This window comes from Lygodium microphyllum, chromosome 12 (assembly GCF_053477565.2).
Source record: "Lygodium microphyllum isolate KBCC chromosome 12, Lygodium_microphyllum_v1.1.10, whole genome shotgun sequence".
NCBI lineage: Eukaryota > Viridiplantae > Streptophyta > Polypodiopsida > Schizaeales > Lygodiaceae > Lygodium > Lygodium microphyllum.
In genome coordinates, this window is record NC_141146.1 from 145579810 (window position 1) to 145651898 (window position 72089).

At 40.9% G+C, this 72089-nt stretch overlaps 2 pseudogenes; one reads left to right on the top strand and one right to left on the bottom strand.

Annotated features, from left to right (window-relative positions):
* Positions 1 to 7473: 7473 nt before the first annotated feature.
* Positions 7474 to 31643, bottom strand: LOC148028406 (uncharacterized; annotated as a pseudogene).
* An 8163-nt stretch (positions 31644 to 39806) lies between these two features.
* LOC148028407 (uncharacterized) lies at positions 39807 to 40706 on the top strand (annotated as a pseudogene).
* The last annotated feature ends 31383 nt before the right edge of the window (positions 40707 to 72089 follow it).

The following is a 72089-nucleotide window of genomic DNA, read 5'->3' on the forward strand; positions in this document are numbered from 1 at the left end:
GGTAAGGGCCTAATTTTTCTTTGAGTGGTCTCTAGTCAGTATATGTATTTTCTTCTTCTTGATGAAACACACTGTGACTTTATGAGCTTTGTTGGTTTTAATGTTCACATACAGTCTTACCTAATTTTTTATTCGATGCGTTTTGGAATACAACTTAAGCCATAGACATGCTATCATATTTAGGCACTTTGCATACACAAACTAAAATACTTATAGACATTTCTAAAACACTCCCACTACAAGATGTAGGCCTTATACCGATATTAAAAGTGACGAAAATGTAAATAAAAAAATTTGCCCCCGTTGTCGCAAAAAAATCGTTATTGGCAACGCCATAGAACAGTCAGTATTAGCATCGTTATCAACATTGCTATTTGCGCCGGTATCAACATCGCACTGATACCAACGCAAATAAGGATGCTGATAACAACACTCTGTGACGCTAATAATGACGTAAATAACGATGCATGTAGGTAAATTTGTGATGCTAATAGCAGCCGTAACAAGGAAAAAAAAAATTGATAACACTGTGTGCTTTCTTTGGGCCATACAAAATAGTTTCTGCACTGTGTACAATGCTTGTGTAAACAAAAACAAAGTGTACTTAAATCATAACAATGATACATGAAATAAATACATGATCGCATATCATACTACTGAATTAACATTTTCTAACTCTTTAGATGAGCTAGTACATCTTGTTCTTCCTCCTCTAATCTTCACCTCAAATGAACTGCTCTTTTAGGGTCTTAAGCTCTTTTTGATGATCTGCGGCTTGCTTGGACACGTTGAGCCTCAAAGATACCGAGGTTTCCTTTTCAATGTCCACCTGTGCCAAGGTAGATTTCTTTTCCTCTCTGGCTTTGCTCAACTGAGTGAGGATTTTAGCCACATATGCGTCATAGTCTGCTGCTGGTGACACTGTGAGAGGGGCCATAGTGGTTGATGCTTCCAGCTTCTGCCACTTAGGGTCTTTCTTTGATTCTACATCTGTTGCGGTTGGCCTCTTTGTTCCTGCTTCGGGGGAAATCTCTGCCACTTTGTTAGCCAGGAGCTGTATCATTGCCATTAATTGAGTCGTGTCCACAACTGGCACCGACTCCTGTATTGTGGTGGATGTGGTTTCAGCTGGGAGTGGCACAAGGGAAGAGGGGAGAGGGTGCAGTGGGGCCTTGCCCTTTCCGGCAACCACCGGGGTTGTTTCTACACTGCCACCAACTCTAGCCTCATGTGGAGGCTCACTGGCCTCATCTCTCTCCCTCCATGGGTCTCTTCCATGGACCTCTGAGTTGCCTGTGCCAAATCCCAGCTTCCTTCCTCCTCATTTCTTCAGCTTCATCTTCAGCTCTTCTTGACTCTTCTCTGATCCTTTCAAATTCCTCCTCTTCTTTTCTCCTTCATTCCTTCTCCATTCTCTTGGACTCTTCTTGTGCTCTTTTCAACTTAGCTTTCTCTTCCTTGCTTAACCTTTCCTTCTTCTATTTTTGGATCTTGGCAGTCTTCGCATTTACTTGTGCCCTAGCTTTGGCTTGAGTGGATGGTGCTTCATGCTCTTCTCTGTCACAAATGGTGCATTCACTGGATCTGTCTTCCTCACCGTGCAGCTGGGAGGGTGCTACTATCTCTTCAATTCCCCTTGCTTCCTTGGTGGCCTCGTGAATAATGACCATCAGTACACCACTGTATCTGATGGTAGAAGCCTTGGCAAGAGAACTTCTTGTGGGCTGATCTCATTGTAGAGACTGGGGACTCTCCTCCAGCTGCTTCTATACTCATATCAAGGGCCTTTGCTACTGTCTCGATGGTCTTTATGATAAACCTGTTCCAATACACTTCCTCAAGGGACCCTGCCGCTATGCTTTCCAACTAGGGCAGTGATCCCATTCATTACAGCATTGTATCTCTGACTTGAGAAGAGGGCGTGGACCATCTTTGCTTGCATCTTTACTTTCGGGTTTGGGATGTCTGCCAAATTTATTCCATCCACTATGTTGTGCACCTCACTCTTGTTCATCCCTAGCATGGCATATGCGTCTCTTCTATGATGCTTCACAGCCTCAGGGACCAAGCCAAGGGCCTCCTCTACCACTTCAATGTTAAGCGGTACCTCCACGTGGTGGGCAACATCCCCTCCTCTTACTATCACTGTGCTACAATTCCGATGAGCATCAAAACTCCTCAGGAACCCTGTACAAGCATTGTAATCCACCGATTGTCCCACTTTCTCCATATACTTCCAGAGAGTACACTTGTCCACTAGTTGCTTTACTGTTGGCTCCTCTAGGATGGCTTCGTCCATGTTTAGAGTGTGCTTGAAGGTGAACTGATTAAATCCTTGTGTCTCCACACCTATCCCATACTTGGCTTGTTCTTCTTTCATGAAGGGAAGCTTACCGTCTTTTTCTTGTCCTGCCATTGTGGATATTTGCCATGCAATAGTATCCATATTTAGTATTGATGGGGTAGGCAAGACTGAATTATGGCATTATGAAATAATTGAACAATTAGAAAAGTTGCACGAGAATATGGAATTTTAGAAATAACAAACTGAAAGAAAAGGCATGAATTTTCCAAGTGTGCTTTGCTCTTAAGTTTTTATGCGTAGTTCAACTCTTCATTATGTTTTTCCTTTGTGTTATTTTTTCATGATCGCCTTACCCCCTCCCCCTCATGGAAAGATGAAAATTCTTCCTAGGATTGAATAGGACGAAGCAAGGGCATTAAAGCACATCGTGGTGTGTTTAATTTGACAATAGCCACTATTTGGGTTGTATTCCGATTGGGCATGACGGTCAAGTTCATGTGGTCTAATGGATGCTTGCGTGATATACGTTACGACATCGTGTAGCACATCGCCAAATTTGAGGTGGCTAGCAATGTGTAGCTCTTCTTCTGTAAGGACTTGGTCGATGTAAGGACGGGCCAATAAATGGTTGTCAAGCGTTACGTAGGATGGCCATAACCCTAAAAGAAGTAGGAGCTACGTACGTGGGGTCATATTCCGTAGCCTTGATTGCACGTCTCTGCTCAACATTTGTCATAATTTGGCAATCTTTTCGCTCCCATTGGAGGCATAAGGCATACCATTGCTGTAAGAATGAAGAGGTAGAGTTTGCAAGACTCAAAAGCTCTTCAAGCTCTTAGATTGGTGCAGAGCCGGCAGGCTTTCGGTATGAGGTCAGCATCCCACCGATGACTACTTGCTCCTTTGAGACTTCACCGCTAGTGATAAGCTCAACTGCAACCTTGGGAAATTTGATGGTCATGAGCTTGTACTCTTCCCAGGTGCATGGTAAAGCACGGACTTTAGAAGCAAGTGGCTCATCAAGACGGCCAAGTTCTAGCTGCTCATAACTTTGAGTGAAGGTCATGAATGTGCTGTCTAGTATTTTAATGCAAGTAACCAAGTCATCACCTGAATTGGCAGCAAGATCCTTGGCCATAGCAAGAAATGAGCGTCACTCATATAAAGGCCTAAGACTTGCCAGTGGCTGCGGTGGAACAGAACTAGATGGATGCATTAGCGATGATGTTTCACTAGATTTCTCCTTGGAAGGTTAGTTGTGTGTCCTGCGGCTTGGAAGACATGCAACCTTCATCGTGAGCTACTTTGAGCATGTAAGAGTCGGTCACATTGGATGATTGTGGGACATCTAGCTATTGTGTAAGTTGATGGGTTTGTGAGATCTCGAGAGACATAGTGGGTTCAGGCTACATGGGACTGATTGGTCAAGTCTCTAGAGACTTTGTTCTGCATCAATAGTGGCTGCGGCTTTGTCCGTGGGCTTAGGTTTTGGGACTTCGGTCTTTGTGATTGTCTTAGATTTGACAGCTTAGGTCTTAGGTATGGCTGGTTGTTTAGTGAACACGTTGCTTAAAGCAGGTGTGGCCCAAGTTGTGTGAGGGGTTTGTTCTTAAGGACTAATGTCTTGGGTACCCAAATCTAGTTGTTGCCCTCATAATATCCTTGAGCACATAATAGGGTTATGGGGACCCATCGTGGCTTAAGGGTGCATTTACGGATTTGGCATCTAGGCTACTTTCTAGGCTTTGCATGAGAGTTCCTAGGTGTCTGCAGGGTCACATTTGCTTATTGTGGGAAGGCTTGCCTTGTTGTTTAGGTACCCATTGAAATGTAGGTTGCTTAACCTTAGGATTGGGTTTGGTGGGGTGGTGTTTTGTGGGCTAGTGGGGTGTGACACATCCTGACACCCCTCCTTAGCCTTAGACATGGTCTTCTCTATTGGTGGAGTGACGGTCTTGAAGGGACCTGCACTGCCCTTGCTGAAAGTTGTCACGATGCGCACATTTCCTATGGCGAGGTGGATACGCTAAAAGTCGTAATCGACGTAAGAATGGATTTGTTTTTTGAAAGTAGCGCCGCCTTGCCTGCCTCCTTCGTGTTGGGCAACACATAGAAGAAGATAGGCAAACTTTCAGACTCAATAGAGACAACGACTTCACACTTCCTAAGGAGTGCATAGGATTTTCCCCCAAATGGGCTAAGTTTAGTGTTAGTTGGCTGCAACTGGGGTTGACCAATGAGGGTCCAATGAGCATGGGTTAGGATATTAAAGTGAGCCCCCTCATCTATTAAAGAATCAAAAGAATGTGTCTTTTGGGCTGTGGCTATGATTTGTAAATAAGCTGGAGTAATAGCTTCCTCATCATCCTCTATCTCGGTGATGGTTGCAACGCAGACATTGACCGAGGCCTCTATCATAGGGGGCTTATGTACAGGATGTGTGGGAGGGTAGTAGTTATTCATGCGACTGCCATTGAAAAATCCTATATCCTCACCTTCCAGTGTTTCAAGTTCGACATTGCCCGTCCTACTGATGGCACGCACTCTAAAAGATCCTAACCCTCGGAACTTAATTTTCTACCTATGGCCCTTCACAGAGTACAACAACACAAGGTTGCCCTAGTCAAAATCATGTTGTTTGACATGCTTGTCAAACCAAATCTTTCTTCGCACCTTTTCACAAATTAGAGCATGGGTGGCGATGAGTCTAGTTTCAGTGATGCGTGATAAGATAGTTAGTCCAAGCCTCTTTCCCTTCCCAATGCTCCTGCACTGCTATCCTCAAGCTAGGGATAAAAAATTCTAAAGTCAGGATAGCCTCGATTTCGCATGTCAGCCTGAAGGGCGTTTGTCCCACAGTCATTTTATAGGCTGTTTTATAGGCCCATAAAGCTGCCATGAGCTTGTTATCCTAGTCGCTCCTAGAAGTGAAAACCACCTTTGTGAGCACGTTGACTAGGACCTTATTCATTGATTCTACTTGGCCATTGGCTTGGGGATAGTACGGTGAAGACTTCCTATGGATGATCAAGAAGGTTGAGAGCAAGTGGGCAATCACCTCATTGATAAAGTGGGTGCCCTGGTCACTCACTATCTCAATAGGGCAACCAAATCTCGAGATGACCTACTCCCATAAGAACTTCGCTCTGGTCCTTGCGTCATTCTTCCTTGTGGCTCTTACTTCAGCCCATTTCGTCAAATAGTTAGTTGATATGATGATATATCGAGCCTGTGAATACTCGGCCACAGGACTAATGGGTCTGATGAAGTCAGTGCCCCATTTCTTGAAAGGTTGTCATGCTATTACAAGGATCAATTCCATTTTGTCCTTCCATACGGGGACCTTGGTCCTTTGGCACTCATCACAATGCTTGACAAATCTAGCTGTGTCACGGAATAGCGTGGGCCACCATAGTTGAGACTGCAGCACCTTGCGGGTTGTCATGTCTTCATTGAAATGCCCCCTAGCAATTCCGGCGTGTGCCTCTCTCAACGTGTTGTGCATCTCATGTTCGCATACACACCTGTGTAGCAACCCGTCTTGCCCTAACCTATAGAGTTGGCCGACAATCAGTTGATAGGGTTGGATCTTCATAATAAGCCTCCTAAGCTTGGCCTTCTCGATAGTCTCTCCGGTAGACAATGTTCGAGCATGTGGACGACATCGTCAGCCCAGTATGGCATTAAATCAGTCTTGAATAATTCCTTATCATCAGTGAAAAGGCCAAAGAGATGTGCATCTGGAAGGTCGTCCGTTATGCCTTGTCCAGCGGCTTCACCTGTGGGTATGCGAGACATGTGGTGTACCATGTAATACCCATTCCCTTTGCATACAACCACAGAGAAGTCAAACTCTAGAAGAAGCAATAACCATCGTGCAATGCGTCCTGTAGTGCAAGGCTTGTTCACTAGATAGAGCAATGCTTGATGGTCAACAAGAAAGGTGAAGGGTGTGGCCAAAAGATAATGTCTAAATTTCTTAATGGCAAACACCATGGCCAGTCCCTCCCTTTCCATAGTGGAATAGTTCATCTCCGTGTTAGTGAGCTGCTTACTAACAAAGCTCACTAGGTAATCAAGGTTGTGTTCGCCAGGTTGGCATAGAACAGCTCCAATGGCAAACTTAGATGCATCTATATGCACATGGAACGTTCTGGTCCAATCTGGGGCGCGTAAGATAGGTGCGGTGGTAAGAGCCTTTTTCAATTCTTCGTAAGCATATTGGCGTTCTTTGGTCCACTTGAATACAATTAGCAGCTTGTACAATGGTCTTGTGATTAGTGTATAATTCAGTACAAAGTGCTGATAGTACCATGTGTGACCTAAGAAGCACCAAACGCCCTTATAATTTTTGCTCTTCATAACGATCACTATTGGTGATACCCACTCCATGAGCTCTATTTCGTAGATGAATCCTACTCTCATGAGTTTATCAATTTCCTCTTTTACTGCATGGGCATGCTTTGGATTCATGGGATAAGGGCATTGTTTTACAAGGACAGCATCAGGGACCATAGGGATATTGTGTGTCACAACCCTAGGGTCGACTCCCTTAAGTTCATCTAGAGACCAAGCAAACATGTCCATGTACTCTCGTAGGAGAGCAACAAGGCTAGCCTCCTCATCCTTGGTCAGGTCATCTGCTATGAATATAGGTCGAGGCTTCTCACCTTTCCCTACCAGGTTGACTTCCTTGACCTTGGTGGGTCCTTCAATAGGATCGCTAGTTTGGCCCTGCCTCTTTGCTCCTAGCAAGACCACCATTCTGTCACCCTTCTTGAACTTCGTGAAGCGTTTGGATAGGTCCTGTGGTTTCTTTTGTCATTCTGCGTTTGACTCTTTTGTTCGTTTCTTTCTTTCCTCCTTCAGCCAATTGTGCCTTAGGTGGACCAGCAAGTCTCCCTTGGTGCGTTTGGTTTTGGATGGCATAAGTATTTCAGGGTTGCTTTTCGTACTGACTTCAGACTCCAAGTTGAACTCATAGCCCTCACTGGAGGAAGAAGTTTCCCCAAGTGGTCATAGTTTAGTAGGCACATTTGTCCTAAACACATGTACCACTGGTGGTTGGGCAATTTCAGCTGCTCATAATCCACTGCCCCTATGCATTCCAACCAAGACCGATTGCAATCCAATCTCATAACTTCTCTCTTGATCTCATATGCATTCCTTTATTGGGGCTTCGAGTCTGCTGTTATCTGCTCTATCACCCTTCCATCAGTATCATACTCCACGGTATCCATTTCCTCCTCACTCTCCTCACTGATGGAGGAACAATCCTCATATTCATTGTCAGAACCATCACTCCCTGACTTCTCCTCGTCTCCTGGGTCCTTCTTTCTAGCCTCTTTCTCGTCGATGACTAGAACCGAATTATATAGCAAGTTTAGGTCATGAACTTTGGTCCACTTCCACTTGTGCTCACCCAGGAGGTCTCTGAGAGGCAAGAAATTAGCAGAACGATTGCCCTCCAATCTGCCTGTCAAATAATCTAGGGTCTCTTGGAGTTCTATCTTATTATTTGGGACATGGAAAGTGACAGGTTTGGGGCCCGACCATGTTAAATACGCAGATCTAGAGCATGGTAGGAGCTATGGAGGATGGAAGATGAAGACAAGAATCATGTTGACATAGACAAGGAGAGACCAAATGTTACACAAGTGAATTAGGTTCCAAGATGGAAGCTTGGACTCATAAAGACAATCTTGTGTAATGGACTGACAATGAGAAAGACACTAAGTGAAAGTACAAAGCATCATGATATTGTATTCATTCCATATAAAAAGTGGTAGTCAAGTACAATGCTTTATAGTTGTTGAATGGGTGCAATTTTCCCTTTCTGTGCATATGGGATTCCTGCAGCCTGCATGTCTTCATCCCAAACTACCTCATACACATAGGCTACATTAGGTGTGATTGCTAATATCTCAACACCCTTCCTCAATCACAACCAGAAAGTACAAAGTCTGTACAGGATTTAGTGAAAGTAACACCTGCAAAGTGTGGGCAAACCATAAAACATGGCAAAACACCAGAGGTTATCGCAAAAAAGGCTAAGTGTGGGTACCCCAAACATGATGGTCATCCAGAGGCTGTAGAGCAGGGACCTTACAGAGGCTGTAGTACAAGGCTACATGAGGAGTTTTACAAGGCTAAAGAAGTTATGGATCAAGGATAGAAGGCCCTTGTAGTTTTCAGCATTACTTTTGACATAGATCTTCAATTCATTGTAGGTCTTCTTGTTGGAGTAGTCCAACTTGCTCTTTTTGATCATGTACTTGTTGTTCACTTTGCTTGCCACTTTAGAGTCTTCATGATTTTTCTGATTCTTCTTCTTATTCTTTTTCTTTTTGATCTTTCCTTCATAGACTTTGCTTGAATTAGTCATTTGGTTCTTTTCTTTATGGTCCCCCTCAAGCAAAGGTATCATCTTTGAGGCAGCAGAAATATCTTCAAAATCTTCAAATAAATTCATCAATTGCTCTTCAAAACAAGTAAGTCCATCCATCCTTGCAATCAAACGGAATAAACAAGTCTTCCATGTAGTTGAATTGAGCAACAAGAGTAATGTTACGCTTCATGAGAAGCATCTTTATAAAAGACTTGATTTTGGTCATTCCCATGATGGAAATAAGCTTCAAATGACTAGGAATAACCAGCAACAATGAGTTGATCTTTGTATGTGTCAAAAGACACAAGCAATGGCAGTGAAGTATCAAAAGATACTTATTTAAATTTTGATGTTTGTTGCTTGAGTTTGACTTGATGATCTTCAAAAACTCTTTGTAGCTTCCTCTCCTTGTAGATTTGATGGTTGAATACTTGTTGAAAACCTTAGATTAGAGTGGCCTTGGCTTGGTTTAAGTGGTAGGAGAGAGAAAATGAAGAAAAATGAGCTTGAAGGTAAGTGGCTATGGCTGTCCTATCAAAATAGGGACCAGCAACTATTAAATGAGCTCCCACGGGCTCCACAGGTTGAATCTGATCAAACTTTTTAAGATGGAGGACCCTCACTAATGGGTCTAACTGTCCCTAAGAGGGTTTGTACTCATTTTTCTTGAGTTGAGAGATCTAAGCCTTCAAAGTGGTCGCTATTAAAACTATGCCCAGATTTGGGAAAATGAAAATGTTGGGCATGATGTGCATCAATCTCCTTGATTTTTATGCCAAGAAGTTGCGCCTTGACCTAAAGAACAACTCTCAAGAAGAAATCTTGAAGAGATATGTCCTGATTGATGAGATATGGCTGCTTCAATAGAGGTAGGTAGGTGTTGTCCACAGACATAGTTATGGTAGGGACTCTGAAAAGAGGCAATGCTGAAGCTATAGCTGCCCAATCTCAATGATTGAGGTGCCATAAAGGAGCTCTGGAAGTAGAAAAACATTCTCCAGAAGGAAGTTTAAAGATATTTGGCCTGTGGAGACAGATATGAAAGCTTCAAGCTGACAAGGTGCTGTTGGCTATGGCTGCCATGGAAGCTTCATTGAAGGTAGGAATGCAAATGAAGTTGGAGATAGAGTCCAGTACTCAAACTAAGCTAAGGAGAGATGGAAAGGAGATGAGAGGAGTGAAAGGAGAGTTGGGCCATGCTCAGCTGAGCTCTGATACCATGTTAAATACGCGGATCTAGAGCATGGCAGGAGCTATGGAGGATGGAAGATGAAAACAAGAATCATTTTGACATAGACAAGGAGAGACCAAGATGGAAGCTTGGACTCATAAAGACAATATTGTGTAATGGATTGACAATGACAAAGACACTAAGTGAAAGTAAAAAGCATCATGATATTGTATTCATTCCATATAAAAAGTGGTAGTCAAGTACAATGCTTTATAGTTGTTGGATGGGTACGGTTTTCCCTTTTTGTGCATATGGGATTCCTACAACCTGCATGTCTTCATCCCAAACTGCCTCATATACAGAGGATGCATTAGGTGTGATTGCTAATATCTCAACAGGCTACACGCCCTCCTTGCCATCATGTAGAGTGGTACTGAGTGTTCCTCATCTAGCGTGCACATGGCTTGTGCAGCTTGCTTATACTCCTCCTCATCATCTGAGAATGGGAGATCGATGGTTGCAAGGACATGTATCCAATCTCGCTCATCCTCAGGGAAAGGGGGATATACTTGGTCAGTGGCCCATACGATGTGGTTGGTTGCGTGTCACCCCTCAATGTGGCTGAGATGGAATCTAGATCAACAAGTGTTGTCTTCTAGGTATCCATCTCCACCCTTACTGTTTCCTTTCCTTACTGCTTCCTTTCAATTCCCTAAGAAGATTTGATTGTTGCCCCTGTCCTCAATGACTCGTGCATTCCTCATCCAAGGTCAGCCTAGCAGGATGTCGTAGTCCTCTCCCTTCATAACAATGAAGTGTACAGAGAACTAGACACTTGCAATCTTCACTGGCCAATTCTTTAAAACTCCGAATGGCCTTACCTTCATTCCATTTGCTAGCTGACATTGAACCTAGCAGTCTCAACGCGAGGGTTCCCCCAGGCCTGCAAGACTGTGTGGCTCAAGACACTAACCCCTACACTCGTGTCTATGATTCCTTTCCACGTCATGTCTCCTAGGGCCAAAATAGGTAGCATAGCGTGCATCTTAGTGCCCTCCCAAAAAGCATTTATATGCAAAGATTTAGGCATTGAGTGCAGTTTCAAGCTCTATATCTATGTGATTGCATCATGCTCATGCAGGTCAACAGCTATCTGCTCAGTTGGTTCCTCCACCCAGTGCTTCAATTCGAGCCAAAGTGTTGGATACTGCCTAAGTAGGTCTCCTAGGCTCAGGGTTACTGGAATGGTTACTAATGTCATGAGGAGGTTACTTGTCATTTATCTTTCCTCCATTCCCACACCTCTAGGCCATTGGCCTTGGGTGTTTTGCTGGCCCTGCCTCCTAAGCTTCTCCTGGGTGGTGCTACCCGTGGCATAGGCGCATCCCTTGACCTTGGTCAAGAGGGTGAGACTAGGGTGCTCACACTAGAGAAGTCCTCAGTTTCGTCTTTTATGATGGCCTTAGCATCCTTCAAGTTCTCTTGGGCTTCCTTTACCCACACCTTGACCTTTTCAATCGCTTCTAATTGGCACTTCAGGTGGGGGTACTCCCCTACCTTAACACTCCCTTTCTTTATTGTTTTTGGAGCAGTGGTCTTAGCCTCAGCATCAGTTACCTTCTTGCCACTCACTAGCGTCGTCTCTCCGTCATTTTTGAGAGTGATCTTAGTGTCGCTTTTCTTCTTTCTCCACCTATGACTCTTCTTTCCTACTGAGGCAGCATCTAGGTTTCTAGGCCAAGGCAGTGATATGCTGGCCTGCCATATTTGTGCACATGTCATGACATGCAGCGGGATGGGTGTATCCTCATTGTCAAATGTCTCAATTCCAAACAGCCCCAAAGGTACTGATGGTACACTGCTTGAGATCGAGGATGGCTTTTGTCTAGGGCATTCCCTAAAGAGATGGGTGATGCCGCACTTGGCACACCTAAGATCAGCTCTTTCCCTATTAGCCTGCTCTTTTTTTGGGCATCATGTCGATATGTGACCAGGGTACCACAAGTTGCAAGTGACTAGGTCCTGGGTTGGCCCTGAAAAACCTCTACCTCTTCCCCTTCCGAATGCCATCACCGGCACTGATCGATAGTCCATGAGGACCGGATTACCCTCTTCATCATGCGAGACATAAGGGTTCACATATGATTCCTCTTTCACGTAGTGGATGGGAGGCTCACTCGGTGGATGTGTCACGAAGGGTCCATGCAGTTTGGGTATGCTCGTGGGATTGATCTCTAATTTAGGAACAACCGGTTTTGCATCATTAGGTGCGGGAAGGGCCAATGGGGCTCCTCTTCTGAAGAAGTATGGTGAGTTGTACTGTTGTGCATAAGGAAACCTTCTTGGAAATCCACAATGCATTGCATCATGGCCAAACCTTCCACAATTTGCACAAGGCATGGATCTTAGATCTTGGCACTAGGCAGGGATGTGATTGCCTCCACAGTACACACACTAGACATGCGGTCTAGTGGGTCTCTTTACCAACTCCTGCAACCATGCTAGCTCCACCTTGACTTCGGCTAGCTCTTATTCTTGTGCCGTGCTCTTTCCCTTATCCTGCATGTCAGGGGTTGTTCTCTCACTATAGGTTGTGGCTTTCTCTATGGTTCTTTGGCTAGACCCATCTCAATTCAAGCTTTTAACGCTTCTCTCCCTAAGCTGGTCATCTACCCTTATTGACTCATCGAAAACTCTAGCGAGCACATCTCTCTACAAGCTCAAGTTGCTTGCCAGTGCCTTATAAATTTCCTTGTTGCGGATTCCGTTTATAAAAACGGTAGAGACCGCTCTCTCATTTGGTCGTTTGTTGTGGTAGGGATTCTCTTAAATAGGCTACGTACATGAGTGACATAATCTCTAATGTCCTCTTTGTCCTTCTGACTAACATTCATCAGTGACATTCATCAGTTCGGACTATGAGGTTGTCCGAATACCTTGTCTTTAAAAATCTCTTGATGAAGAGATCCTTCAGGTGATTGAAGTTTGTTCACTCTGTTGCGTCTAGGCTGGTGTACCACATCATTCCCTTATCACCCAAGCAAAGCCTGAAATCCTGTGAGCATTGAGCGAGGTCCATGAGACCGTCGGCTTCGTAAACTTGCTCAAATTGCTCCACGAAGCTATAGGGGTCATTGCTGGGTTGGTACTTGTCTAACTGCTTGGCCACTACAGGGATCTTGTTGTGGCTCTTCGCCCCCTTGCGTGACTCCTAAGCCTGTGAGCAAAGAGGTGGCTAGTGTATTTGCACTTAGCTATGTTTTCTATGAGCCGCTTGACAAGCTCGCTTAGCGTCAGGTCTGCCTCTAGCTCCCTCTCCCTCTCTGCATTCGGCCATGTCACGACCTTACCAACTAAGGCTAGAATGCATCGTGCCTCGTGCATCTCTAAGTCTTGCTGAAATTTCCTTGTCCTTTACTTACGGTTATACGCCGGGATGCTCTGCAGTGCTTTCCTAGCTGCCTTTCTCTCTTCCTCAAGGCTCATGAATACTTCCTCCATCGGTATGCCATGGATCACAGTCTTTGTTAGCAGGTCCTATTGGTCGACCATATGCTGCAATTCGATTGGAAACTCGCCCAAGTCCAACTGGTCATCCTCTCGGTCTGCATCTTCTCCTGACATTTCTATAGCCTCTCACTCCACTAGGTTGTCGATCAATCCAATCAGCTCGGGTAGTGACTTTTCCTCAATCCTATCGTCTTTGAACTCTTCCGGGTCTTTAGGGTCCTATTAACGAGGCTCTATGGCACCCAGCTATGTCTCACGGTCTGCTCCTACTAGTGGGTTCTTTGAATTATTGTGATTCTATGTGAATTCCTTGTTATTGAAAACAACTGTCAATTTTATTCACATTTGTGCTTAGTGCTTTCCAATGCACAGTGCCAAATTAGGCTTTCTCCCTTTTAGTGTACTTTAAATGATGAAATCAATGTGGGGTGCGAATGCAAAATGAACAATGCAGTTTTCGCTTTTTCCCCTTTTTTTGTAGCCTAATATGGCTCTAAGCGCATTTCCTAGTTGTCCTCTCGTATTGTTTAGGGTCTATGCTACACACTCTACACCTTGTCAAGGCCAGATTGGAATCAGAGGGTCAGTTTTAGCTCTGAGTCTCGTCTTTCTATGGCCTGCTACTAGAGGTTGACTCTAGGCTGCCCAAGTGTGGTTTCTCCAATTTTTTGCTTCTGAGAGCTAGGTCAGATACTCAGGGATGTTTGGGGATGTGTTTGGAGTGGCCTTGGCCTAAGGAGGTGGCTCACTTTTACCAGTTTAAAATGTTCTGCCTTAGTGGTCCGATTCCCAAAATTGGACCGTCCAATTTTGGGTGGTCCGACTATCCAACTCGAACTGTCCAATCAGACCGGGTGGTCCGATCCTAGTCTTGGTCAACTGGAATTGATCCAACTGTCCAAGTCAGACTGTTCGATTAGACGGGTGGGTCCAAGTCTAAAAATGGGTCCTAGTCCCACATGGTAGGGTTTGACTGGCAGAGTCGGATGGTCCGATCGCGTAGTTGGTCTGATCGGACCGGGTGGTCTAAGCCTAAGGTGTTGCATTCGATTGGACAAGTAGTCCAACTGGTAGAGTCGGACCGGTCGGACTCCAAGAGTTGGACAGTTCGAGTGTCTGATTTTGAGACTTGGACACCTGTAGCCTAGTCCGACTGCGTTTGCTACGAGGCAGTTGCGAGGACACGAGTGATGAATGCTACGCATGGGGGTCCTAGTACAAGCTCCAACTTTCCAGATCAAACAAGTGCAACTTAGAGAAGGTCAAGGAAAACCTGGAATGGCTGGGCGATAGCAAAATGACCAGATCAAACCTCTTCTATAGTACATGCACTCACACTCTCTCTCTCAAGCTCTCTCTCTCTCATTGTCTGACTGCAAAATGAGGCCTTCCCTGACCTTTTGAGCCTCTTATTGCCTTGCTCAAGTCTCCTTCAACCTTATGGTTGCCCCTCTTGCACCCATCTACTCAAGATTTAGATTTTATACCCCTTTCTCCTAGTTTTTAGCCTATTTTCAGCAGCAAAAAACCCTTCTGTTATCCCTATTTCCTTGATCCTAATCCTATCCAAGTGCAACAAAAATCAAAAACAGTGGCTGAGGTTGATTTACCTACTTACCTACTCAACAACAAACCAAAATACTTACTTGTTCTGAAGATCAAACCACCTAAATCTCCTATCTATCTCAAGCACCAGTTCGGACTGAAAACCCTATCTCTATGCTAGATTCGAAGCACGCGGCACTCAAGGCTCAATTCTGTCACTCCCGACAATGGGACCAAAATGAAGGGAGCTACAAGCTCAACCCCCGAGGCCTATGGACTGCTTATTGTTCAAGCGTTTCAAGCCAAGTGGCAATGGCTACCTCTCACATAGTTGATGCGCCCTCCCTACCTATGGGATGTAGCGAGCTTACCTTGATTCCCGATCAAGTATCCTCCTCTCCCGTGCACACTGGTAGCTCCACCATCCTTGAGGCAAGCTCAAGAAACCTCAATCCCTCTCCAACAAGCTCCATCCTCCATAGCCACGCGAGACAAGAGAAGAGTAGAGAAGAGAAGAAGACGAAGAGAGGAGATGGGGAGCTTCTTCTCCTCGATCCTTCACTCTCACACACACTCCCTCACACTCACTCACTCCCTCTCTCAAGCATAAGAAAGAAGGCAAGAAGAAGGCAAGAAGAAGAAGAAGATTTTTGCCACACACAAGAATGAGCTTCTCATTCACTTTTCAAGTTTATATACATGCCCTACTTCCCACGGGCGGTCATCCTTAATTTTTACATGGCCGGCCATGGTGTAGCCCTTTTTCTCCATTCTTTCACTTCCTAGCTAGTCCTACCACCCTTCTAAGTTTACAATTTTCACAAGAGAGAGCGTTTGCATTTAAAGGTGCGCTGTGTTGCTTTTAACTCCTCTAGACTTTGGCAGCTACTCCTTGGACTTTTGGTGGTTGTTCCCATGCTTTTGGATTTTTTCTAAACTTATTATTCTTCTGGGTGCCTTCTCCATGCCTACCCTACGCCTTTTCCTGCTTCTCAAACTTTTATATTTTCTCGCCTTTTTCTTGTTGCTAGTGTTGCAGTAAACAATGTGTCGAGGATGACAGAGAGCACAACCTGCAATAGGAGAATTCACCGAAAGCCTTATAGGAAAATCTAACCCTAGAAATCATGGCTGGGGCATAATGCTAACACTTGTATCAGCATATTCAATACACTTGGAGCTATAGGCTAACCAATAGACCCCATTTCACCTTGAGCAAGGTGAATGATGTAGCATAGATCCTAGAGACCAGAGAAAGAAGCTGGTAAAACTGGGCATAAAGCCCCATTAGGCTGAGAACTTTGACAAGAGCGCGAGAGCTACAATCATCTTCTTGTATTCACACTCACATTGTTTTCTAACACTTGAAATGTACTTAAAAAAAGCTGAAAGCTTGATTTTGCATGGTGCACAGAAGAGAGCAAGCACACACACCGAGTGAGTTTAATTGAGGACTATTTGTAAATAATAAGGAACTCACTGAAACCTAATAATTAGAATGAACCCATGACCAAGTGAATACCCTAAAACATAATCGGGTGATCAAGAAACCCAAGTATAGGACCATAGGCAATTTTTCGACGAAAATCCAAAGGCTAGTCGTCAATTACGACCTACGAATCCAGATAGACCACCATGATAGGACGTTCGAGGAAATCATAGCATACTTCAAAGAGGAGAGAAAACTAGCGTTAGAAGCTTTGCAGAGCATAGTGACCTACAATCAGGAACAACAAGCCATAAGCTTGTAGTAGAGCATAGAAATGTGTAAGATTCAGTGAGTGCTGGCCCTAGCAAGTAGAAATAGGACATGCCTTGATGCAGAGAGAGAAAGATCTCTAGAATGTGATCTCACATTGAGCGAGCTTCTTACGAAGTGACTGCTAGACAACTCGTGAGCAAAGTAGAGCGCCGCTGCAATGGAAACCTCGTTGCTTTTAGGATTAGGAGTTAACCAAGGCTCTAAGAGTCAATTAAGAATCCATGTCATGGCTAAGCAATTAGACAAGTACCAGCCAAACTATGACCCATATGGTTTTGTAGAGCAATTCAAGCAAGTGTACAAGGTCAATGGCCTCACCAATCTTACTCTGCGCTCAAAGCTTTTGGTTTATGCCTAGGAGATAAGGGTAGGATGACCTGGTACACAAGTCTAGACGCTATTGAGTGAAGTGACATCAACAACCTCAAGAGTATCTTCATTAAGAGATTCTCTGAGCCTAGGTACTCCAATTACCTTCTAGTGTGGCTGATGAATGTGAAGCAGAAAGACAAGGAGGACATAAGAGACTATGTCATCCACATGAGGAGTCTCTTCAAGAGAATCCCAAACTAGTGAGTGACCCACTGAAAGAGCGGTCTCCATAGTCTTCATCAATGGGATATGAAGTGAGGAACTCTAGAAGGCCTTGGCAGGCAATTCAAGATTACAAGAGGGAGACACACTAGCTAGGGTCTTTGACTAGGCAACTAGAGTGGATGACCAACTCAAAGAGAGAAGCTCCAAGAGCTCGACACGAGAGGAGACAAATGCTAGAAACTCTAAGAGAGTTTCAATGTCAAAGGCAAAAGATCATGACCAAGTACTCAGGATAAAGGAAAGGGCACAAACGCAAGTCAGAAGCTAGCAAAGATAAAGACGGAGCTAGCCAAATTATAAGAAATGATGAGATGACCAACAGGCCCTCATGTCCAATTAGTGTATTGTGGCGAAAACCACCTACCAACCGAGTATCACGACCTGAGGTCCTGACCTTGCACCAATTGCAGAAGGTTTGGCCACAATGTCATTGGCTCTCTCGGCACCCAATGACACCAAACTAGACATTCCTAGGATAGAAATAAACCCTACAAGCATACCTAGACCACCTGGACCCTATGTAACCCATCCACTGAGAAATGCTCCAGCCCGAAGCTGAATGACAAAGAGCCTTATGTGAACCCTTGTGTGTCATATGACGAAGATGAAAATGCAATCCTTATGGATTACTGACCTGTACCTGTGATGGCATTAGGTAGAGGCAGAGGCAGAGGCTCTAGAGGGTAGACCCAAGAACTAATCTCATGTTGGATTTGTGGACACCCAATACATATCTCCTCATGTTGCCCCGAATGGGAGCACGCTAATCGATCTTAGATGCCCAGAGTATGGAATTACTCACCTGTTTGATGAATTACCTAGACAAAAGCCATCGTCTAGTACAACAAATGAGCCATCTATGCCATTAGGGTTGTTTGGAGTTGAGACATTTAAATGAGAGGTCACACTCATCCCATTGCATGTCATGACCTTGTGTGTAGAAAAAGCATGCCGCCATATCATTGCCAGGGCCTAGTAACTTAGATGCAGCCTCAATCAGAAAGAAAATCCATAGGCGAAGGAGAAAGAAAGCTAACGCTAAGGTCACACTAAAAACCGAGAGTGCCACAATGCTACCTACTGGAAAAAATATGACAGACGTAGAAGTAGAAACATAAGCTCCAAAGGCAGTCAAGTAGGGGAGTGCAATCCCAACCCGAAGCACCAACTTGAGACCATCAAAAAGGTCAATGAGCAGGTGAAAGAAGCCTAGGAGCACCTAAAGGATGTTGAGCCCATATTGGAAAATGAGATTGATGATCTCTCAAGTGTAACCATACCATTCTCGCCTCCATGAACAAAGTTGAGGAATGTGACTGTACCACAAGCACTGTCTTTTAACTAGAGCCTACATGCTACGTGCTAGCAAACCAGTCAGGCCCATTGGCCAAGAGATGCAGAGTTAGGAGAGAGACAAGTAGTCAATAACCTTCTCACCACCCTAGTGACCACCCCGATGACTCTAAGCCTAGGATATCTACTTAAGCAGCATTCAACCCTATGGCAAGAATTGAAGCAATGGGTTGAAGGACCAATGGAGCAAAAAGTAACTGATCTACATGATCATGACATGATAACTCAGATATTCAGTTTGACGTTGCACTCAATGCCCAAGTCCTTGCACATCAATGCCTTTTGGGAAGGCACCAAAAGGCATGTAGTCTTACTGCTAGCTCTTGAAGGAAATTATAGATACAAGAGCAAGAGTTAGTGTGTTGAGCCATGCAATACTCCAGGACTGGGGTAACTCACTTATTGAGAATGCTAGGTTCAATGTCACCCTAGCCAACGGAATGAAAGTGTGGCCATTTGGTGTTAAAGAATTGTCCCTTGAAGATTGTAGGAGTCCAATTCTTTGTTGGCTTTATAGCCATGAAGGGAGTGGACTATAATATCATGTTACGCTCGACCCTGGATGCGCAATGCACATACTACAAGGAAATGCATGTATAGTGACAGTAGGTAGCAAAGTAGGAATAGCAGCATCGCTATTAGCGTCACATTTGCGACGTAAATAGAGATGCCCCACAGGGAAAAAAAGAGGGCCGAAACTTGAGCACATTTCATTTTGCACATTCGTGAGACATTTCGAGAGGGAGAGCGAGAGAGAGAGTGACCGTTTTTCATAGAGGGCGAGAGAGGGAGAGGAAGAAGGCTTGCTGCCGCCGCCCCCGCCGCCGCCGTTTGCGAAGGAGAGGAGGAGCCGCTGTCATGAAGAGGAGCCGCCAAACCCTCGCCAAATCTTTACGGTGAGTCCATTCTCTCTCTCTTTTACTTTTTTAGGGTTTACATTGTGTATATTGAGAGAGGGAAGGAAATGAGAGAGAAAGAGAGGGAGAAGGAGAGGGAGGGAGAGAAAGAGAAAGAGAGGGAGAGGGAGGGGGAGGAAATGAGAGAGGGAGAGGGAGGGAGAGAAAGAGAAAGAGAGGGAGGGGGAGAGGGAGAGGGAGAGGGAGAGGGAGAGGGAGGGGGAGGAAATGAGAGAGAGAGAGGGAGGGAGAGTGCATTCTCTCTCTCTTTTACTTTTTTTATATAATTTGTGTATCTATATTGAGAGAGGGAGAGGAAATGAGAGAGAAAGAGAGGGAGAGGGAGAGGGAGGAAATGGGAGAGGGAGGGGGAGGGAGGGAGAGAGAGAGAAAGAGAGGGAGAGGGAGGAAATGAGAGAGGGAGAGGGAAGGAGAGAGACAAAAAGAGAGGGAGAGGGAGAGGGAGAAGGAGAGGGAGGAAATGGAAGAGGGAGGGGGATGAAATGAGAGAACGAGAGGAAGAGAGTGTGTATTCTCTGTCTTTTTTATTTATTTTTTGTATAATTTCTGTATAATGAGAGAGGGAGAGGAAATGAGAGAGAAGGAGAGGGATAGGGAGAGATTAAAAGAGAGGGAAATTAAAGAGAGGGAGAAGGAGGAAGAGAAAGAGAAAGAGAGGGGGAGGGAGAGGAAATGAGAGAGGGAGAGGGAGGGGGGAGGAAATGGGAAAGGAAGAGGGAGGGAGAGGGAGAGGGAGAGGGAGAGGGAGGGAGAGAGAGAGAGAGGGGGAGGGAGAGGGAGGGAGAGGAAATGAGAGAGGGAGAGGGAGACATTAAACATAATAGGGAAATGAGAGAGGGAGAGGGGGAGAGAGAGGGAGGGAGACATTAAACATAATAGAAAAATGAGAGAGGGAGAGGAAATGAGAGAGGGAGAGGGAGAGGAAGAGGGGGGGAGACGAAAACATAATAGGGAAATGAGAGAGGGAGAGGGAGGGAGAAGAAATGAGAGAAGGAGAGAAAGAGAGAAAAAGGAAATGAGAGAGGGAGAGGAGAGAGAAAAAAAGAGAGAATAAGAGGAGAGAAAAAGAGATAAGATGTTAAACATAATAGAAAAGAGAGAAAGAGAGGGTGTGGGTGAGGGTGAGGGCAAGGGAGGGAGAGGAAATGAGAGAGGGAGAGGAAGAGAGAAAAGGAAATGAGAGAGGGAGAGGAGAGAGAAAAAGAAATGAGAGAGAAAGGAGAGAGAGAAAGAGAGAAAGATCATTAAACCTAATGGGAAAAGAGAGAAAGAGAGGGTCAGGGTGAGGGAGGGAGAGGAAATGAGAGAGGGAGAGAAAGAAAGAAAGGGAAATGAGAGAGGGAGAGGAGAGAGAAAAAAATGAGATAGGAAGAGGAGAGAGAAAAAGAGAAAAAAATCATTAAATCCAATAGGGAAAGAGAGAAAGAGAGGGTCAGGGTGAGGGAGGGAGAGAAAATGAGAGAGGGAGAGAAAGAGAGAGAGAAATGAGAGGGGGAGAGGAGAGAGAAAATAAATGAGAGATAGAGGAGAGAAAAAGAGAAAAATCATTAAACCTAATAGGCAAAGAAAGAGGAAATGAGAGAGGGAGAGAAAGAGAGAAAAGTAAATAGGACCTTACAATAACCTTAGGATACTATGATAGTATATACTAAGAATGAGTCCACCTCACTAAGAATAGGATTGGCGATTCACCTCACTAAGAATGAGTTCATGTACCTAGCACATACCATCATAGTACCCTCTTAGCATCATCCCCATAGCCTCATACTACCCTAGAATCAAGCTTCCACTTGTGTCAGCACAAGGGTACCATCGTATTTTACCCTCCTGCTCTCTATATTTGTGTATGATTTAGGTACAAAGGGTACAAATACATTATCCTAGAAACGACATTATACAAGCTTCCACTTGTGTTGGCAAAAGGGTACCATCATATTTCACCCTCCCCCTCTCTATATTTGTGTATGCATCTACATACAAAGGGTACAAATAAAAACAAACAAAAGAGAAGCCAAATAGACAAACGTAACAATATATGGGTATAATAGTCAGTGTTACAACTTCTCTTCTTCTTTACTATCCATATTTGCTATTGTACCCAAGTATTATGAAGGTAGGTAGATAGATAGATAGATAGATAGATAAAGAGATAGATAGAGACATAGAAACATAGTTTCATAGATAGATAGATAGATATTATTTATCTATCTAGCAAATTGTAGGTATAATATGTGTGTATCCACATATTATACCTACAATTTCTCTTGTACCCATATACCGTACCCATAGGTGCTATTGTACCCACATAGTGTACTCTTTTTGTGGGTACAACAGCAATTCACGTGGGTACAATATCTAGTACCTGCTACCTATTAATAATATCATGGTATCAATTATCATGCTAGCGAAGTATTTACTATCTATTGCATAATATCATGCTAGCCAAGTATTTACTATCTATTATATAGTATCATAGTACCCTAGTATGTACTACCTTGTACCTATTACATACTATCATAGTACCCTATTATTTAGCACCTAGTACCTAATACATAGTATCATAGAACCCTAAATCTACTACCCACTATTGAGTACCTTTTAGTACTCAAGTATTTGGTACTTAGCACATAGTATGCTAGCACCCTAGTATCGATTACCAAGTATCTGGTCCTATCACATAGTATCCTAGTACCCTAGTATCGATTACCAAGTGTTTACACTAGTATCATAATACCCTAGTATCTAGTCATAAGTACCTAGTACATAGTATCATAGTACCTTATTATCTAGTCGCAATTACCTATTACTTAGCACAAAGCACTTAGTACCCTAGCACCTATTACCTAGTAGCAAAGTACCCTAGTAGCTAGTACCTAGTGCCATGTATCTAGCACACACTCTCATAGTAGCCTTTTATTTAGTACCTAGTGCCTAGTACCTAGCACATGGTGTGATATTACCCTAGTCTCTAGAAACTAGTACCATAGAACCTCACATCTATTGCATAATGCTTAAGGTACCCTAGCACCTGCTACATAGTATCATAGTACTGGGTACTTGGCACTATGATACTAGAGTACTAGGTGCTAGATACTAAGATGCTATGATATTATGTGCTAGGTACTGCGTACTAGGTACTAAATACTAGTGTTCTATGATACTATATGCTAGGTACTAGGTATTAGATACTAGGGTACTATGATATTATTGTAGTCGTAGTCGTAGTCGTAGTCATAGCCGTGGCTGTGCTCATAGTCATAGTCGTAGCCGTGGTCGTAGTCGTGGTCGTGGTCATGGTCGTGGTCATGGTCGTGGTCGTGGTCGTGGTCGTGGTCGTAGTCGTAGTCGTAGTTGTGGTCGTAGAAAAAGAGAGAGATGGAAGGAGAGGATAACAATCTAAGAAAAAACAAGAATGATAGCAAAAACAAATTGTTTGTTGTAACGTAGACAAAATGGAAAACAATGAAGGTCCTGTTGTTCAAGATTGCGAGGCGTATCTTAATCAGCTTGTCCCATGTCCTTGCTCTCAATGCAAGCTAGCAATTAGATGAAAACGCCGATTGTCTATAGAACACGTACGACGATTTGGCGAGTTTCAATCTGAGATCATTGATTAGGCGATTGTGGATTTTCAACAAATGGTAAGAAAAGTTAATATCAATCATGCATTGTTCTCGCAAGCTAATTGAATACCATATACAATAAGATTGGGTCTCGCTGGCAAATTTTCTATCCAAGGAGGTGATATCTCATCCCAAGGAGGAGTACACCCTTTGCAGCCAATTAGAAGAGTTCGTGGGCGTGCCATGGATGGAGTGCAGGAGCCAATCCACCACTTGCAAGGCCAACCTATACCGTCAATGCCAGAGGAGACATGCAACCTTCCAGACCTACCTACAATCTTGGAGCCGGAGATGGAGGCAATGATTGATGCATTGATTCCCATGGATGTCGAGACTTCTGATCCACTTAGAGAGGAAGCATCCATACCATTATATAATGGGTGCCGAGTATCTCGCCTGAAGACACTGCTTGCACTCTTAAGTGTGCAAGCAAAATACGGGTGGAGCGATACGAGTGTGACCGAGTTGTTCAAGTACCTTGTACATACGCGTCGTTGATTTTTTTTTCGATACTATTATTTAAAAAATTTATGCTTTTTCAAGGTGTTTATGATTTTTTTCAGGTTATTGAAATATCATATATTACCACCTACCATGCCTGAGTCTCGTGATGATGCAGACATGTTTTACGAAAGCTTGACATGGACTACAATAACATCCATGCATGTATCAACGGTTGCATACTGTTTCGAGGAGAATACGAGACTATGGAGACATGTCCAAAGTGTGGTGCTCACAGGTATCGACAGGACTTGCAAGGGCAAACCATCCCTCAAAAAGTTCTCAGACACTTTTCGCTTATCCCCCACGTAAACCACATGTTTTGTACGTCCAACATGGCGCAGAATAGGTCCACGGATGGAGTTCAACGAATATCAGCGAATTCACGTGCATGGAGCCACATTGACTCTACCTTCCCAGGCTTTTCCTGAGAGCCAAGGAATCTTTAGCTCGGTCTTGCAATGGATGGTGTGAACCCATTCAGTCTGCGTTCAACTTCTTACAGTATGTAGCCTATAGTCCTTGTCAATTACAATATCCCTCCATGGCTTTCTACGAAGAAAGGGCATCTCATCCTTAGCTTACTCATCCCCGGCCGCTACAAAGTCAAAAATATGGATGTGCATCTTTGTCCATTAGTCGATGAGCTTAAGATTTTGTGGGAGGAGGGGTCACCGTGCAAGATATGAGTAGACACGATGGTTGGCGGTCAGTCAATATTTGATCCATTCTCATGTGGACGATGCATGACTTTCTGGGATTCGGAGAGTGCTCAAGTGAACAGGCCTCCGTTCTTGTTGGTAATATCTATATTTTATCTTGTTCAAGCAAGTATTCACTGGGTCGTGATGTTGGAACAGGTCTGGTTACCTCAGGTTATCATACATGTCCATTGTGCGGACCACAGTTAGACTCCTGAAGGTCAGGAACCATGAAGAAGATGGTATATCAAGGACACACTGCTTTCTTGCCAGAGGATCATGAACTCAGGGAAGGTTTCCTTGGATGACCTCTAACACGTATGAATGCCGCAAGCTGGTACGAGCTGAAAATGGTCCACGCGGAATCACATCCAAATGGAATGCGGTGGTTCTCAGTTTTCTACGAGTTGCCATATTTGATCCACTTACAGGTCAACCACTTGTTGGATCCCATGCATATTTTCAAGAATGTGGGCAGCTTGCTATGGGACCACATCACAAGAAAGAGAGACACTATAGGGGCACAAATCGATTTGAAGAAGGTAGGTAAGATAGAGGCACTTTGGCCCCGCAGTCGCGTGCAGCTTCCTCGCGCTCCTTGGGTTTTATCCACTAAAGAAGAGCGCATTGTGAAGCAAGTAGTCAAGTTTATTTGCACTCCGACGGGTATGATGCGTTCTCTCAAATCTGCATTTTCTAAAGACAACCAATTATCAGGGCTAAAATCCCATGACTAGCATAATATATGTTAGGTTTATACTACGAATGGATTGTAATTGGCATGCGCATTTTGCTATTTGGAGTGTAGCCATTATTCATAATGCTTTCTTATTTGTGGCAGTTTGTACTATCGATCGCGATCGGAGGATATCTTACTCCAAAAATACGCAGAGCCAATTATAGGTTGTCGACTTTGGTGCAATGGATCTCACAGAAGGAGATTAAGATGTCCTCTATTGAATCCGTGAGGCGGGGAGGAGTGGAGACGGTCTGTCTCTTTGAGAAATACCTGCCTACCAGCATGCTCACGATACAAATCCACCTTCTTATGCATCTTTAGATGAAGTGGAGATTGATGGACCTGTCTATATGCGATGGATATTCTTCTTGGAGCGCTTCATTAAAACCCTGAAAGGCTTTGTGCGACAACGAGCTCAGCCAGAAGGTAGCATGGCTAAAGATTGGCTGGTGTCTGAGGCACTAGTGCATATTTCACAATGGCTACCAACGGTGGATCTAGACAACGAAATGCTATGGTCGCTGAAGGATGATGATAGACTGACTGGAGATGTGGTGATTGAAAATGGGATAGAAAAAAGAATGGATGCCTCAATGGAGGAGAACGTGAATCGCTTTTGTATGTTGCACCATGCCTCTATGGAGATGTGGCTCAAATCACTAGGCAAGATTGAGAGGAAGCGCAAGGTGAATTCCAACGTAGTATGTGTCATCGACTGATTCGATATCCCGAGGGCATAGAGGAGATGCCACGGTTCATGTCAATGCGATGGTTGCATGGAGCTTTGACCGCAGCATCTCGCGAAGAGACAGAGGTCTCAATGGAGGAGTGGGAATTCTCGAGGGGCTATAGTCCAAAGGTGATGAGGGGTTTAGGATTTGTCGTATCTAAATTTTATATACGACATCTAATTTGAGTGTTTCAATGTACAGTACAAAATATATAGTGAAACATGGTCATGCGGATGGCATTTTTGCGTGGAGCATATTGACAAAATGCGCTCCACAATGGACTGTGGTATCATGGCAAGGTTCGAGCAAGAGAGCCGGTGACGAGCAACAGATCCAAACACGGTTGTGGATGAGATGGAGTATTTTGGAAACTTGCAAAGTATTATTACGGTGGATTACCGTAGCTACTCCATGATACTATTCGATGTGCAGTGGTTCAAAGTGGTACTTGGAGGAGTTGGAGCAACAGTTCGACGAGGTCCATCTGGATTTCTCGAAATAGATTTTTTTAAAAAATGGACAGATTTGCGCGATACCTTTGTGTTTCCGGCCCATTGTCAACAGGTACATGGACTCATTTGTTTGGTAATTGTATTACGACATGGTTTATGTCACAATGGTTTGAACTCTCTTGTATATATTTGTGAACGTGTAATCTTCTATCCAAACCCCCGACAACCTTGATGGTGGTATGTTATACCTTCAACTCCCCGAAGTGTGAGAGTATATGATCAAAGCGATGTTCTGAGCATAGATGAAGATAATATGCAAATATAGAGGGGTTGATATTGCAAGGGGTGGAGGCCATCGAAAGCTTGGAGCCAGCATCGGCTAACAATGATGGAAATATAGGAGTCCAAGAATTCTTTGAGAACGAGGTGGACTCATCCTTTTGTGGTGACATGTCTATCGACCTTCCAGTGTATGCGGAGTTGTGTCAGGAGATTGACATGGGACCATAGGATACTTCATACTTGGAGCATCTACTTACTCAATTCGTTGACGAATCGCTTATAAGGGTACATAAGATATGAATTTTAAGTGAGATTTTTTTTAAAGAATTTATATTACTGTGCTTTGTATGATTTAAATATGAATGGATCAATGTGTGGTAAAAAAAATACACATAACTCACATTGACTGCACTTAGGGATCCTCAAGTTAGGAACATCCAGTGGCTTTGGTCAACCGGCTCCATCTCTAACCCCCTAGCCCATTTTGATTCCCCAAATCACACTTACATAATATCAAGGGTAGGACGTACCGAGGGAGGTCACACTTACCTATGGTTAGACTTGTCTCCCTAAGCCACGCACTGCATCTCCAATGATGCACAAACTGGGTCCTCAAGTGTGGGATGACAACCAAGCGGACCTATGGTTCAACCCAACTCCCAATTCCACTCACACGAGCACTATGCACCACACAATAAGTTATTTATACCCCCAAGTAGATTCCACCTTCTTTTCTTTTTAGGTAAAAACAAATGCTACAACCCACCACCGTCGAAGGCCCCATCATCCATGCAATACATTCTTGGCCCCCACCAGCTAAAATCGGTTAATCAATCTCTCCCCAAGACCAATCGCCATGAGACCCCATCATCATCAACTCACACAACCACCCTTTTCAATCACAAAATCTTCATCAACTCAACACTGCAAGTGTCAGGGAGTTGGCACCTGCCTAGGAGGGAGGCAATGTTCTACGACAGGTCACCATTCAACCGAAATGAAGTAGCGAATGACCAAGGAAGACCATATCGAAAAGTGAATGAAGAAGCTCTTTCTACTCATGTAGGTGCAATGAAGAAGAAGGCAAGATCAAAAAATGTGGGAGAGCCTGGAAAATTTTGATGAGGTCTTGTCAAGGATGAGGATGCTCTGTCAAGGATGAAGGAGCACCCCCAAGGGCTCTCACAAGGAAAGCATAGGGTGCAATGTAATTCATTTATGAGAGTTCCATGAACTATTTTGTGCAAGTGGTAAAGTCTCAACAAACATAGGTGAACGGATAAGGCAACTTGAAGGGAATCGGAAAAAGCCATGTTAAGCTCATGGTGTTGCTACCTTTTGGAAGTGAGAGGGGGATCTGTCCAACACCATCATGAATTTCAAAGACAAATCCGACCACTTGTCCAACATCATCTTCAATTTAAAGGAACCGATCCACTCAAGGTCAGTGTCAGGGAGGGAGCTACCCGAACTATATCTTCAATTTCATGGGCCAATCCATCCAACACCATCACCCACAAGGGCTTGTATACAAACTCAAAAAATCCATTTGGCTACACCCATCCCACCTTCCAACTACTACACATCAATGCCATGGGGCTAGCACTAGTCTAGGAGGGGGTAATGTTAACCTCAAAACAAGAAGAAATCAAAAAAATTGGAAAAGCACAAGTCATGACCTAAAAGAGGTGCCAAAAGGAAACTGGACACAACGGAAGAAGCAGGAAGGAAAATGACCACAAGGGCGGCCACAAAAGCTAAGTCAAAGGCAAAAGTGCATTTTTGAATGCAAGGTGCCCCTAAAATATTTTTGTAATAGAGTGCCAGGCTTTCTCTTGTGCAAATTGTAAAGGTCGATGGGCAATAGGAAGGAAGCTAGAAAGGGAATCACATTCCATTTGCAGGACAAATATGAAAATGTCATTAGTAGAGTACTAAATAGTACCAATATTATCAAAAAGCACCAAAAGGTAGATCATAATGTACTAAAATACAAAAAAAAAAACCAAAATATTTTGGGAGATATCAAAATGCAGAAATAGTTGGGTGCAAAATGCACTATAATGTGTGCAATAAAGGTATGTAAACAATACCAAATAGTACCACAGAGTACCGAACAATATTTGATATTCAAAAATAAAAAGAATCAAACAGTATAAAAAATACCAAAAAGTACCAAGCGATAGGAACCCGCCAAGAAGTGGGGAGTACCAAATAATATTTTATATTAAAAAATAAAAAGTACTAAATAGAATCAAAAATATTGTAAGAGTACCAAGCGATGGGGAGTTCTCCCCCAATCGACAAGGGATCCTCTATAAAAGTTCTCAAGAGGGTTACCACCAAGCAATGACGAGGGGAGCACTCCAATAGTGAGGGCCCCCGCTCGCTTGGTGGTGATCCATATGATGATTGGTGCACATGGGGGTCACCACCCAAGCGATGCGGGGGGCTCTTCGTCCTCCTGTGAGGGGCCTCTCTTACTTAGTTGTGACCCATAGGAAGTTCAATGCACATGAGGGTCACCACCAAGAAAAATGGATGTCATCTACTGTAGTAAGGGTCCCCCCTCACTTGGTGGTGACCCATAAGGCATTTAGTGCACATCAGGGTCAAGACCAAGCTTAATATACCAATATCTTCAATGCACATGTTGCTTGCATCGTGCTTATACTCAGTTTTCCTATTCGACCCATGTTGACCGCCCTCCTGAAATATGCTATTTTCCCTTCTCCAATTGTTCAACTTCTTTTCTAGCCCTCCAAGTTTGCTTTTGCACATTTCTAGCATAGATGCTCCAAACTTTTCCCATGCAATCTTATGTGTGGAAGGGTCTTCTTTTGCAGCACTACATCTCTCAAATGCGTAACACCTGACAAACTTTGATGTCATCTCCCCACACAATGGGGCGGCCTGATATACTTGTGTCGAAAGAGCAGTCTGCAGTCCTTGAAAAATTTAGGCTCTAGATGGTGTAGGTATATCTTAGCATTCTTTCAATACTACAGCATGAACACTAAGAGCCATTGTCCATCAGGGAGATGAGCATTTGTCAAGTCCCAAGTAACCCTCCCCTCAAGGCTCAAGCCATAGTCCTTGTGTAGTTCATGTGCTGTAAAGAAGAATTTACGAAGTACAAGATAATCATTCCTTTTGTTTTTTAATGCAATGCACAAGTATCTAATTAGTTACTGCGTGGTACCTAAAATTCATCCTATAACTAACTATATGTGATCATGCAAGTGACGATCTGAGTGCTCACCCCTCATCCTCGTTATCAACCTATTTTGTTACTAAGACGAGGTGTTTTCTATAGTCTCACCAAAGATATTATCTATTCTCTTCAATGTTGCATTAGCGGTGGTGGCTGCTATGGGATTTGCCCTCGATGCATGATTATGTAGTACTAGCAGCCTCATAATAGCTGGGGGAAATCGAATCCCAAAAGTGCAAAGCTTCACACCTTTAGCTGACACAAAAAGTGCTAGGAAGAAAAACCCTCCGTACAATAGTCCTCATAGCAAGAAGAATAGACCATCGAACAAGAAGAATAGGCTTGATTGGATAGTCTAATCATGTGGGTAGTCATGTGTGATCCATGCAAGTCTCAAATCCCTATCATTGCATGGATGTTTGACAATCTAATTGTGTGGATAGCTATGTCTTAGGTTCTTTTATCATTGTCTGAGTCTCAAGCATCCGATTTTTAGAATTTGACTCTGATTTTGGCTCTTGTCTGAGTGGTTGACTCTGTCGGTACGAGTCTGAAGGGTCGTCAAATGATAAAAGTCCAAGTGTCTAGTTTGGGCATTTGAGTGATTGGGATCCAAGCCAGATAGTGTTTGAGTTAGACACTCCAAATAGTGTGGTTTGAGTCAGATAGATGGTTAGGATGGTTTGAGTCATCCAGGTGTCCCAGTCTGCTGACTCAAACGAGGAAAGGTGTGTCTAAGAAGACAAATTCAAACAATCTAATTAGGGCAATCAAACCTTGTGGAGAGTGTTCAAGTGCGGTGAGGAATTGTAGAACGACAAAAAATCTTTAAAAACCCTACTCATGCCTTGCTAATGATTGCATCTAGGGCTTAGACACTGATTAACAAACCAAGCGATGTCTAGAACATACATAGAGGGCCAGAACATGTTGTGACGAAGATCACAATGCACAATCTCTCCTCTTGCGTGTAGTTCTCTCTCTCTCTCTCTCTCTCTCAAGCTCTCCCTCTCACTCTCAACTGAGCAAACGAGCTCTCCCACATGTTCTTAGTCTATTAAGGCCCTTCCTCTTTCTTCCCTTTGATGCATTATAGATTAGAGCTCTTTTTCTCTCCCTTTTCCTTGTTTAGCTTGTTTACAACAATAGAATCCCTACTATGCATAACCTTAAAAAAAACTTACTTGCTAGGGAGATTGAATATCTCTTCAAACTCCCTTGCTTCCTACCTATCTACCTCAAGCACTAGTTTGGAAAAATCCCTACTTGAATGCTCGATGCGGAGCGCTCAAGTACTCAAAGCTTGAATCTGTTTGTCCCAGCAATGGAAACAAAATGTATGAGCCTTAGCTCAAGTTCCAAGATCTACAAACTACTTATTAGTTCAAGCATTTAAATCCGAGTGCAATGGATACCTCTCTCATAGTGGTACGTACTTTCACACCTATGAGTGTAGTGAGCTTACCTCCATGCTCGATCCAGATTCCTTCTCCCTCAAGCACTTTGGTAGCTCCACAATCCAAGGTGTAAGCTCAAGTAAGCTTGATCCTCAAGCTCCAAGCTCCATGCTCCATTGCCATGTGGCACGAGACAAGAGAAGAGAAGAGAAGAAGAAGAAGAAGAGAGGAGAAGATGGACAGCTTCTCCGCCACGGTTCCTCACCCTCACACACTCATTCCCTCACACTCCCTCTCTCAAGCACAAGCTCAATCAAGCAAGAACAAGAAGAAGAAGAGAAGAGGAGAGCTAGTTTTGGCCACACACAAGAATGAGCTTCTCTATTCACTTTTTTGCTTTTATACATGCCCTAATCCCTTTTGGGCACCCACCCCTTTATTACATGGTTGGCCATTTTAGCGTAGGTCCTCTTTTCCTATTTCCTTCTATTTACATTGTGGCTTCACCCATGCTCATCTACTCTTTACAAATTTCACAGGAGAAAGCCGGTGCTCTTTTACAAAGATTTAGGGGTGCCTTTGCATATTCAAATGCGCCTCTTCGATTTTTGCCCTCGCCTTGGGTTTTTAAGATATCTTTGTGATTTTGGTCCTTTTCCCTCTTATTTCTTTTGTCACACCATCTTTTTTCGATCTTCCCTATATTTTTTTTTAAAAAATTGCTTCATTTTTTTAATTTTTTTCCTTTCTTGCACCGGGGTTAACAGATATGTTCTTCACTATCCTCCTATGTAGTCTTGTAATGGGAGACAAGCTTTATCATTTATTTATCAACCATTTCCAAATCTATGATCTCTTATGTTTGAGCAAGTGTTTCAAATGTGTTGTGAAGTTAGGTAAAACCATCTATTGCTCCTAGAAGGTTGATCTTTTCTTCTAGTGTAGGTTTTAAACTAGGTATATCTTTGGTTATTTATGCTTGAGGTACAAACCTAGCATGGTGCAAGAGAGACCTTCATAGTCACCCCTTAGGTGGCTTTGGATCTATATACTTACCAAGGTATAGTTTTGGTAGCATGGGTTATAGCTTGTTAGCCTGAATGACTACATTTAGGTTGCAATCTAAAGGGCTTTGTTGGTCAGCTTTGGTGAGCATGAGATGCTTGTTTTAAGATCCACATGTATAACTATCCTCATAGTAACCTTGTTTGATCAATACAGCCTTGGGTACCCATGTGGAATTGATGTGAGATTTAGTCTTAGTTTTTTATGGTTCTTCCATGACTTAAGATAAGCTCTTGTGACCATTTTTTTAAGGTTGCTCTATTGGCATGCAATTTTTCAACTATTAACTAGCAGGAGCTATTTATTGTGGGTGGATGCACTTCCTTTTGGTTTGTAGGCATTGTTGGCTAGGTATGTTTAGTTAGAAATGGATATTTATAAGCTTATTTCCCCTAATTGATAGTAGACATTATTCCAACCCTAGGGAGGTTTAGGTGGATGCATTGAATGAAAAAATCAACCTGATATTGTGCCTTATATTTGCAAGAGCATCCTAGTAAGATCTCACATCCCACCTCCTCTTGATTAGGAAGAACATAGAAAAGCATTAGGACACTCTCTATTTTAATGGGTATAATCAACTTATACTCTTGTAGTACTAAATAAGGTGATTTTCCATATGTGTTTAGGTTTGCATCAAATGGTACTAATGAGGGTTGTCCTATATGATGTCAAAACTCATATTGTGAGGTGCCTAAGTTTGAGCCTTCATTAATGAGAACATTGACTATGATATCTTTTGAAGCACTAAGTTTGTGGTGTAAATAAACTAATGGTATAACCATTTCTTCTTCTTCATCCAAGTTACTTACTACAACTACTCACACTTAAAAATTTTGTTACGTAGGTGTGTTGTGGCCTTGTTGCAAGGGTCTTATCTTTTTTTTTTGTCACCTCCACTGTTGGTGGATAGTACATGCTTTTCATGTCAAGGATGTCCAAGAAGTAATATTTCTTGATGTGACTTTTATTAAAGTAGCTGAGATCCTATCCTTGTCAAGATTTTGAAGCTCCATGTTTCTTATTCACTTGATTATGTAAATGGGGTAGGGTACTAATCCTCTAAAATTCCTTTTTTATTAGTGTCCTTTAAGCAAGTAAAGGAGAACTAAGTCTCCCTATATAGATGACCATTGCTACATGTGCTTGTCAAACCAAGCCTTCTTTCATGCCTTTAATACAATGAGCACATGGGTTGCTAAGAATGATATTTCCATTAGTCATTCTAGTTCTATGAGGCAATCAATTCAAGATTTGTCACCTTTTCCATGTTCTTGCATGGCAATGCATAAACTGTGAATGAGAAACTCAAAAACATGATGGCATTAGTACCACATGTTAACATGAAAGGTATTTATCATGTGGTCATTTTATAAGTAGTACAATATTTCCATAATCCTACCATAGGTTGCATATTATTGGGGACAAGTTGACAAAGGAAAACTATAATGATTCATCCTATCATATCTAGAGAATTGTCTCATGGGAAGAGGTCTTTGGGAACCGGAGGTAACAAATGAAGAGAAGAAGATTTATAAATATTGGATATGTAAAGACAAGAATGTACTACATTAGATCTCTATATGCATTTTGGAGACTTTAATTCTACATATAAAAAAGGCAAGTACATATAACGATGCATCATGGGAGATAATTGAAAAGATGTATGGCACTTGTACAAAGTTAAGAAAGATATAGTTAAAGCAAAGGCTACATGGTGCAGGGCATAGAGATTAGAGCATTAATGACTATGTGAGATAAAGGAAAATTGTAGAGGATCTTACTTTGATTAACACACTTGTTGATAATGATAACTTGGTTTTAGTCACCTTAAATGAGCTTGGTTCTACATACAAGTGCTTGAATACACTATTTCTATGTGAAACAATTCTATTCATGTGACTCAAATAGTTGATTGTTTTATTGCTTTATGGAAGAAATAAAGCTTGGGCTTAATGCATCCAGGCATGGCAAAAACACTAGCAGAGATAGTGTGATTTATCATTAGAGAGGACATGCTAGTAGTTCAAGGGGTAGAGGATCTTATTATGGTCATGAAGGTGCATTTTCTTGTAGTTGTACCTCTCTTGGACACAAAGATTTCATGACTAGAGACAAGGGGAGATGGATCTAGTCCTCATAGAGATGGTGCATGTCATTATTGTGGGTAATTTGGACATTATGAGAAGGATTGCTATCATAAGAAAAATGCTATGTTTAGAGAAAGAGAGGGTCAGGGTGAGGGAGAAAGAGGAAATGAGAGAGAGAGAGAGAGAGAGAGAGAGAGAGAGAGAGAGAGAGAAAGAGAGAAAAGGAAATGAGAGAGGGAGAGGAGAGATAAAAAATGAGAGAGAGGAGAGAGAGAAAAAGAGAAAAAAATCATTAAACCTAATAGAGAAAGAGAGAGAGAGAGGGCGAGGGTGAGGGTGAGGGAGGGAGAGGAAATGAGAGAGTGAGAGAAAGAGAGAAAAGGAAATGAGACAGGGAGAGGAGACAGAAAAAAATGAGAGAGGAGAGAGAAAAAATGAGAGGGAGAGGAGAGAGAAAAAGAGAGAAAAATCATTAAACCTAATAGGGAAAGAGAGAAAGAGAGGGTGAGGGTGAGGGAGGGAGAGGAAATGAGAGAGGGAGAGAAAGAGAGAAAAGTGAATAAGACCTTACAATAAGCTCATCCCAGGCTCATAGGGGTTAGGCCGATCTTGAACCTAAGGGATATATGGCTAGAGATCCCTAGCATACTTGTGCCTCCTAGCATAACGTTCGTTCTGTAAAGAGACCTCTCATACATGGGGCTTGTCCTAGCCTCCACCATGCAAGTATACAATGAAGGCAATCAGCTTATCAGTATAAAAAACATTCATTTTTCATAACGTAAATCCAAAAATAAATTTGGATATTCCATAAAAATCAATCTCTTCTTAAAAAGACAAATACAAAAAACTAAAACAGCATCATTCATATGCTTCGCAAAACTAAAACAACATTACCACAAGATCTCTTAGGAAACTCATCCTCACCTATCAATTTTAATTAATAAATATAATATACAAGGAAGGACACTCTTTTATCATTAACTCTCTTTCTTCCATAGAATAGTCTTAGGAACAAATTTCTGCTCTAACAAGCAGATATTTGAGCATAATAACTATTTTAAGGTTTATTCCACGAGTAGTAGTAGTACATATGCAACCATCAAGCTAATAATCATGCTTTGGTATCTGTGGAGATCCCAATCTCATGCCCTCATAGAGATTGTAGTGTGCAATAGTATGGAGAGAAGGTGGGTGAGTTGTAAATGGTAAATGAGAATTCTATTGATGATGGAGAGAAGATGAGGTGAATCGCCAATTCTATTCTTAGTGAGTGCAATCTACCCATAGTATGGCATCCATTTCTGATTGAAATCAGTAAGACTTTGAAATCCTACCTCGAGTATTATAACTATTGTTTTGTGGTGGATTTTCTTGCCATAATTCAATGTCAATTTGTGCTTGTGTTTTCCACGGTGTGTTGACTATGGGTGTCCAATACTCTAGTCAGATCTCTCTCTCTTTCTCCTCTCTCTTCTCTCAACTCTTGTCTCTTTCTTCATCTCTATATAAGTAGTTGTAATCGTAGTTGAAGTCGTGGTCATGGTTGTGGTTGTGGTCGTGGTCGTAGTCGTGATCGTGGTCGTGGTCGTGGTTGTGGTCATGGTCGTCGTGGTTGTGGTCGTAGTCGTACTCATGGTCATGGTCGTGGTCGTGGTCGTGGTCGTGGTCGTGGTCGTGGTCGTGGTCATAGTCGTGGTCGTAGTCTGGTCGTGGTGGTCGTGGTCATGGTCGTGGTCATGGTCGTAGTCGTGGTCGTGGTCATCGTCATGGGTCATGGTCATGGTCGTGGTCGTGGTCGTCGTAGTCGTAGTCGTGGTCGTGGTCGTGGTCGTAGTCGTAATCATAGTCATAGTCGTAGTCAGGGTCGTGGTCGTCGTAGTCGTAGTCGTGGTCATGGTCGTGGTCGTAGTCGTAGTCGTGGTCATAGTCATAGTTGTAGTCGTAGTCGTGGTCATGGTGGTCGTGGTGGTCGTGGTGGTCGTGGTCGTGGTCGTGGTCGTGATCGTGGTCGTGGTCGTAGTCGTAGTCATAGTTGTGGTCGTGGTCGTGGTCATGGTCGTAGTCATCATAGTCGTAGTTGTGGTCGTGGTTGTGGTCGTGGTCGTAGTCATGGTTGTAGTGATAGTCGTAGTCGTAGTCGTAGTCGTGGTGGTCGTGGTCATCGTGGTTGTGGTCGTGGTCATGGTCGTAGTCATAGTCGTAGTCATGGTCGTGGTCATAGTCGTAGTCGTGGTCGTGGTTGTAGTCGTAACATAGAAAAAGAGAGAGAGATGGAAGGAGAGGATAACAATTTCAGAAATTTAAAAAAAGAGAGAGATGAGAGGAGAGGAGAACAATTTAAGAAAGAAAAAAAGAATGATAACAGAAACAAATTGTTTATTGTAACGTAGACAAAATGGAAAACGATGAAGGTCCTGTTGTTCAAGATTGCGAGGCGTATCTTAATCAGCGTGTCCCATGTCCTTGCTCTCAATGCAAGTTGGCAATTAGACGAAAACGTCGATTGTCTATAGAACACATACGACGATTTGGCGAGTTTCAATCTCAGATCATTGATCAGGCGATTGCGCATTTTCAACAAACGGTAAGAAAAGTTAATATCGATCATGCATTGTACTTGCAAGCTAATTGAATACCATATACAATAAGATTGGGTATGGCTGGCAAATTTTCTATCCAGGGAGGTAACGTATCGTCGCAAGGAGGAGTGCACTTCATACTTGGAGCATCCACTTACTCAATTCCTTGACCAATCACTTATAAGGGTACATAAGATATGGATTTTAAGTGATATCATTTTTTTAGGATTTATATTACTGTGCTTTGTATGATTTAAATTGATTATGCTAACATCATTTTTTATCTATGCAGGTGACATTTTCAAGATGAGTTGAGGGATGAGCGATGAGGAGTTGCAGGATATCTTCATGCGCATGTCTCTAGACCAGATCGCGAGATTCAGAGACATTGCAAACCAAGAGCTATCTCAGACATCGTCAGGCTGCTCTGCTAGATCTACTTCAGTGCGATCGGATGCTTCAGCTTCGAGTAGACGAGGTCGACGCTCTAGACTTGGGCAGAGGGAGGGAGTGCTTCAGGGTCAGGGGGATACTGTAGAGATACAGAGGCAGTAAGCCCGCAATTGGCACAGGATATAGGTGCGACTCCTCGCTCTCATGACGATTCTAGGGAGTGTGGCTCAGGCTCAGGTGGATGCTGTGGAGGCACGGACGCGGTGTCTCTATCTCATCGTTCAGCTAGAGTTGCGTCATCTCCAGGATTTATCACACCTGTGAGGATGTCTACTCTGACAGATATTATCCCGGTCCGTACACCAGATGCACACAGGTCTCTTGGATATGCCCAAGAGCGTGGACGCAGGTGGGAGAGGACCTATCTTAGGCATACCCCAAGGGGATATGCCTATCTAGTCGATGATAGGTCAAGAGCCATCATCATGAATGATGAGGGGAGGAGGGTGATGTCTTGCATGACAGAGTTGTGCCAACAAGTTTTTCGGCACAACGTCTTAGATCATTGGAAGAACATACTGGAGGGGAGCAAGGACTACATAGTAGCATCCTTGCATGAGGAGTTTCTGAGTCCAGCCTCAGTAGATAGATTTTCTATGGGCTCGATGATGGATTGCATGCGTGTATATATACCACATAGACGATTGGACGCATACAAGGCACTCAAGAGTGGGGCTGCAAAGCCCGAGTGGCTAGACACGGATGACTAGCGTTGACTGAAGGAGGAGGCTACAGATTCTCCAAGACATTGGAGGCAGTAGCGTGAGGCGGCGAGGGCACGACTCGAGGCCGGAGTGGTCCATCATGTTGGGAGTGGCGGCCACAGGACATATTTGGAGGACTTTGTAAGTTTTTCTTTTGTTTTGCTTGCTTATTTTTTTGCAATATCCTTTGTACTCACAATCATGTTTCTAACAGTTAGTATTTTGTTTTCTTTGCAGCACTCCATTACAAATTGCGATCAGACCGACAGACTCGATATGCAGAGAGGCACGGTCTCACTGCATTGATAGACCGATTGTATAGACGCGGCAGCCCTGTAAGTCACTCATCTTTCTTGTCCGTAGTTACCATGTTTAATTAGAATGCATTATTATATCGTGGACTGATGTGTTGTTTTTTTTTTTTTGCAAAGTCTATTTGATGCTTCTTTGCGGCGGAATGAGCTTTCAGATGGCGAGGATATGTAGCTCGCCCTTGGATCCTTGGAGCTCACACAACTTTCTTTTTTGGTTGCCTGATTTGTGTAGACATTTTCTATGTAGTAGTGATATCTTGTCAGCTGCCCTGCCACAAATTTTTTTTTTCCCTATTACCATCGCTATTAGCATCGCAAATTTACTGCTCGTGTTGTTATTAGAGTCGTTATTATCGTTGCACACCATCTGTACCAGCGTCGTTATTGGTATCGGTATCAGCGTCGCTGATACCGATTGTTCTATGGCGTCACCAATAATGACACTTTTTGCAACGACGAGGGTAAATTTTTTTATTTACATTTTTGTTACTTTTAACATTGGTATAAGGCCTATATCTTGTAGTGGTAGTCGTGGTCGTGGTCGTCATAGTCATAGTCGTGGTCGTGGTCGTGGTTGTGGTCGTGATTGTAGTCATGGTCATGGTTGTCATGGTCATGGTCGCGGTCACGGTCGTGGTCGTGGTCTTCATCATAGTCGTAACTGTGATCGTTAAAGAAAATGAGAGAGGGGGAGGAAGAGAAAAAAGAAGAAGGAACGAAAGAAAGAGAAAAAGAGAGAGAGATGGAAGGAGAGGAGATAATGAATGGATAAAAAACAAAGAGAGAGTGTTGGCGAGGTCCAGTGCAACACCACGAGACGGGAAACACTCCGACATATATATATATAAATCTGTGGGTGGGTGGGTGGGTGGCGACTTTACATACATTAATTCTTGCTGAGTTACAAGAGAAAAAATCCCTTCTCAAACAATTTAAGATAAAATGGAAAAAGATGAAGGTCTTGTTGTTCAAGATTGTGAGGTGTATCTTAATCAGCGTGTCCCATGTCCTTGCTCTCAATGCAAGCTGGCAATTAGACGAAAACGTCGATTGTCTATAGAACACGTACAATGCTTCAACGAGTTTCAATCTGAGATCATTGATCAAGCGATCTTGGATTTTCAGCAAATGGTAAGAAAAGTTCATATCAATCATGCATTGTACTCGCAAGCTAATTGAATACCATATACAAGAAGATTGGGTGTGGCTGGCAAATTTTCTATCCAGGGAGGTGACGTGTCGTCATAAGGAGGAGTGCACCCTTTACAACCAATTAGAAGAGTTTGTGGGCGTGCGATGGATGGAGTGCCTGAGCCAATCCACCACTTGGAAGGTACTACCCAATCTTTACCGTCAATACCAGAGGAGACAGATAGCCTTCCAGACCTACCTACAATCTTGGAGCCTGAGATGGAGGCAATGATCGATGCATTGATTTCCATGGATGTCGAGACTTCTGATCCGCTTAGAGAGGAATCATTCATACCATTATATAATGGGTGCCGAGTATCTCACCTGGAGACACTGCTTGCACTCCTAAGTGTGCAAGCAAAATACGGGTGGAGCGATGCGAGTGTGATCGAGTTGTTCAGATACCTTGTACGTACACTTCGTTGATTTCTTTTCGACACTATGATTAAAAATATTTGTGATTTTTCAAGGTCTTTTATGATTTTTTTCACGTTACTGAAATATCATATATTACCACCTGCAAATACCATGCTTGAGTCTCGTGATGATGTACGACATGTTTTACGAAAGCTTGGCATGGACTACAACAACATCCATGCATGTATCAACAATTGCATACTCTTTCGAGAAGAATACGAGACTATGGAGACATATCCAAAGTGTGGTGCTCACAGGTATCAACAGGACTTACAAGGGAAAACCATCCCCCAAAAAGTTCTTAGACACTTTTCGCTTATCCCTTGCATAAACCACATGTTTCGTACGTCTGGCATGGTGATCTTGATAACATGCCATGCGCAGAATAGGTCTACAAATGGAGTTCAACGAATATTAGGGGATTCACATGCATGGAGACACGTTGACTCTACCTTCTCAGGCTTTGCCCGAGAGCCAAGGAATCTTCATCTCGGTCTTACAATGGATGGCGTAAACCCATTCGGTCTATGCTCAACTTCTTACAGTGTGTGGCCTATAGTCCTTGTCAACTAGAATATCCCTCCATGGCTTTCTACGAAGAAATGACATATCACCCTTAGCTTACTCGTCGCCGACCACTACAAAGTCAAAAATATGGACATATATCTTCGTCCATTAGTCGATGAGCTTAAGATTTTGTAGGAGGAGGGGGTCACCATGCAAGATATGAGCAAGCAAGATGGTCGACTGTCTGCCAATATTTGAGCCATTCTCATGTGGAGGATGCATGACTTTGCGGGATTCAAAGAGTGTTTAGGTAAATAGGCTTCTATTCTCCTTGGTAATATCTATATTTTATCTTGTTATAGTTTGTATTCACTGGATAGAGATCTTGGAACAAGTCTGGTTACCTCAGGTTATCATGGATATCCATTGTGTGGGCCACAGTTAAACTCCCGAAGGTCACGAACCATAAAGAAGATAGTATATCAAGGATATGCCGCTTTCTTGTTGCAGGAGGGTCATGAACTCAAGGAAGCTTTTCTTGGATGACCTTCAACACATATGAATGTCACAAGCTGGTACAAGCTAAAAATGGTCCACGCGGAGTCACATCCAAACAGAATGCCATGCTTCTCAGTTTTCTATGAATTTCCATATTGGACCCACTTACAAATCAACCACTTGTTGGATCCCATGTATATTTTCAAGAATGTGGGCAGCTTGCTATGGGACCACATCACAGGAAAGAGAGACACTATAGGGGCAAATATGGATTTGAAGGAGGTAGGCAAGATGTAGTCGAGTGCTGATGGTCGCATTCAGCTACCTCGCGCTCCTTAGATTTTGTCTACTAAAGAAGGGCACATTGTGAAGCAAGTAGTCAAGTCTAACCGCACTCCAATGGGTATGATACGTTCTCTTAGGTTTGCATTTTCTAAAGTCGACCAATTATCAGGGCTAAAATCCCACAACTGGCATAAGATATGTCATACTTATACTACGAATGGATTGTAATTGGCGTGCACATTTTTCTATTTGGAGTGTAGCCATTGTTCATAATTCTCATTTGTGGGAGTTTGTACTACCGATCGTGATCACAAGATGCCTTACTCCAAAAATACGCGGGGCCATTTACAGGTTGTTGAATTTGGTTCAATGGATCTCACAGAAGGAGATTAAGACGTTCTCAATTGAATCTACGAGGTGGGGAGTAGTGGAGACGGTCTGTCTCTTTGAGAAATACCTGCCTACCAGTATGCTCATGATACAAATCCACCTTCTTGTGCATCTTGTAGATGAAGTGGAGATTGCTGGACATGTCCATATGCGATGGATGTTCTTCTTGGAATGCTTCATGAAAACCCTGAAAGGCTTTGTGCGACAACGAGCTTGGCTAGAAGGTAGCATGGCTGAAGGTTGGTTGGCGTCTGAGGCGCTAGTGCATATTTCACAATGGCTACCAACGGTGGATCCAGACACAGAAATGCTATGGTCTTTGAAGGACAATGATAGACTGACCAGAGATGTGGTGGTTGGAAATGGGATAGAAAAAAGAATGGATGCTGCAATGGAGGAGAAAGTGAATAGCTTTTGTATGTTGCATCATGCCTTTATGGAGACGTGGCTCGCCAGGTACCAGATTGCTAGGCAAGATCTAGAGGAAGCGTGATCTAAATTTTGATGTAGTACACACCATCGACCGATTAGATATCTCGAGGGCATGGACGAGATGCCACGGTTTATGTTAATGCGATGGTTGCATGAAGCTTTGACCGTAGTGTCTTGTGAAGGGGCGGAGGTCTCAATGGAGAAGTGGGAATTCTTGAGGGAATATAGTCAAAAGGTGATGAAGTGCTTAGGATTTGTAGTATCTATATTTTATATGCGACAACAAATTTGAGTGTTTCAATGTACAATACAAAATATATAGTGCAGTGTGGTCATGCGGACAGCGTTTTTGCGTGGAGCAAATTGACAAAATGCACTCCACAATGGACTGTGGTATCATGGCAAGGTTCGAGCAAGAGAGCCGACGACGAGCAATGGATCCAAACATGGTTACAGATGAGATGGAGTATTTTGGGAACTTGCTAAGTATTGTTATGGTGGATTACCGTAGCTTCTCCATGATACTATTCGATGTGGAGTGGTTCAAAGTGGTACTTGAAAGAACTGGAGCAACAGTTTGACGAGGTCTATCTGGATTTCTCGAAATAGATTCTAAAAAAAAATGGCCGAATTGGTGTGACACCTTTGTGTTGTCGGCCCAGTGTGAAGATGTGCATGAACTCATTTGTTTGTTAATTGTATTACGACATGGTGCATGTCACAATAGTTTAATCTCTCTTATACGTGTTTGTGAACAGGTAATCTTCTATCCAAACCCCCAACAACCTCGATGGTGGTATGTTATATCTTCAGCTCTTCGAAGTGCGAGAGTATATGATCAAAGCGATGTTCCGAGCATAGATGAGGACAATATGCAAAGAGAGGGGTCGACATTACAAGGGGTGGAGGCCACTGAAAGCTTGGAGCATGTAGAGGAGCCAGCATCGGCTAACAATGATGGAAATATAGGAGTCCAATAATTCTTTGAGAATGAGGTCGACTCATCCTTTTGTGGTGACATGTCTATCGCGACCTTCTAGTGTATGGAGAGTTTTGTGTCAGGAGATTGACATGGGACCATAGGATACTTCATACTTAGAGCATCCACTTACTCAATTCGTTGACTAATCGCTTATAAGGGTACATAAAATATGTATTTTAAGTGAGATCATTTTTTTAGGATTTATATTACTGTGCTTTGTATGATTTAAATTGATTATGCTAACATCATTTTTTGTTTGTGCTAGTAACCTTTTCAGGATGAGTCGAGAGATGAGCAATGAGGAGTTACAAGATATCTTCATGCACATGTCTCTAGATCAGATGGAGAGATTTAGAGACATGGCGGACCAAGAGCTGTCTCGGACATCATTAGACCGCTCTATTAGATTTACTTCGGTGCGATCTGATACTTCAGCTTCGAGCAAACGAGGTCGATGCTCCAGACTTGGGCCAAAGGGAGAGAGTGCTTTAGGGTCAGGGAGATGCTGTAGAGATACGTAGGCAGTGAGCCCGCGGTCGGCACGGCATACAGGTGCGACTCCTCGCTCTCGTGGCAGTTCCAAGGAGAGTGGCTCATGTGGTTGCTTTGGAGGCACGAACGCGGTGTCTCCGTCTCGTCGTTTTGTTGGAGTTGTGTTACCTCCACGATTTGTCACACCTATGGGGATGTCTACTCCAGTTACTCTGGCTTTTGCTCAGCTGTCTGCAGGTGGTACCCCTATGGATACTACACCAATAGATACTACCCCGGTCGGTACAGCGGATGTACAGGAGTGTCTTGGATATGCCCAAGAGTGTGGAGACAAGTGGGAGGGGACCCATCTTAGGCATACCCCAGAGGGATATGCCTATCTTGTTGATGATAGGTTGGGAGCCATCATCATGAATGATGAGGGGAGGAGTGTGATGGCTCGCATGAGAAAGTTGTGCCAACAAGTTTTTAAGGACAATGTCTTAGATCATTCGAAAAACATACTGGAGGGGAGCAATGACTACATAGTAGCATCCTTGCATGAGGAGTCTTCAGTTCCAGCCATAGCAGATAGCGGGCTGGATAATGTACTGCATGCGTGCATATATGTCACACATATGATCGGACGCACGCAAGGTACTCAAGAGTGGGGCTACAAAGCTTGAGTGGCTAGACGCAAACGACTCGCACCGACTGAGGGAGGAGGCTACAGATTCTCCAGGACATTGGAGTCAGCAGCACCAGGCGGCGAGGGCACGACTAGAGGCTGGAGTGGTCCATCATCTTGGGAGTGGCGGCCACAGGACATATCTAGAGGACTTTGTAAGTTTTTCTTTTGTTTTGCTTGCTTATGTTTTTGCAATATCCTTTGTACTGACAATCATGTTTCTAATAGTTAGTATTTTGTTTTCTTTGTAGCACTCTATTACAAATTACGATCCGACTGGCCTTGAGACTCGATATGCAGAGAGGCACGGTCTCACTGCATTGATCGACCGATTGTATAGAAGGCGGCCCTGTAAGTCACTCATCTTTCTTGTCTGTAGTTACCATATTCAATTAGAATGCATTATTGTATGGTGGACTAATGTGTAGTTGTTTCTTTTTTTGCAGAGTCCGTTCGATGCTCCTTTGCGATGAGACGAGCTTTCGGATGGCGAGAATATGTAGCTAGCCCTTGGATCCCTGGAGCTCACACACCCTTCTTTTTTGGTCGCCTGATCTGTGTAGACATTTTCTATGTAGTAGTGATATCTTATCATAATTGTACTAGAGCTAATGGAAAGAACCGTTTGCTTGGAGAAGCACTAGCAGGAAGAAAGCCAGGAGTCGGAAGAGCAACGTTAAGAGCAAGAGGACGCCCTGGCATTTCGATTGTGGTATGAAATAGAGGAGCAAGGAAAACTAGAAAGAGAAATCCAAGTCCTAGAGCAAGAAAGGTAGGATGCCACAGGAAGAAGCACACAAGAGCTGAAAGATGACTTGGAAAACACAAAAAGAGATGTGGAAGCTCTCATGGCTATGGCAATAACAGAAAGAAGACTGCATTTTGCAGAGTTAGAAATCCGTGAGCAGATCCGGGAAGAACTGTCAGATAGATTCGTAGAGGCACAACTGCAGTTTACCATTGCAGAACAAGGAAGGAAAACAACAAAAGAGTGGTTGAACCACCGTAATAAGGAGAAGGCATAGATGCTAGACTTAATGAATGAGTATCAATAGGTGGTAGTGATGATGTCTCGAGAAATGGAGGAGGGAAGGAAAAAGATGGAAGAGAAGGCACGGCAATGGGAGTGGCACAACTTCAAAAGAGTGTGCGTGGATTAATAGAACACCTGGTGGCGAGTGAATGCGAAAGAGTGCTCGCAGAATCAAGAGCAAAGGCTGCCGAAGTGTGCTCAAACACTCAGAGACAATCCTTCTTGAGCATGGTGCTGAATGTCACCCAAGTTGAAGGCAAGGAATCAATGGAAAGGATGAAGAGGAAGTTAGAATTGACATCTCATGCCTTGAGATACAGCCTTCAAGAACACACCCTTCCAACCGGCACAGGTATTACTGCGGCACAACAATACAGTTACCTACGGCAAGCCGGCCTTTCCGTTGATGAGCTTAGGGAACTAGGGTTTTAAGGACAAGTGCAATAGCCACCACTTGAAGAACAGCTAACGGTAGAGCAAGCCACGTAAGAGGGGCCAGACTTTGAGCAAGAATTCAAGGAAGAACAGCACAGAGAGCCCAGTCCCACCCCTGCCTGAATTGCCACCGAAAGAGCCAAAAGGAGCACAAATTCTTGAACACATGGTAGTAGCCCGAAGAAGAAGGCAAGAGCTTGTGGACCAAGCTCAGAGGAGAGTGAGAGTGCGGCCACAACAACTCCCTAAAGAGCCCATGCCGATACGCGAGGATCCCCATCCTGTCAAGGTCTCATGAGTTGACTATATGGCGATAGTGGGAGTTCCAGATACAACCATTTGAGTTGTTCTTTTCTTATCCACGAGCTTTGGATCGTGTTCTACCCCTGGAGATGGTGGCAAGAATCAACAGAATGGCTAATGACCTCGCCAACAGATGGATAGAGGAGAGAAACATTGTAGTTACCCGATGGAGATAGGTATCAACACATTATTGGCAGGACAAGGTGAACTAGGTTCCCAAGATTGTCCAAGGCTTTGAGGCGCATCTGAAGTGGAGGAGGAGGATTTGGGATACCAAATTTGATGTGTGGACTGCTTTCTGCGACTCATTGCTTGAAGAGCAAAACGACCCCATCTACATGCCTTACCCTCATAGACATGAAGTCGACCATGATAGGAACCTGCATGGGTCCCTTGACTTTCCAACAATCTACAATGTCAATGCACAGACTCCCGAGGGATGCTTGGTTTTTAGATTGGAGGATATTCTTCCATCCATCAATCACTTCCTCGAGGATTTCTCCTCATGTCCAGACCCAGCATTTATAGTAACCTGTAATTACCTTAGGCTCATTAAGTTCTTGCTTAAGCAAAAGCCTACAGTTGAGAAAGCCCACCTTCCCCTGCTCTTTTTTTATATAAACTTAGGCATTGATCGTCATGCCATGACTAGTCTCATGATGAGGGCGATCTTACTCCCCTCCTTCTGCACGGAAATACTAGAGGACATGAGTGATACCCGCTTTACGAGGTGTAACCATCCCTTTTTGTCATCAACACCTCTAAAGGTAAGAGCTAGCATCAAAGAATATCTACAAAGCCACGCATTTTTGACTAAGTGCTTGAGGCTACCTCGTGGACCATCCGAGGATGATAGGAATACAGCATAAGAACTCTTTTTGTATTCCAATCGCAACCATGATCAATAAGTCATCCCAAAAAGAAAAAGAGAAAACAAAAAAGAGAGAGAGAGAGAGAAAAAAGAGAAAAAAGAAAAAGGAAAGAGGCCAGTACCAGGAATGAAAAGAAAGAGGGCACTAGAGGACAAAAAGATGCAAGAAAGAGAAAAGCAAAGGTTTGAGCTCCCCATGAAACATCTTGAGTGTCACATTCACTGCACCTAGGGTTTCCACCTAGCCCCTTCCCCACCTCACGCTTAGGGCACATCAAGGGTATGACGATGCATGAACTGGGTCCTCAAGTGTGGGACAACACCCAGTTCCACCGCCACATGCACTGCATGCACCACCGTAGAGGCAAACACACCCCTTAGGAAGTGCACAACTTTGCCTTGCAAGTTAAGATTGGGCTGTATGAAGGAGAAAGCACAACAACTAATGGATGTCCCCCAACACCATTTTCAATTTCAAGGGCAGATCTTTGTCAAGACAAAGTATATCTTTGTTAAGACACCTTTTCGGAGGGACCCAATTCAACACCATTTTCAATTTCAAGGATGAATCCCTCCAACACCATCCTTGACAAGGGCATGTATACAAACTCAAAAGGCCACCCGGCCACCAACACTGCCACCTTCCAAGCTACCACCCATCAGTGCCATGGGATTGGCACTTGGCTAGGAAGGGGGTAATGTTTACTGCAAGACTAGCAATAGGAAAAAAGCGAGAAAATAGAAAAATCTGAGAAGTAGGAAAAGGCGTAAGGCAGGTATGGAGAAGGTGCCAAAAGAAAAATAAGTCCGAAAAAAAATCCAAAAGCATGGGAACAACTGCTAAAAGTTCAAGGTGCAGCCGTCAAATTCTGGAGTTAAAAGCAAGAAAGTGCACCTTCAAATGCAAAGGTGCTCTCAAATCCTTGTAAAAGAGCGCCAGGCTCCCTCCTGTGCAAATTGTAAACTTATAAGGGCGGTAGGACTACCTAGGAAGTGAAAGAATGGAGGAAAAGGGCCTAGGCCATGGCCGGCCACTAAAAATTGAAGATGACCGCATGTGGAAAGTAGGGCATGTATATAAACTTGAAAAGTGAATGAGAACCTCATTCTTGTGTGTGGCAAAAAGCTTCTTCTTCTTCTTGTCTTCTTCTTGCCTTCTTGCTTGTGCTTGAGAGAGGGAGTGAGTGAGTGTGAGGGAGTGAGGGAGTGAGTGAGTATGAGGGAGTGAGGGAGTGAGTGTGTGAGAGTGAGGGATCAAGGAGAAGAAGCTCCCCATCTCCTCTCTTCATCTTCTTCTCTTCTCTACTATTCTCTTGTCTCGCGTGGCTATGGAGGATGGAGCTTGTTGGAGAGGGATTGAGGTTGCTTGAGCTTGCCTCAAGGATGGTGAAGCTACCGGCATGCACAGGAGAGGAGGATACTTGATTGTGCATCAACGTAAGCTCGCTACACCCCATAGGTAGGGAGGGCACGTCGGCTAGGTGAGAGGTAGCCATGGCCGCTCGGCTTGAAACGCTTGACCAATAAGCAGTCCGTAGGTCTCGGGGATTGAGCTTGTAGCTCCCTTCACATACTAAATTTGTCGATTTTGATGTGTCAAAATTTGGTCCAATTCTGTAGTGTCCCATTTCAAGAATCAGATGTCCAATTTGATAGGTGTCTGATTCTAGGATGTTTGATTCTGGGAATCAAACAGGGTGTGTCCGATCAGACAGGTCATGTTGGTCCGATTTGAGTGTGTCAGATTCTAAGAATTAGACAAAGTGGTTTGATTGTTTTATTTTCAAAATCGAACAAGGTCAAGTCCGAGTGTTCGATCTTTAGGATCAGACGTGTGATACTGGTCTGATTATTGGGGTGTTCGATTTTGGTTGGTTCGATTAGTCGATTGTCTGAGCATCTGAATCGAATGAGTCCAATGTGTCCAATCGGACAAGATTTTAGGATATCTGAGTCGAAAAAGTGAACCATCCGATTTTGGAAATCAGACCCGCGATTTTGGGAATCAGACTTTGGTAAAAGTGTTCAATTCCTAGGGACGAGTGTCCAAGGATGACAAAAATCAACTCCATTTTAGTGATTTTGGTTATAAGGGATCGCACAAATTTTCAAAATGTAAGAATTGGCCCTAATGAAGGATTGTATATACTTGGAATAGTAGACAAACTCCAAAAATACAAATAAGCAAATAAATCAAATCCTCTTGCCCTGTTATGATAGCAAAAACCCTAAAACCAAAATACTTACTTGTTGCTAAGATTAAAAACCCAAAACTTCCTACCTATCTAAAGCTTCATTCAGGGATGAAACCCTTACGTCATTGCTCGATTTGGGGTACGCAAGTGCTCAAACTTGAATCCGTTGGTCCCAACAATGAAACCAAAATGTAGAGGTGAGCTCTCACTCAACCGCCAAGACCCAGAAACTGCTTATTCTTTCAAGCATTTCAAGTCGAGCACTAATGGCTACCTCTCACATCATAGCCGATGCACTCTCTCTCTACGGATGTAGTGAGCTTACCTCCATGCTTGATCGAGTTGTCTCCTCTCCCAAGCACTCCCGTAGCTTCACAATCCAATTGCATGCTTCAAGCTATCCTCAAGCTCCACGCTCCAAGCTCCATTGCCACACGAGAAGAGAAGAGAAGAGAAGAGAAGAGAAGATGGAGAGCTTCTCTACCACGGTCCCTCACTCTCACACGCTCACTCCCTCACACTCTCACACTCCCTCTCTCACAAGCACAAGCTCAAGCAAGTAGGCAAGAAGAAGAAGAAGAAGAAGAAGAAGAGAGCTAGTTTTGGCCATACACAAGAATGAGCTCCTCATTCACTTTTCAACTTTATATACAAAACCCTAAATCCCTTTTGGGTGATCATCCCCTTATCCCCTTTTTTACATGGCCAGTCGTGGCCTAGACCCTCTTTCCCATTGTCCTCCTATCTTCCTAGCCTCCTTCCTATCACCCATCGATGTTTACAATTTGCATAGGAGGGAGCCTAGCACTCTTTTACAAAAAGTCTTAAGGTGCCTTGCATTCAAAAATGCACTTTTCCCTTTAACTTATTTTTTGAGGTTGCCCTTGTGCTTTCGGCCATTTCCCTTCCTGCTTCTTCCACTCTATCTGATTTCCTTTTGGGCCACCTCTTTTAGGTCCCGACTTGCACTTTTTCACATTTTTCACTTTCTTCTTGTGCTGAGGTTAACACGCACCAATGACAAAGTCAGCCTAACTGACATCCCAAACCTTGAGGTCATGCTGCAAGCGAAGACAATCCATGCTTTGTTCTCCAATCAAAGGTACAATGCCTTAATGAGCTGGATTGGAGTACCATTGTTTCTGGAGAGTCTGAGGGCTAGGTCCTTAGATGAGGTGAATTGGAATGGCTATGTGTGGAAGACCATTGAAGCTTTAGTAAAGACATTAGCTACAAATGCAAGGCCAGTGTGTGGAGTCCTTGGCTTCCACAACATAGGGAAAACATGGAAGAAACCATTGGGCAAGACCTCCAACAGCATAGGATTTTGAGGTGTGCTCATTGCTATTATTTAGGAGGCCATTGGAGACCTAGAAAAGCCCAAACTAGTGGAAGAGACTCCATAGCGCTCCCTTGCTCATGAATCACCAACGCATTCACCACTCCAGATGTGCAAACACAATCTCCTTCTTCACAGGAAACCTAGGAGACGAGGAAGCAGCAAGGGTTCAAAGAGAAGAAGCCAAGAAAGTTGCAAGGAAGAGGAAGCAGCTAGAAGAGTTGAAGAAGCAGGAGAAAGAGAACGAGCCGCTAAAAAATATTGAAGAAGAATTGCGAAAAGTAGAGGAGAGAAGAAAAAAGAATTAGTTAGAGGAGGAGAGGTTGGAAAAAGAAGATGAAGAGCAACTGCCTTGGCCCTGAGGTTGTTAATTGAGGAGGCCTCCTGTCCTCGAGAGCCAGTAGAGAGGAGCCTAAGAGAGGAACTAGGATCAAGCACTGTTGTAGAAGAGAAGGCTTGAGAACCCATTGTGGCCTCGCTACACCCACCATCTCTAGCCTTGATTGTCAAACCTCCCACCGCTGAAGAGACCTCAAGAGTATAAGTGGACCAAAGCAATGTGGTGGCATGGGTGTAGTACTTGCTGAGCTCAAAGTAGCTAGGTCTAGCACCCAATGGTGGAGATCTTGTGTTAGAGACAAAGAGGCTGGTTGTAGGGGATGTTGAGTCAAACCCAAGGTGGACACATGAATGATGTCCATGCTACTAGCCTTGCCACCAATAGCTCAGTATGATGAATATGTGCACTCAAGAAGATGAAAGAGGAAAGAAAGACCACCATAGTAGAGTTGGAAATCGAAAAGATGCATTCGCTGCCTATCAACTTGAAAATACTATACAAGTGATTGTATATAAGAGAAAACTGAACAACCTGAAGAAAGAATTAGAAGCAAAGAAGAAGGTAGAGCTGAGAAAAGAATAAGAAGGCACATAGGAACTCCGGTTAGGGCAAGTCAAGAAGTTCCCATTGGAGAAGGCAGAGAATGAAACCAGCCCTGGGAACAGATTTCTCAAGCCTCGTACAAGGACAAAAGGACATGGAAGAGGTCCTTGAGCAATTGAAAACAACCACGGATGAGCTCATAGAGGAGCTAAAAAAAGTAAAGACTCAAGCCCACGCACAATACCGCAAAGAGAAAAGCCAAAAAAGAATTACTACTCAAGGAGCTGTAAGAGGTTAAGGCCCAAAAGGATAAGGAGTCAACCAAAAAGTTGCTAGAAAAAGAGTTGACATGCCATAAGCAAGACAAGGAAAAAATGCTTGACACCTAGAAGGAACAGGAACAAGTGATGATAACACTATCAAGAGAGCTGGGTGACAGTCAGGGAATGATGGAGGAGAAGGCCAAAGCTTGGGGAGAGAAAAATATTGGAAGGGTCAGAGACTTGGCAAAACACCTTGCGCTAGCAGAAAGTGGAAGAATCATGGTAGAGGGAAGGGCCGAAGCAGCGGAGCCATGCTAGAGGTCCAAGAATAGGCCTTTCTAAACACGGTGCTTCATGTAATATAGGTAGGAGATGAGGACAACATAGAAGGCCTAAATAAGAAGATAAAAATCACACGAAGAGCCATAAAGTACAAGCTTCAAGAACACAACCCCAGAACCAGCTCAAGCCCAAGCCTAGAGCAACAAAGGCAGATTTTGCTCCATGCAGGGCTCTCTAAAGAAGACTTAGAGCAGCTGGGAGTTGGAGGCCAAGAACAACTGACCATGACTATCCAAGCAGAACCACCAAAGAAAGGCCCAGCTTGGGAATTGCTCAATGACCATGAAGGACTGGTTGTGGAACCACTCAATGACCCTGAAGGGGGGTACACTGTTTGAATTTAAATTCTTCTACCCTACTACCCTAAATCAAGTGCTACCCCCTCCAGTGGTTGAAGGAGCTATCCAAGTCACAAAGAGACTGTGAAAGCAATGGCTAGATGAGAGGGGAAGAAAACCCACACTATGGAGAAGAGAGTCTATTCAATACTAGGAGGATAAGGTCATTGAAAAGCTTAGAAAGGTCAAAGGCTATGAAGCCCAACCTAAATGGCACCAAAGAATATGGGACAACAATTTTGAGGGACGGATGGCTTTTTACAATATGCTACCATATAAAAGTAATGACCCCACCTACATGCTTAGTCGAGGCACCACGGTGCGGATTTTGACCAAGGGAAGCATGGTAGGTATGACTTCCCTTTGATCTATCATATCAATGCCTCCAGCCCTGAAGAGTGCCTCGTTTTTAGAGCTCAAGACGGGACACATTCTAAAAGCTTGAATGGTGGGATAAGGGATTCGAAGGTGAGAGGGAGTGGTAAGTACTAGATATACCATTACTTAATTCAAAAAAAATGAGAAGCAATGCAGTAGGGAAGAAATTCTAAGGTTTGATGAAGGAGCTAGAACGTGATAGGAGGTGAAAATGAATAAATTTCAAGACGCAAATTCAAAGGTGAGAAGAGTAAAATAGAGATGAGAATAGCATCTTCTAGTTGATCACATGGTGGAAGCTTGAAGGAGAAGAGGAAAGGCTAATGAAGAGGGGGAGGTTTTGATCTGGGAAGTTGTTTGAAGTGGGGGATATGCATTCAAAACAATGCTAGTGCCATGATCCAAGGGGAAGTCAGAGGAGTTGCATCCAGACAGGAACTTGGTAGTGTAATTATCCACTTGACACAAGTGCATCAATCTAATTTTTACAACACTGATCAAACTGGTTTATTCACTAATTAGAATTCTCAAATAGGCATGCTAAAAAGGCAAGTGTTTGTATCTATCCTATCAGTCTTCTCTAAGTAGATATAGAAAGATTGTGTCACAAATTATGAGTAGGTGTTATTTAAGATGATTGGGAAACGCATGTTTTTAGTTATAATGAAGTATGCTTTCATAAAGCTAAATCTATATTAAAATGTTGAAATATTTTTAGTGTATTAGGTGCAGTTGATATGAGTTGTCCTTATTAATGTAAGACATTGATCTCTATCTTGAAGGTAAATAATAAGGTTTTTAGGTGAAATCTATGACTAAGAAGTATGGAGACATTTTAAGGGTGAAATTTTCTAAATGGATTAGGGGATTCATTTGATGGTATGGGAGCTTGTTACAAAGATGTATATCAAGTCAATGGAAGAGCTAAGTGTAAAGAAACTTAGCTATTAAACAAGTCTAACATCAAGTGTTTGTTTGGAGATTTTGAGAATTTTAAGTAATCTTATGCATGACTTATGCATAACTCACATATAAGAAGATGTGTCTTCATCTATTCTAGATAAAGAAGCTCGAATCTAGATACATAATGACTAAGGGATAATAGAGTGTGATATTCGTTGTAGGGTCAAGAGGTAGACAAATCTAAGGAAAGGTCTTGAGAACTTCAAGTATACCTAGTAAGGAAAGAAGGGAGAGTGGAGGAGAGCTAGTATATAGTGATATAAGGAAAATTACCATTATAAATTTTAAGAGTTTCCTTATCAAAATGCAAGGTGGGTTACAATAAGAGTAGATAATAGAGGGAAAATTTATGTATAATGCCTAATGGGTGTAGCTAAAAGAATCTATTGCTAAAAATATTCTCTTAAGGAACATTATATCGAGAAGGAAAGGGTATTGATATTATCATTTTGTGTTTGGTATCATTGTTGGTTGGTCATGCAATAGGGACAAGAACCTAGAGAGATTTAAAAATATATATATGAGCTAAAAATCTTAAATTTAAAAAGTAATAGAAAACCCTATGTTTGTTAGGTTGGGTTGTAGACCTAGAGGGAATATCCAAGAGTTTTGATTTCTAATGGCCAAAATTATCTTCAGCATACAAATCGTTTGCTTTTCTTTTCCTTTTGCTAGCTTGTTGATATTAGTGCCCTAGTAAAAAAAATCCACCTCAACATCCTTCTAGACAAAAAACTTCACATGAAAAGCTCGATTGAAGACCTAATTTTTTAAAAACAAACATATTGACCTATATTTGCACACTTCCATGCCAACCATTTGATTTGGAGGCACTTGTCGAGCTCTAGTATAGTTTGAAATTTTTAGAGTGGTGGCTTTGTTAAACCACCATTTGTAAAATGGCTTCTCAATAAACCACACCTTTGCTTCAAGTAACATTTATTTTTTCGCACACACGCACACACACACACATGTGCATGTGTGCATGCACACAAGACATAGAAGAAACCCAACTCAAAATAATAGCTTTCTACTACCATTGAGAAGGAAGGAAAACCAAATGCCATAGTTAATATGTTTATTTGTACAAAAAGGAAGTTGTGTTGAGTCCGTAAAGTCAAAGTGATTTTATCTAAATGTGTTGCTTTGGTTATCATAATTATCACAACTTTTTATTGTTGAAAGTATGTCGATGGAAGCTCTAGCCATAAGAATTATTGACCTTGAGTTTCCTACACTAATTAATGGACAGAGAAAAGTATTTTCACCATATAGCAATGCAACAAGTATAGCTTAAAATCCACCACATAGGGCCTAAGGGATCTCAAATTTTAGCTAATCAAATACTTTGAGGAGTTGGTTAATGACAATGATGCGGCTAAGGACCTTATGCAACATTGCAGACTGCAACTTTATGCTTAGGTATATAGTGAACTAGCTCTCTCAATCACATGCATGAGCTTCATTTGTAACTATGAATCTAATTCTAGAATGACTGTGAGGCTATTGGGTAAAGAGATAGCAAATAGTTGATAGATTGACACTCACACCATGACTCATAGACCTCGCCTTAGTAATACCAAACAAAGAATGAAAGTATAAATGATGGACGAGAACTCTTATAGTCTTACAAAAATGGAAAAATTTCATCTCATGCAACACGGTCTCTAAGTTTATTATGTAATGTCTTAACATCTAAAGAAATAATAGACTATGAAACTAAATGTGCACCATGTGAGAATAACAACCCTCTTGGTATTATAGATTGCGAAGTTACAATTTCCAACATTATTTTTAGTGAACAAAGATTCAAATGTGAAATTCAATATTCATATAAGAAACAAGCTAAATGGAAAATATTACATTACAAACAACAATTTTTACAACATAGACCAAATCTTTTTTTCAAAGCAAAAAAAATATTGATTCAATATGAGTAAGAATGTATAAAGGTATATTAAATGGTAAATAACTAATTGCTAAAGATGTTCAAAATAACACAAATATCAAAAGAATATTAAAATCAAATATTGGATCCAAAGATTTTTTTAAAAAAATAGACATCACCAGATTATAAGATATTATTTTAAAGAAAAATTTTCTCTATGATTAGACAATTGGGACAATTAGCTTTTTTTGTGACTTTATCATGTGCAAAGAATGACTTTGGGAACCATTTATTGATTTTTTAGTAATCAAAGATTAAATAATCAAGATCATAATAAAAATCAAGATAGAAATGATCTAATATGATCAAATCTATCAATATATGCAACATATTTTGATCATAAATTCAATTATTAGAAAAAATTACTTTAAAAAGATAAATATGTAATTACACTAATATAAGATTAATTTTTTGTGATAGAATTTCAAAATAGAGGAAGTCAACATAATTCATTGAATCCAAAAATTAGTACACTTTGGTATACAAATATAGATATACAATACATTCTTAATCCATATGGTATTGCTTATTATCGCTCTCTTTATTTAACAAAAAAGGATAATAAATTAAGTGTATCATTGAAAAAAATTATTAACAAGCATACCAATCAAGATAATAATATTTATCTGAGATTACAATATATTGGAAATTATTTTCTAAATACACAAGGAAATAGTTATTAATTAATAGTTATTTAATGATAAGTTTACCGTTATCTCAAGCAAGTGGAGATTTTGTTTTTGTAATTACAAATTCTTATGAATAATAGAATTATATTTCAAAATGTAAAAGAGATTTACAAATTTTATCACTTAACTCCACAAATATAACGTATGAATTGATCATTGATAAATATACTCAATGTCTTGAAAAACTAAAAGAAATATGTAATGTAGAATTTGAAACTTCATATAAAATAGTAAATATGAAACATAAAATTAAAAAATATAAAAAAGTGATAAATATTAAATATAATAGATAAAAATTTAGAAAATATTTATTGAGAGTATATATTACTATATATTCCTTTTATACTCATGAATATGAACAATTAGACCCACATTAGAATTGGTAAAATGTATATAATTACAATAAATGACTAATATTAATAAAATTTCAAAAAGCTTAACAGACTTATGAGAATATTAATAATATTGAGATTTATGAAAACGAAGAAATTGAGGAACTTGATATAGATACAAAAAATACAATTATGAAATATTGGAAGTTATGATATCTTAACAAACTTTTAAACATTTTCATCGACCAAAAATTAGGAAAAAATACTATCTGAAATACAAATACCTCATTTCCTTGATAATGTTATTCATTTTAACAAATTAACAGCATTAAATAATGAGCAATGTCTAATATTAAACTGTATACTTTATAAAAAATGAACCACATAAAATAATATACATATTTTAAGTGGTCTAGTTAAAATTGGTAAAATATATTTATTATTATTATCATTGCTTGAACCTTGAATAATATGTAATATACAAAAATTAAAAGAAAAATATGATTCAAATCTTTCATTTAGTTTATTGATAGCTTAGAGAGAAGAATAATATGTAATATACATAAATTAAAAGAAGAATACGATTCAAAACTTTCATTTAGTTTATTGATAGCTTAGAGAGAAAATGCTGCTTATAAGATAGGTGAAACAACAATACACTCATGATAATGTATCCCAATAAACAATAAAGAAATAACTTCTTCAAATCAAGGAATTTTAAAAGAGTTATTCAAAAGATGCAAACAAATTGAATTTCTATTTGATTCCAAAATGTCATTAATTGGAAAAAGAACATTGAACTTTGCTAACAATAGAATGAGATCTATCAAACATAATTACGATGAATATTTTGGAGATACAATGTGTTGATATGTGGATACTTATATCAAATTGGACTTGTAAAAGAAAAATGGATATTTGATTAAAATGATGATGATATTTTAATGTAAATTTTTAGATCGATAAAATAAAATATTATGAATTAAATAAAACAATACATAAAAAATATATAATACATATTAATATTCTAAATGATTAAATATGAATAAGAAAACAAACAAACGAAGATATAGAAACTTTAAATAAGAAATATTTACAAAAACTTTATTTTGATACTAAAACACCAACACTATTTTTTTACAAATCTTACAACGAAAATACACAATAAATTTTTTATCAAAGTTTAAAAACAAAAGATTTATTTTAAAAGTTGAAGTTATATTCTCTTCTAATACATCTAAAAATATTAATTTGGGACACAATACCAAAATAATAGGAGGCCTAATAAAAGATATGAATTAAAAATATGCTAATTGAAATTTATGCTATATATATCAGTATAGATTATGTTCTCGTAAATGGAGCAAATGAACTTTAAATATAGTAAGTACTCATAAAAATATGAAAATTTAATGGATATAATTTAATGACTAAAAAACATGACAAACCCATAATATTCAAAAATAACTATTGATACGCAAAGAAAATAGATAAAAATAGGACACCAATCTTTTATCTGAGTAAAGAAATTCAAATTAATAACAATCGTCAACATACATTTGTTTTTTAAAAATTTCAATAAGGCTATCCACATCTTAAATAATATATTAATCATAAGGTCTAACAATAAATAAACTCACATTTGATTCATTTAACATCAAAGGACCTGGTATTTTATATAAAGCATTATCATGAATAAAGATTCAACAAATTTAATTTTATTATCAATGAATAAGAATATCACTAAATTTATTATTAATGAAATTAATAGATTAGTACATTGCAAAAATAAAAAATTATATGTTAAATTTTGATGCAAAATATACACATTTAAAATTATACTCATTAAATACATGTTCTTTAAATAAACATATAATAAACATTAATAGTTGTCTTTATGTAAGAAATAATGCTATGTAGAATATGTAAATAGTATTTTCAAAATCATTGTAAAAAATAATTATAATATTTTTTAAATTAAAATATAATTATAAAATCAATAAACTTTAAAATTATTATGAAATTATATATATATATATATATACTAGTTTGGCAAAATAACGGCTTTATGCTTGTTACGGTACACCAAAGAAGAGCATTTTCTCAACATACAAATGAATGAAAACAGAGACATTTTGACCATTAAATTCTTTTAATTCACACCTAACTTCTTCTAGGGCATTGATAGCTGTGGAATCAATCTTCTCTTCTTATTACCTTTGTTGTTGTTGTTGTAACCTTTGGATTTGTTGTTGTTGAGTCTGTTGTAGTATGCACATCAATTGTTGTAGAGTATCTCCTGAAGAATCCCCCATCTTGGAGTTCTCTTATACTGACCTTCACGTTGGGTTCACCAATGTCCCAGCGCGTAGGGTTGAAGGTTACCACAGGGGTTTCGCAAGAGAAGAATGTATGGGGATTCAAGAGCTTAGACTATAGAGATGGTAGCGATAAGAGAAGGGTTGAAGGTTTCAAGCCAAGTTCTTGAAGATACATTATAGCAGGGTGAAGGTAGATTCAAGGAGAGGAGTAGACGAAAGAGAAGGGGTTTGAAGAGATTGAAGATGTAGAATAATACTTCAAAAAAGAATTAGAAAATATAAAAGAATACTAATAGAGATGAAGCTTGTCAGTTTCTTTCAGCATTATGATATGCGAAGAATTCTTCTTAGAAGACTTTGGCCTTATGACGAAGAAAAATTTCACTGAATGGGTTGAAAAATCCAACAAAGGTTTAGCTGCAATAGCTCTATACCATGAATTTGAAAGTAAATTTGGACAACTTGATGTTGAAGACCAACAAAGTATGGAAGATCAGAAGATTGAATTTTTTCTTAAGGCTGCAAATCTCATTCTGCAAGAAAAGCTTGTTGATCGCCTAGAAGATGCTACCTCCGAATCAAGAGTCAAGACTGCATGGACAGATGTTACAAATGCAGTTAACATGATTGCTCAAAGAGAAAACCACATATTTAACACAAATAGATCATCTTTAGACAAGCATAAATAAAGATACTTCTCACATGCTTGTCAAATCATTTAATAATTTAAAACTTTATACATCTAATATTGTTTATGATAAATAAATAACTCACATAATAATATTTGATTTTTCTTGATGTTATCAACTGTATTGTTTAAAAATAAGTATTTTTTAAATAATTAATAATTATATTATATAAAATTATAATACGTAAATATTATATATTTATATTTATCTACATAATTATATTAAATAATAATATAACGAATCAAGTTGAAATTTTATTGATAATAATAAATTGAATAATATTTTATCAATATTAATAAAATTTGTAAATTTAGATTTATTAAATTATTTTAAAACTTTACTTTTTCAAAAAACAATTAAAATGAAGTTTTATACTTTTTGTAGACAAGAAAAGATTACTTAAATCAATAGATGCTTGAGTTATGCATGTTGATATAATTAGAGAAAACATGAATAAATAGTTAGAGGAAGCAATAATCAACAATGGATGTCTTGGCTTTTATTGAAGATTTACTAAATAATATAAAATGGGACATACTAAAAAAACTCTGAAACTTGATCAATAGAAGTTTAAATCAAAGATAATACATGGAATCTTCATATTGATGCTTTACAACAACACATGTGAAACACTTGGTACACTAGAAATCTTCTATTCATACAACTCGCAACTCATTGGAAGCTCGTGGACCGCATCATATTTACAACTTTCAGTAATGAAATCTTTAGAAGCCATTATTACTATTGCAATACTATTTGGATTTTAAAGCAAATGGATTCTGAGGACTTTAAAAGCAGCTTTCTTTCGCTTTGCAGTATTATGAAGCCTGGATTTAGTGAGTTGGATTAAAAAGAAATTGAGAGATCGCTTATAGAATGACATTCATTTCAATCGGTATTCAATAAATGCAATCTACTTGAAAACATTCCTAGAAAGAAAAAGAGTTTCAATCTTGATGTAATAAAGTTTACAATGACTTGTTATACAGTTCAAATTTCTATCATCGATATGTATACATGTAAAGTTTGCAATTTCAAATATGAGATGGACTTGTTTTAGTTGAGTGCTTATACATTTTTTTTCTCGGCATTTCGCTATTGCTGTCACCTTGGTTACTCTTTCAAGGCGATGTATTTGATCTAGGAAAGTCTATGATCATATCACCCTCACCTTCATGTGGTAGATTGTGCCACCTTCTTGTAAATAAGGCTAGTTACACATCAAATGGTGGATGTCCACTTTGCAAGTATTAACCAATTAAAATACTTCTTTAGGGGTAGGGCATTTCGGGGTCCCTTACACACTAGAGAAGACATAACCTATTGTCAAGTGAACTTCACTTTTGGACGGTTTATAAAGTGATGGACAAGAATACGCTTTTTGTATTTGTAACCGATCAGAAAAATTGTAAATATGATAATTTTTACCTTTTTGTAAGATGTGTTAAGACTTTGCGCCGATGTCTGCGCCGCCCAGTTTCAATAATTGTGCGCCCAGGCCCCCACACTCTGGGTAAGGGTTGGGTGTGCGCCATTCAATGTGTTGGCAGCCTAAGACGGAAGTTGGAACCACGAATCTAGCTAGTTCAGGCGGCCGGTAGAAGATTCAATGCGTCGTGGTCTCCCTTTGTGGAACTTACGACGGCTACGTAGCTCAGGTTCAATGGAAGGCCGAGAAAAAGCCGTATATTTTGGTTAGAGCCTTTGCTGGCTTACATCCCATCATTGCAATTCATGACATGACAACGCGGGCAGAAGCGTAATCACTGATGATGGTCAGTCAATATAATCCAACCTCCCACATGACGTATGACGCGTCCTTAATGTTAACTGCGATGCTCTGTAGACTGTGGGTGCACGAGCGACAAGCTGCACACACACACACACGCACACGCACACCCTCTCTCTCTCTCTCTCTCTCTCTCTCTCTCTCTCTCGCGCGCGCGCGCACACACACACTCTGGGCCCGTGTGTGTGTCTGTCCGCAAACTTCAAAGGCATTCACTGCAATAGAGTTAGCGGCTAACTAGTTGCTGTTGATCTTCATCGCCTCGACGCCTCCTCCAAGTTGCCGCAAGCTCCGGTTCTAATGTGACATAAATTGCCAATTTTCCGCAAAGAAATTTCAGAATCTTAACATTTCAAAAACTTTTGCTTATAAAAAATTAGCTGACGATACATGTAATTCGTAATGCAAACCAAATGCTCTGATCTAAAGGTTCAATATATCGTTCTTGTACCTAGAATGTGTTTGATGAATGTTCGAAGATAAAAGAGCTCTCTGAGAATCAACTCAGATCGTGACCTTTTCGACTTCTTTAGGCCTAGAACATCATGAAAAAGCTTACGAAATGTATGAAGTTTCCAAGTGATTTCTCTCGTATGATACTGCAGACCAAACCACGTGCATCCCCCTAAGAGCAAACACTCAACAAACTGTTATAAGCCATGCAACTCCTTCTCCTTGTTTGAAGCCAAATATTGAATTCATTGTGGCATAACAATGCTATTGTCAAGTCAAGATAATCCAACTATTGTAAGTATGTCTTGAGTTGTGTATTCTATTTTCTTTAGTCCACTTTCAAGAAAGCTTAAGAGATGTAAGAGGTTTGCATACTTGGGCCAATTAATCAATGGTTGATTACCTTTCAACCAACAAACCAGCTGAAAGGACGTTCTTACTAATGGGTGAAACCACTACATATGGTAGCTAGAAGCAAGGCTAGATTGAAGCATTACATGACCCAAAGGATAGAATGCTTCCTTTGTGGTTATGACCCGAGGTAAGAAGACCCAAAGGTGCACAAATTTTGCAATGGAGACATGCTAGAACCTTAAAAAGCCTAGAAATTTTAGTTGTCAAAATTAAAAATCACCTCAACTTACCTAAGACATAAATATTTTATGCAATTAGCCATAGATGTGATTAATATTTTGAACATATTAATTCAAAATAGCTTTGCATTCACATCTTTACTATTTTGAGGTTAATTTTCTCTAACACTTTTAAGAAAGCTTATGCCTTTTATAGTTTCTAAGCCTCAGATAACTTCCTAGCAAATCTTTTGGGACATGTGATTTAGGAATATCCCAAGAGATGGTTGAAGTCTTCCCTATATTTATGAGAACTTTGCTAAACGCATTCGAGGTTAACCTATGATTCAATGTACTAGTGTACATATAGTTCATTTCAAGATTTCTCTTGATCGACATTTAAAGCAAAATAGCAAGCCATTGGGGAGCACAAAAAAAATTATAAGCTTTTGAATCAATCTCAAGATGGATAATTTAGGGTTATTATCAACTCGATCCTCAAAAGATTACAAGGCTCACATCAACACTAATAAATAGGTGAAAGCTAGTACAATTAGAACGCTAGTAACAACATTAATATTTGCAAATTTGTCAAGGCTACCAACGATGCATATTTGTGACTTTGATCATATTCTTTTGTAAGTGTCTGGCACTTGTAGGTACTAGACCCATAATGCTATCTATGAAGATATGAATGTAAAGACATATTTAATAGTTTTGGCATGATTCTCTTTTATAACAAAGTATAGAAATCCAATACTCGATTAATTCTCTCTATATGTGTGTAAGCTTGGCCTTCAAGATTTATATTAACAAGGAAAGCTTCCAAATGGAGTTGGCACTTCTAAAGGTTGCAACTTGGGCTGAAAGGCTTGCAAATTTCAACTCTCTATTATGACTCTCACTAAGTAGAAAACTTTTCCATGATTTTGAAATTTCTTTCAAAGTGCCCAAGGGCCTATATTTGTGGTTTCCTTGGTTCTCTAAATAGAGTCTAAATATGAGAATGGAAGATGTCAGGAACATGTAACAAGAAAGACCATGGATATTCAGTGGGGCTAACATGCAGTAATATACAAATATACATAGTATTTCATAAAATTGAAAAGTAAGAAGATGATGGTAAGCTTCTAGTGATGATGAAACCATCTCACTATTGAGAATTAATTTTTGAAATCCAACCTTGCACTAATATACAAATATACAAAGTTCTTCATAAAATTGAAAAGTAAGAAAATGATAGTAAGCTTAGTTATTGTGGCATCACCTCACTACTAAGACTTATTCTTTGAAATCTAAATCTTGCAAACAAATGGTCGTTCAAAAAATGTGAACACAATCTTTTTAAGATAAAAGATATATATGCTTTGTGTTTCTTCTTTAGTGTGAGTAATAGAGAAATACAATTTGAAAGCGACGCATTGTTAATTTTTCTTAAAAATACTTCATCCAAATATGGTGATTAGGAGGATGATTGAGAGCCCATTAAAGGGCTTCAAGGTGAGGGCAAGTTTTTGCCACGTGAGAGTTTCATCTCATTAGGGGAGTTTTGAGGTCTCGAAAATGCCTTTTAGGATGTGGAGAGAGAGTGCTCTAGACCAATAAGAGCAAAGCCTCCGTAACGGAACTTCTATTTAAAAAAAATTAAAAAATCATTTTACAAAAATATATAAATATGATAATATTACGAATTTGTATTTTTATTATGTATTTTTAGTCTCTTATATTCGTGATTATGACATCTTTTGCATTAATGGCATAGAGTCTCGGCTACTTTTATTTAATGATGTTTCTAGATTAATGATAATGATTGATGTAATCGAAATTCAAATTGGTGAAAAGCATGGCGCTCAGTTTTTTCCCTCCTTTCTTTTATTCCTCTATTGTTTTTCCCTCCGTTATGATAGCCTAGTCCTCTCTCTCTCTCTCTCTCTCTCTCTCTCTCTCTCTCTCTGCATGTATCTCTCTCTTCTACCATGGATACAGAAATTCGACCTTCAACAAGGCGTCCAAGCTCCCAAATCACATCCATATCAGTGTTTAACTCATTCCAAACTGATGGAAGATGGATTCCTACTATCATTAGCAAAGGTAGTTGGATCACCATGCAACAAGCAAAACGTGGAAAAAGGCAAAGACATGAGAGCTCGTTTATCTCTGCTTGGAAGGGCAGAATCCGAGATTTTAAGCTTGGAGCAAATAAGAATAGTATCAAAGAGGTACTAGTGCAACATGTGTTCATGCATAGAGAGCTGTGTTTGAAACCTGGATCTTCAAAGCTTCCAATGCATAGACCAAATTGTAAGAATTTGATTCTTAAAGTTTTTCCTTTCTTAAACATGGTTTAGGTTTTTCCATTATAATATTTGTTTGTCTTGTAGATGTCTATCCCTCTAATCTTGAGGAATGGCAACCAGTGGAATCTATTATTGATGTTATTGATGTTATACATGGTTCAATTGGAGAAGAAATGTATAGAGGTAGAAAGAAGACAGAGCTTGCAGAGAATGGAATATTCTTTTATGACCATTCTTATGTTATTCCTATGCGGCGTTGCCAATGGGGATCAATAAAACTCCATCCTTTGCCAGATTTTTCAAGCTTTGAGTGGCCTTTGCCAAGTCCAGCTACTAGTGAGGGCTATAGATGTAAGATATTTTCTGAGATCCAGAAAGCACTAAAATATAATATCTCAAGTAGGCTAAGCAAAGTTACTTTATTTATGCCTATTAATATATTTATTGATTTCTTCTCTAATATGGAGATAAGAATAACAAAAACCATGCTTTCAGTGAAGAGACTAACATATGATCATATCATACAATTTGTTGATGAAGGATGGGATACAAGGACAGAAGGAAAATTTATATGTAAGATAGATCAAGACTCTATAGCTTGTAAATATATGATTACTACTCAAAATTTTATCCTTAGCTTTTACTATAGTCGATGGCATTTTGTTGGTAGTAGTCTAGTTGCTTTAGACCAGAATCTTAATGATTTCAGCAAGGATCCTATTGTGGATCTTGATATTTGGTTCAACGAGGATATTATTGCAATCTTAAAGATCAGAAAATCATATACGCTACATCAAGTGAGGATGGATTTACAAAATGAAGACATTGAACTACCATGCTCCTTTGTATTCCAACTTGACAAGAAACGAGTAAGTTTTCACATCATATTATATCTACTTAGATGTATATCAAGATCTCACTTTCTAACTAACAAATATTTGTAATTTCTTTTTTGCAGATATCGAAAAGGAGAGAAAATAAAATACACTGCAATGACATTCAAGAAAAGATATCTTTACTATCAATATAAAATACATGTACAAATTTTGTAGCAGATGTCTATCTGCCATCTCTATGAGATATACAAGGGCTGAAGGGCAAATTTCTATATATGAAGGCCTACAAGGCGATATGGCAAAGCTATTTCTTTTTTGGAGAACTATCATTTCTAGGAGTCCTTTTGCCTTTCTTTGATGTCTTGGGTATAGAAGGTGTTGAAGCTGTGGATTTGCCTTCCGTGGTTATAGGCACCGCATCTCCTTCATGGTGCAAATCCCCACCAATCTCTGTTGTTGGTTGTATACAATTGACCATCATATACTTCAAGAGCTTTGCTTGATGTACCAAACATGCTCAGATGTATAGCAATCCTTCGAAAACTGTCACACATTTATAGAAAAAAGAGTTTTAGTTCATTATTGTTCTTACAATAGACTATATTTTTATCATCAATGGACTATTTGCAATTAATATCTATCTTAAAGTTTAGCATCTTTCATATTACCTTTACATGTTTATCATCATTAAGATAAACAAAGTTAACCATTCTTCTAGCATTTGCAATCACCCTCCAGCCACAAGAATGGCTATCATCCTGATGGGGACACTGCAACCACCAACACAAAGTAAAACTATAAAGAGGACGAATGGTAGTTCATAGAATAAACTCATGTTTCAATTATTTTAATGAATAACTTACCGCAACTTGTCTATATTGCATTGTTGCAAGCAAATCAGATGGCATAGGGGGTCTTTTCTCTAGCTCTTCAATTAATCTTTTGGCACCTCTGTATATAAAATATGTTGAAATTTAGAGTACTTACAAAAAAAAGAATTGAAATATCAAGGAGCCCTTGGATAATATAACTTACAATTTAGCATTTCCAGGGATTCCTTTCATAGAGTTGATTAAAAAGCATTGCTTATCCACAAGGTCTATTGCAATCAAGCTCCAATGAGAACTAAAAGCAATCATATATCAACAAATTAGTAGGATAAAATCTCAAAAACTCTAATAGAATATTGAATCACTTACTTTTCATTATATGGAATTATAAGCAGCTCCAAAGTATCGAAGTCAATCAAATTGAGCCAGTGCTCAATAAAACTTGCATCAAGCTTATTCCTCATAAAGAATGAGATAGATGGATCAAAAACCTCAATTTTTTGTTGTATATCCAAAGGAAACTCATGCATTATACACCTAGAAAAGGCATAGAAATAGTGAGTATAAACAAGAAAAATCTTATTGCTAAAAAAATATCAAAAAGTATAAGTAATTATGGATGGACATACCTTAGGCCAGCAAGAATAAGACTGTCATTTACTTCTCTTCTTTTATCCTTAAGAATCTGAACACATGCAGCATCAAAGGAGATAACCTCAGTTCTTTTGCCTAAGTCACCAGGTAAGAAACAAAACACACTGAATCCTTTTGGATTAGCTGCTTCAAGAAGGGTGGCTAGCTCATTTTCAAAGGACTCTAGTTGCTCTATTTCCCTTTCTTCAACCCTTTGCCTCCTATACTCTCTCCATTTATCTGCTTGTTCCTCTTTAGCCTTCTCCTCTTTTTCATGTTGCCTTGTATCCTTCTCATGGGTGACATCCTCAACCCTGACACCAGAATCATCTTTCTTTCTTCTAGCTGGGGGCACATTAAGGATATTAAATGTCTTCATATCAGTGAGGGGAATTGGCTCAAGGACCTTTGAAAATCTATATCTTAGCCTCCTAAGAATTACCATGTCCTTGTCCATGAGTGTGAGTCTATGAGCATGAGCAGCACAAATGTAGGCATCTTGGAAAAACTCAATTAGAAAATCCTCTGTGGCTTCTTGTATACAATTAAGAGCTGTTCTTGTCCATCTGAAACTATCCAAACTATATGTGTCACAAATTTCCCTGACAAGCCTCTGAAAAGATAACTTTGGAATTGCATTGTCAAGAGCATTTACTGCCTTCCTAATCTCCCTTAGACACCTAACATTTTGAGAAAACCTTCTCCTTGGCTTTGACTTTTTAGAGAGCTTCTGAGGCTTTGAAGACTGATGAATCTTTGATGCTAAATCCCTAGGATCAATCTTCTCTTTTCTTGCTGTTGCCTTAGTCCTAGCCATCTGCCAAAAAAACATATGTTACTTCTTCTCCAGCATGTAAAGCAAAACGCGAGTCCCAGATAAGAGTTATCTATGCTGCATGGCGTTTTCTCGTATTAGCTGAATTTTTCTCGAGCTATCTAGTGAAACACGAGTGTCAAGCAACGCGCCTCCTTGCAGCTACTTCTTTTCACGTTTCACCGGACTTGTTGATGTTGAGATATCGAGCTCCACTCGTGATACGCCAGGGTGACCGTTGTGTATTTATGTCACCGACTTGTCAGTTGCAGACGCTGTTGGTACACCGCCCATGAATAATAGCTACATGATAGCTATCCTTATCTACTCTAGTTCGTGGCTCAGTTAATATGCCACCTTAGTTAGTTGAGTTTGGTTTGAGACCCATATCTAGGGTTCTTCTATTTCTTTGTACTAGAGTTCTTTTTGGCTTACACAACTAAGAAGAGAAAAACTGTTTTCAGCCTCCACTCTTGTGTGTCTTCCCCCATTGTGCAAGCAAGAAAGCTTCAAGCGAGACTCCTTCCTTCTCTCCCACAATCTTGACATGGTATCAGAGCCTTGTTCGTGGTAAGGAGCTCAAGAAAGCAAGCCAAGCTCGCGGTGTTCTGGTAAGAGGAGCAGTGTTGCTTTCATTTTCTGTTTTGGGAGCAGATCTCTGCAGGTAGCACAGCCGGAAATTGCAGGAGTGCATTGTCTCAGGTTGAGACGCCCTTCGCGCTGAAGCAAGAGGGCAGTATATGCTGCGGGAAAGAGCTTTAGCTCTTGGCGACCCTGTTTTTTTGATTTGAGGCCATTTCGGGGCCTGTTTTGGAGGCGGAAGTTTTCTGCACGCACTCAGGAAAAAGCCCTGTTTTATGCTGTGCGACCACTGTTCTACAGGTCGGTGAAAAGTAACCACAGATATTGCATCGTATGCTCGTGTGCAGAGACATTGGGAGTTACAGAATCATCCTTGGTTCCTGTTTATGCAAAATCGTCACTAGGAAGTGACTGTGTGGTCAAATACCACTTTCGCCAGTTTTGTAGATTTGCTCTTGTGAGGGTGAAGCTGTGTTTTTTGCAGTGACAGAATTTTTTGCAGTATTCTGTAATGGCGTCTGATTCTCTTTCACAGATTGTAACTGAAAAGCTTGACAAGAACAACTTCCAAGCATGGAAGTTTAGAATGACGAATTTCCTTATGGGAAAAGGATATTGGGAATTTGTTGCAGGAAATGAAGAAGAACTAGTTCTTCCTGATGTTCCCAATCAACAGCAAATGCAGGCATTCAAAGCATGGCATGAGAGAGCCAGGAAAGTTATGTACTGGCTGTCTATCAGTATTTCAGACTCTATGATTGTGCATATTCAGGATGCAAGTATGCCAAAGGAGGCATGGGATACTTTGTCAAAAATGTACAGCACAAATACTCAAGCCAGGAAAATGCAGCTCAAGCAAGAGTTGCATAATGTGCAAAGAGAAAATATGAGCATCAACGACTACCATATGAAGGTGAAGAAGATTGCAGATGCACTTGCTTCCATTGGGTCGCCAGTGGAAGATGATGATTTAGTTTCTGTGACCTTGAATGGTCTAGGAAAGGATTATGCACAGTTTCGGACATCCATTTCAGTTCGTGAAAGATTTCCTGATTTTGAGGAGTTGATTGCTCTTTTAATTTCTGAGGAGCAGAGAAATGGTGGTGCATCTTCTTCAGGAGAAACTTCAAAAGAAGCTGTCTTCTACTCAAATGCTGGAAGAGGTAGAGGCAGAGGTAGAGGAGGCCGATTTGGAGGCCGTGGCAGAAATCAGAATATGCAGCAAACTCAAGAAAACCAGTCCTATGGAGGAGGACGTGGTAACTCTAGAGGCAGGGGGAGCCAAAGAGGTCGTGGTGGATGGCAAAGAGGCCAAAATGCAAACAGTAATGTTGAATGCTATTACTGTGGTAAAATGGGTCATATGGCTAAAGACTGCTATAAAAAGCAGAATGACATCATGAATGGAAAACTGCAACAAGGAAATTATGCATCTTCTAGTAGACAGGGTGATGACAGAAATGAGCATTTGTTCATGGTGCAGCACATGAACAATTCTGTGACAAATGCAGAAGAAAGCAATGATGTATGGTATGTTGACTCAGGTGCATCAAACCACATGACAGGTCATGCAGAATGGATGGAGGATGCAAGGAAAATGGAAAAACCAGGATTTGTGGAGACTGGTGATGATACTACACATCCGATTGTGCAGATTGGAAAAATTCCTTTGTCTATGCAGGATGGGAAAAAGAAATACCTGTCCGATGTATTTCATGTCCCGAATATCACCAAGAATCTGGTTTCTGTTGGTCAAATGGTTGAACAGGGCTTGCAGGTCAGATTTAATCCTCATGGATGCTTTGTTGAGGATATGAAAAATAAAGGTCGCTTGATAGCAAAAGGAAAGAAGAAGGGCAGAATGTTTACGTTGGATGCAGACATGTCTGAATTGAGTGCAGCAATGTTTGCACATGGGACCGGTGTAGTTGCAGATATTGATATCTGGCATAAACGCATTGGTCATGTTAATGTACAGCGACTTAAATCAATGCAGGCCCAAAATATTGTTGCAGGATTGCCCAAATTCAAGGTTGCAGAAATGCATAAGGTATGTGAAGCCTGTCAGTTTGGAAAACAGGCAAGGAAACCATTTCCTAGACATGTTCAAGAGAGTGAGAAGCCATTGGAATTAATCCACTCTGATGTGTGGACTACTAAAGCTGCATCTCTTGGAGGCTGTCATTATTTTGTCACTTTTATTGATGACTATAGCAGAAAAGTTTGGGTGTATTTTATGAAAAAGAAAAGTGAAGTTTTTGGGCATTTCAAAACTCTTAAAGCTATGGTTGAAAAAGAAACAGGCCTGCAGATAAAATGCCTAAGGTCAGATGGAGGGGGAGAGTACCTCTCAAATGAGTTTGCAAGGTTCCTGCAGGAGCATGGCATAAAGCAGCAATATTCATGCAGTTATACCCCACAACAAAATGGAATTGCAGAAAGAAAAAACAGACATATTGGAGAGGTATCTCGTGCCATGCTTAATGAAAAAGACCTGCCAGATTTTTATTGGGCTGAAGCAGTTGCTACAGCAGTCTACATAATGAACAGGACTCCCACTGCAGCAATACATGGAATGACTCCAGAGGAGAGGTATACTGGTAGGAAACCAGATATCTCTCATTTGAAAATTTTTGGTTGCATTGCCTATGTACATGTGCCAGATGAGTTGAGATCCAAGTTGGATCCAAAAGCTGAGAAGTGCATCTTTATTGGTTATTCTCTGCAGCAAAAAGGGTATAGATGCTATAACCCTTCTACTCGTAAGTTTACAGTGAGCAGAGATGTTGTTTTTGATGAGATGAGTAGCTGGTATAAACCAGTAAATGTGATTGATGATGTAGATGCACAAAATGATAATGCTGCACAGAATTCACAGCAGCAGTCACAAAATATTAGTGGACCTGGAGCGTCCTCTAGCAGTGGTTCACATTCTTCGCCATGGACAGGCAGATTGAGATCAGGAGAATCTTCTCAAAGTAATGCAGATAGTGGTATGCAGGTATCACGAAAAGGAAAAGAGAAGGTTGATCAGCCCATGTTTGATGTGAATGCAGGTCACTCTTATGTGGATGGTGAATCCAATGGCTCAGAACAGAGCATTGATGATGAGTTGGGCATTTCTTCTATTGTTACACCTGGAGTAAGGAAAACCAGGGATGTTTTGAGAGCACCTGGGAGTGAACCTACTTTGCGCAGGTTTACGAGAGCTAGGTATCCTGTGGATAGGCTGAAATATGATGGATTTACAGCCATTCACTATGCATATATGGTCAAAGTGATACATGAACCAGAACCCACTTCTTTTGAGCAAGCCATGGGAAAAGAAAAATGGGAGAAAGCCATGGATGAAGAAATGGATGCCTTGGAAGCAAATGCTACATGGGAATTGGTACCTTTGCCTAAAGGTAAGAATGCAATTGGCTGTAAGTGGGTTTATAAGGTGAAGCACAATGCAGATGGTTCTGTGAACAGATACAAGGCAAGATTAGTAGTCAAGGGGTATGCACAAACATATGGCATTGACTATGAAGAAACATTCAGTCCGGTTGCAAGGATGGCAACCGTAAGAGCAGTCATTGCTATGGCTGCATCAAAGGGATGGTCTTTACATCAGATGGATGTAAAGAATGCCTTCTTGCATGGTGATTTGCAAGAAGAGGTATATATGGAGCAGCCACCAGGTTATGTGCATGCTGTTCATC